Consider the following 72,089-nt stretch of genomic DNA (forward strand, 5'->3'; position numbering starts at 1 on the left):
AGTCCGGAATCCTACCCCAGACTCTTTAACTCTGGCCTTTAAGTTTCTCCGCACTCCGGGAACAATCCTAAACATCTGATCAACGGAATTATTTTTTCAAAAAAGCTGGAACAAAATAAATGGATGTAAAATGTTCCAAATAGACAAAAGCACGTCAAAAATTGTTTTGGGAATAATAATACCATCATTTTACCTAAGAACTTCAGAATAGTGACAAATACATTGATCTTTATGAGACGAGGTGCAGTAGGTGGCCACAAATTTAACTTGTTTAAATAGCAAAGGCTCAGCCTATTAGAATAGAATAGAAATGTCGGCACTGAAGAAATAGGCCCATGGCCTGTTGTAAACAACAAGTACACTTTTTGTGACTACAAGCAAAACAAGTACAAGTAAATTTAATTAGCGAGGTTTTCTCAAATTTCCATTAGCTTGAAGAGCCAATGCTCTTCCAAGTTATGCACAGCTACGGTAATCCAATCATGAGAGCTGCGAAACCGCAAACCAAGTTAGACATCTGCACAACTGCATAAAGCTTCATCTTTACGCTATTTAATTGCTAAAAATTTAAGTAATGTCTCTGATCTTCATGGAAGTCTCGTTTCAACCGGATCTTTTACACAAGGGCTCTGTGATAGAACCAGAATAACACAACTTCACACTATTTCATATTCTTCTCTGTGGTCGAGCATGCTACAGAGCATAGTAGTCTAAGGTAAGAAATCATGAATCTACCTACGTTAGACGGTTAAAACGGTGTCAGCGTTCATTTTCATTAGGCCGACTTTAGCCGATTCTTAACATCGCATAATATTGACAGATTGTTGCGGTCTCGAAGACGCAGCTCACTGCTCCAATTTTACAGTGTTTAACCGCCTGGTCTTCTCGCCGATTTAACCCGAACGGGCACAGGAAGATGGCACTGAACCAGCACCGTTCTACTCCAATCTTGGTGTGGGGAGCTAGCACCCGACCACATTTAATTATTGTTCGACTTTGACTACGTCTAAGGGGTTTTTAAGGCTGGGCCAGAGTTATGCCAAGATTGAAATTAACTAAGGCGGTTTAATGCAATTGGTTGGTTAATGACAACAAATTAGGAGTGTCAGTATTTATTCTTAGATCAAGTGACCTGCTCGATGACGGTGGCCATGGGACGAACTGGCAGACCAGGGCACGTGGTAATGACGAGGTTTCAGGCTGTCTCTTATACACATCTAGATGTGTATAAGAGACAGGTGTCAGGAGCACGTGGTGATGACGAGGTGTCAGGAGCACGTGGTGATGACGAGGTGTCAGGAGCACGTGGTGATGACGAGGTGTCATGAGCACGTGGTGATGACGAGGTGTCAGGAGCACGTGGTGATGACGAGGTGTCAGGAGCACGTGGTGATGACGAGGTGTCATGAGCACGTGGTAATGACGAGGTGTCAGGAGCACGTGGTGATGAGGAGATGCACGTGGGTTGAAGAGGTGCACGTGTCGTGGTGAGATACACGTTGAGTGTCAAGAGGCACGTGGAGTTGCAGGTGCTGTTGTTGCTGACGTTACAGGGGCACGTGGAGTTACACGTGTAGTTGTAATGATGTTGCTGGAGGGACAGCAATGGGTGTGTTGTTGGTGCTGACGTGATGTTGCTGCGAAACAGAGCTTAGATAATTTTGAACAGACGATGCAATTTGGTTGGTAGCAAGTAATCACGTGAGCTTAAGGCAGGTAAAATCGACTAAAACAGAACCTTGCACTGTCTCTTGATTCCATCTATTACGGTTACACTACATTGAGCACAACTTACGACATGGGCAATCCTAAAGGCACTGTTTTGGGAGCTTACCACGATGTTAACGGAGCAGAGGCTGAAGTAAGAGGGAACACCGGGCCTTGAGAGTTGGCAGACCTTGTCATCTACCGGAAATGAATATTGCCAGGAGAAGCAGTGATTCGATTGCATGAATTCTCTCTAAACTTTTTTCCTAAATATAGAAGTAGTTATGTAGCGAGATCCGCGACTTTGGTACTCCTAATTGTAACCACTGAACCACCCTACTCGTTTAACCTTTGCATTTTGTAAAGCGCTTCTGGCACAAATTATGAGGCTAGGTAAGATAATTAATCGAGCATTTTATGCCTAAGACCAATACTTGAGTTTATTACAACACGTGACACCTGCGAGTCTCGCAGCTTATATACTGGTGCAAAGCTGATCCTGATCTGCAAAAAAAACATGGTTTGGAAACAACTGGCTAATAGTTGAATAACTGATAACGATCGATTTAGTATCAATCCTCCGTCGTTAAAACTATGCGCATTTTTGTATCTAAAGCGGATCTCTCTAAGAAACTATTTTAATGTTCAAACTAGCGACATGTAGAAAACACAGCGCAAACCTTAGCGGCATTACCTAGCTTGGTCGCTGTCCTATACCGACTCAACGTTCAACTAAACACGCCACACCTCGTCATCACCACGTGCTCCTGACGCCTCGTCATCACCACGTGCTCCTGACACCTCGTCATCACCACGTGCTCCTGACACCTCAACAGAAGATGAGGGTTTTGCTGTGTCGTATCAGACCATACTGTCGATGGTGAAGATTTAAGTAATTTGCAACGAAGTAAAGAAACTTTTGGAATAATTAAAGGAAACTACATTTGATCTGTGCAACCTCACAGATAGTCTGAAAGAGTAGATAGGGGAGGAGTGTTATCCAAATTTGACCACCATTGATAAATGAATTAAACAAATCGAAAAGAAGTTTGAAGCGGAAAAACTTGCCAAAAAAGTTCAAGAAACGAACTGAATTTAGGTGTCCTTCGAGAAATCCTTCGACTTTTGAATTGGAACAAATTTGCATTGCCGTCTACTTAATCTGTAATCATCAACATCGCCATCCCATACGGATTTCTAACACTCAATAAAAATGAAAAAATACGGGCACTAGAGATAACAAAGCCAAGTTGACGTTGGCAAAGATCATGAACACTAATTACGAAATTTGGCATCGAAATATTGTATAGAATATTTTGAAATATTGTATGGAATCATTTTTCGATTTTCCTCCAGATGTTAAAAATTATCGTTTGACGTTTATAATAAATGAATAAATAAAGTTTTTATCACGAGCAAAGATTTAAACTTTTCACGACCTAATATTTCAGCTTATGAAGCACGCCAGCCTAAATGAACTCAATTATAAGAAATTTTTATTCAAAATTATGATAAGGATAAAATTCATTGCTGAAAAAGTGTGAGTATTTTCAAGCATTGGTAGGTGTGTATTTTGGATCGTCACTCATTACTCGCTGAAAATCTGCTTAATTTGTAGCTGTTGAATTTTCCGCAGCGAGCAAAATTTGGAAAAAACTAACAAAGCGAATATTCACGCTCATATAATTATTTTTACCCAAGCGATTTGCTACTATGAAGCGAGTGATTGAACTCCTACCGCAGTATTGCCTAATGATTGGGATATGACTGTACTTATTCGCTCCGAAGTGGTAGTATTCTAAAATGTAACGACTGCTCCTTCTCATTATTTGATTAATGATGTAAATTGATGAGAGCTGCGAGACAAGACGTCTGCAAGCAGACATAATACTCAACTTAAACGATAACCTTAAGATTAATTTACGTGATCAAGAATTTCAGTCTTGTCTACTGCTGCATGATGTCTCAGTCTACTGCTGCATGATGTCTCAGTCTACTGCTCAGCATGCTACTGAATAATGTAGGTTTAGCCGCGCATGCTTAGAGTTAAAGTGCTCACATGAATTTGGCCAATAGATGTCCTGAGTACTACAAGGAAATTTAGTAGCACAAAAAATTACATGAATAAATAAAAAATTTACTAACGAAAAGTTAGAATTTGAATTGAATCTAATTTGAATGGATGCGGTCAGTAACTGACGACTTATACTGCTTTTGCGGCTGCAAAAACAGCAAGAAAATTAAAGTTGTGTTCTAGGCAGGAAAAATTGAACTGTAAATTGACGAGCTGCTTGACGTACGTAACAATCGAAAGCAAATGACGAAAATAAGAGCAACTTCAGAACAACTTGAACAAACTTAACCAGATAAATGATAGTAAAAATTTTCATAATATTGAATGATGGTAATTCAAAATGAGGAGCATATCCCTCATCCGAAATGATAAAATGGAGATTCGTTTTCATACTGTGAATTTCAGTCGTAGCTTGGTATGTGATGTGATCAATTGAACAGTGAGCAATTTTTCGCATTGACAGTGGAGAAAAAATAAGTATATAACGANTTTCAGTATTTACGCGTGATGACTTGATCTTTCAGTATTTACGCGTGATGACTTGATCTTTCAGTATTTACGCGTGATGACTTGATCTTTCAGTATTTACGCGTGATGACTTGATCTTTCAGTATTTACGCGTGATGACTTGATCTTTCAGTATTTACGCGTGATGACTTGATCTTTCAGTATTTACGCGTGATGACTTGATCTTTCAGTATTTACGCGTGATGACTTGATCTTTCAGTATTTACGCGTGATGACTTGATCTTTCAGTATTTACGCGTGATGACTTGATCTTTCAGTATTTACGCGTGATGACTTGATCTTTCAGTATTTACGCGTGATGACTTGATCTTTCAGTATTTACGCGTGATGACTTGATCTTTCAGTATTTACGCGTGATGACTTGATCTTTCAGTATTTACGCGTGATGACTTGATCTTTCAGTATTTACGCGTGATGACTTGATCTTTCAGTATTTACGCGTGATGACTTGATCTTTCAGTATTTACGCGTGATGACCTTGTCTTTGTCCGAAAAGCGAAGCACATTTTGACCCCGTGTGACTTATACTCATGGTTGAACTATATAAGGTTGACCCACGAGAAGTTCCGTCTTTCAGTTCAACTTTCTTGTTACGTCACGTAGATCGAGAAACGTAAACATACCCGTCATTCACATGACGGATTAGTCGACAGGTTTGATCGCACTTCGGTGATTGGTTATTGCCCGTGACGTCACAGGCCAACAACGAACTATATCCGCAAAAATGGGCTTCTGATGGGTCAACCTTATACTAGTTCAATCATGCTTATACTGACCAGGCGTATCAGTGCTACGTCCGCTCTGTGCTGGTGGTGGGTGATGAAGGAGGCTGCTGGTGTACAGACCTCTGAATGGGTCATTATTTAGACAAAATTACCTATTCATATATTCTGGGCATGATTTAAAGTGCATAACCTGGAGTGAAACTGATGATCGTGGCAACTGGGCCTTTTCAGCTGAAGACATAGCTGCCGCCTACAAAATAATAACACCTTAGCCCACGCACGGCTAATATAGGTATATATATTTTCTCAAAGACAGGTGCATATAGGTATATATATACCTTCTCACATCTCCACCACAAAATTGAAACATTTAAAAATCCCCATCAAAGCTCATTTAAATAACGGCACAGGAAAAGGGACGGGTGAGGTTCGGCACAGGTAAAGGGACGGGTGAGGTTCGGCACAGGAAAAGGGACGGGTGAGGTTCGGCACACGGAAAGGGATGGGTGAGGGTCGGCACAGGAAAAGGGACGGGTGAGGTAACGACGCAGGAAATAGGAACACATTAGATAGGAGTTCGTGGGAAGTGAGTGAGGCAAGAATGTGAGAAAGCGGAGTAGTATCGTTTGCAGACGCTGCGCCTCTGACACCATCCCTTGTTGCTGCGACCACAGCAGCAAATGCGCCAGTAAAGGCCAGTACCACCGCTGCTGCTGCTGCATGAGTTACGGCCAATCGCAGCTCCTAAACTGGTGTAGCCACTTGTTTGCAAAAAAAGTTCGTTCTCCTGACTCCTGAGCACCGATCAATATTCCGAACGTAACAATAAACTCTTGGCTATCCTTCAGTCGTGTCCGGAACACAATTCGTGGACGGCTACCAAGTGTAATTAGTATACCAAGTGTGGTTGGTGCTTCCAGGTGAGATTGGTCCTCAGTTCTCTGGCCTGGTCTGGTGTTGTCTTCTCCATGGCGTGGTCTTCCCACTGGCGTGGCCTCCTCCTTGGCGCGGCATTTTTCCTGGAGTGGTCTCCACCCTACCGTGATCTTCACCGTGATGTGGTCTCCTTCCTGGCGTGGTCAACTCTTCTAGCGTTTCATCTTCCTTTTTTTTAGTTTATAGACGTGGCCTCTGGTCTTGACTGTTAACCCTTTCCTATCAGACTGTCAACATGGCTTTATTGACGGTAGATCCTGCACCACTGACCTCTTGTCTACGTTGAATGATTGAACTTCTTTGCTGGACGAGAGGGAACCATTGGATGCAGTGTAACTCGATTTTGCCAAAGCGTTTGGCAGAGTTCCGCATGAGAGGCTATTGCGTATAGGGAAAGTCTTTGAAAAGAGGGAAATCATGGTTAAACTAGTATAAGGTTGACCCATCAGAAGCCCATTTTTGCGGATGTAGTTCTTTGTTCGCCTGTGACGTCACTGATCTCAGTGACGTCACAGGCATTGACCAATCACCGAAATGCGATCAAACCAGTCGACCAATCAGTCATGGAATTGACGGATTTGTTTACGTTTTACGATCTACGTGACTTAATAAGAAAGCTGAACTGAAAGACGGAACTTCACGTGGGTCAACCTTATGTAGTTCAACCATGGAGGGAAATGTTCTCCAATGGATCAGAGATTTTCTAGTAGGTAGACGGCAACGTGTCAGCATTAACGGAACCGTATCATACGGGGCAACATTGCGCAGTGACGGAGAGAGTAAGTTGCGTTGGAAGCGAAAGCCCTTGTTTGAGCTTTTGAGTAGCGTTCCGTGAAATAACCGGTTAATTTTGCAATATAAGTCCTTAAACCACTTAAAGTTATAAAATCTTTGTGTAATCCATCATAAATTAATTTTTTTTCTTTAGAAAACCCAACTGGCTTTCTCCCACAAAGGTTTGCCGGTTTTTTTTCTCTTCTTTTATTATTATTTTTTCGTGTGTATTTATTTATTATTATTATTTTTTTTTGTATTTATTTATATCATTATTTTTTATAATATTCACTTCTAAATCTTTTTACTTATCTTATTTCTATTTCCTCTTTTCATTGTTGTTATACTTATTGCATTTAAAAGTGCCACCCCTAGAGGCTACTCAGGCTAGCTGCCAGAGGGCAGACTGGCAGAGGGCCAGAGCCCAGAGGCCTAGAGGGTAGAGGCAGACTAAGAGGCTAGACGCTTCCTGCTATGGCAGATGCGGCAGAGCTGGCCTCCTGACCTCCTCAACCATTAACTTGAGCAGTTCCTATGATCACAAAGTCATAGTGGCACTGGCAAAGCAGAGAGTTTTTTAGAATTTAGACTCTCCCTCAAGTTCATTTTTGAGTCCTATAAGTAGACCAGTAAAGTATCCTGGATACCAGCATTATCATACTTAAGAAATTGGTTTAAATCTTGAGTAAATGAGGAAATTAAAAATGAACTGATTCTAAAAAAGCTCTAGTTTGCCACTATGCACGAAGTTATGAGTCAGGGAAGAGGTTGCACTATTATGTAGGGTAAACGCGGTATATGCCGACATCGTAGGTAATTCCGTCACTTCTCTAGTTTTTCCTTTAGGCTTTTTAATAAATATGGCAACATTTTGTGACGTTTCATCGTTGCTGACGCGTAGTGAAGTGTTTTGAGAGTCATGTGAAGGCAACAGAACTTACGTAACGCATACGTTTTTTTTTTTTTATAGTTTTTCATTTCTCGATGCGTCCTTAAAGTGTCGGAATATACCGCGTTTACCCTATTACTAGGTTGCACTCGGGGCAGACAGTCCTCTGACTCGGCATAAAACTGTTTTAGTTGCAAAACTAGTTGGAATATTGCAAAACTAAATATAGTGGCATACAGTGGCAAAGCAGAGAGTTTTATAGACTCTCCCTCAAGTTCATTTTTGAGTTTTATAAGTAGATCAGTAAAGTATCCTGGATACCAGCACCATCATACATAAGAAATTGGTATAAATCTTGGGTAAATGAGGGAATTAAAAATGAACTGATTCTAAAAATATCTCTGGTTTGTGACTTTGTTAACCCTTTCGTGACGGCAATGAGTTCTACAATTTTTTATTCGCATTTTTCTACAGAATCATCATGAACTTGGACTGAATATTGCATCTCCGTAAAAAATAATTAAATATATGTTAATGGTAAAAATTAGATATTTGGGACTAGAAAATCCCGGTAGTATATGGTTCCAACTGAGGTGACCGTGACACTGACTGACACAATTTGCGATATCACTGATTTTGATAAAAAAATATTTTCGTAATATTTTTTGTTAGTAGTTGAATAATATCACAAACTTCCTTTGGCAAACGCGTGTAATAGCTTATACCTATAATAACATATCCCAAAAAACCTTTATTAATATTCCTTTAGAGTGGACATATATAGGGTAAACGCGGTATATTCCGACATCGTAGGTAATTCTGTCACCTCTCCAGCTTTTCCTTTATATTAAGCTTTGTTTTAGTTCCATGCGTTCATTGATGGTTGAAATGGTGACGTCATACATTTGCGTGTCGAAATACTGCAAAAACACTAGGTCTTGGTCATCTAGCGGGCATAGTGGCAAAGCAGAGAGTTTTTTAGACTCTCCCTCAAGTTCATTTTTGAGTCCTATAAGTAGACCACTAAGACCAGTAAAGTATCCTGGATACCAACATTATAATACTTAAGAAATTTGATTAAATCTCGAGTAAATGAGGAAATTAAAAATGAACTGATTCTAAAAGAGCTCTGGTTTGCCACTATGCTAGCGGGAAAATATTGAGATCCAAAGAGAGACAATGCATGCCACGTGGTGAGATCATCGAAAAATGTGTCAAATTTGACAGTTGACATGGCTCTACCAAATAGTGAATAACTGTTTTTATAGGAAGAACATTATGGTTTGAGACTTTTAAATACGTCTGTGAATATATTAGGAATCCTTTAAGTATACTTGTATTCGCTGATTTTGAGTTGTGAATAAATTAATAGATGATTAAGTTGAGATGTTGGATTTCGACACATGAAAACTAATTCCGACACAACTTGAATTGGGCACACACAGATTGTTCAAAGCTTTGTACAAAAATTGAAATTTGCTTAATTAAAAGCCTAATAGCTGTTAATTAAAACGTAATTAAGTAGTGTTCAATATTCGTTAGTGTTCTAATTCAAAGCCAGGCTTTTTAATAAATATGGCAACATTTTGTGACGTTTCATCGTTGCTGACGCGTAGTGAAGTGTTTTGAGAGTCATGTGAAGGCAACAGAACTTATGTAACGCATACGTTTTTTTAATAGTTTTTCATTTCTCGATGCGTCCTTAATGTGTCGGAATATACCGCGTTTACCCTATGTAGGCGCAGGAGTGTTTCTAATATGTCCCTGTAGTTAGCTATGCCTTGAATTTAGCGCTACATGCAAGTTATAGAGTAAATCGTTGGGCGGGACGTCACAGTCCCGTCAGTCAATTACTTTTGAGTTGACATAAGCACAGTAGTGTTACTCATGTGTCCCTGTTGTTAGCTATGCCTCGAATGGTACGCTGTATGCAAGTTATGGAGTAAAACATTGAGCGGGACGTCACAGTCCCGTCAGTCACAAAAGGGATAAAGTGGCATAAATGTCAATATTTTTCTTACCTCTGTAGTATAAAGGAAGTTAAAAAATACTACATTTACTAGCTTTGGAAAATTCCTGAAAAAAATGGTGAAAAATGATATTTTGAAAAGTTACTTCTGCTTAAGATCTGTAAAGTGTAGTATAAAAATATTTGCCGTATTAAAAAATTTTGTTTAGAAAAAAGTGGCAGACAAGTGTCAGCATGAAAACTTTATTTGCAGAATTTACTTACCCCAATCCTAAAAAAATGGCGGAGCGGGGCTACTCGGGACACACCCCCAGCCTTCCAGGGCTATTTGGGATATGCCCAAAAACGCAGTTACAGTAGAACCTCAGTTAGCAAAGGCTCCAGTTAAGAAAAAAATTGATTAAAAACAAAGAATATTGATTACATTTACCTTGCTCAGCAAAAAAATTTCACTTATCGAAAAATTAGTGCATCATCGGTCATCACAAAATTGTGCATAGAATGTCATATATAGAATTGTGCACCAGGCATCATAGAATGAAAAGTGATTGACCTGAACTATGATTTATTTGTCAAAACATATGATGGTGGTCACTAAAACATTCCTTTCTGTTTTAGGTAAGTTTTTCATGATCTTTTTAGGGCAATTTCTCATTTATGGAAAAAATGCACTATTGTGCTCGCCATGTCCGTCTGTCACGTCATTTTTTTGTCAACGAGAAAATGCAATCTCTGTCACTCACTGCAGTGAGTACTGAGTTATATTTTTTTAGAATAAATTCGCTTGACCCAATTAAAATGGTGTGAAATTACTAGCCATCCTGTAAGCTTACAGATACAGAAAAAATGCTATAAGGCTGCTGATATGCAGTGGACAAGGCTGCTGCTTGCAGTGGGGGTGGTTAGTTTAGTGGTCAAATGTTTACTAGCACTTCAGCTATTTAGCTATCTTGCACCGAAAGTCAAGATGAACATCACCATAGAGGTGGAAGGTCTCAATTATTCATCACCCACAAGGGGCAGAAGGTCTCAATTGTCCAGCCCGCTGAAGGTGGCTTGAAAGAAGCAGCTGTAGCATCTCAAAGAGTCGAAGTGACAAGGAGGGACAGGTGAAAAGCAACAGAAATGAAGACACTCGAACAAGAGGTTGCTTACACGGGACATCGGCTGCCCGCACAAGAGAGACAGAGAAGGGAAATGTAAGGAATCCTACCTACTTGATAACAACCCCACAACTGAGACCTAGTCAGACACCGCGAACTCAGCGGTGGGGCGCTCAGGAACAATCCCCCTAGGAACGCGAAATCCCATAGGACTTCTGACGAGCACAGACACGCAACAGAAGTCCCCCCCTGAGGGGGCTGCTTGCAGTGGACAAGGTTGTTGTAAATGCTCAATGGCATGTTCATGGATACGGTAATATCGCATCAATAATACGGTAATTAATGTATATGGTAACAATGGTAACATCATATCGATAAATGAAAAAGAAGTAAAAATCACAGAAAATGTCATTTATTCTATCTCTACATCTTCTACAATGAAAGAGGAGGACTTCAGAGTACTGTTAGTAGTGGATGAGTACACTCTGCATGCTTAAAATGTTTTGAAATGAAGTTTTATTCCAGGTGTCCCGAGTAGCCCCGTTCGACGGGGCTACTCGGGACACTCATTTTTTGCTTCTGGCACCTTACAAATACCGTCAAATGGAGTAAAAAGGGACGGGCAAGGTAAATAGAAACGGGCATCCCATATTTCGTAGAAATGTTATAGCAGCTAAACTAATCAAAATATTGCAAAACTAAAAATAGTGGTGTAAACTTCAAAATTTTGACTACGGTATCTATTATGTATAAAGCTAGTCAAGAAATCAAGCATATACTATCTTTTAAAAATCGTTGAAAATAGTGTGAAAAGTGCGATTTTGGAAAAGTACCGAGCTGCTAAGGTCTGGAGCAAAAAAATATTTGCCATATTGTTCCCGTGTATGCTGCGGGGGGATTAACTTGTAACCCACTTAAGTGAAGCTGAATTAGTCTAATAATGGTGTAAGTAAAGAGTTGCCAGAAGAGTTCTGCTTTATTATGGGATTTTAAAATACAACTGACATGCCGATGAATGTACAGAGACAATATTGCCTATAGTGCTTTAGGTCTATGGGACTTGGTGCTTGGTAACTAGTGATATGGAATAGGGAGCACAGGATGGGCAATGGCACATAAGGTCCTCAGACAGCTGAAAGATATAAAAATTACAAATGAAATATACTGAGCATAATGTGGCTATGATACAAAACAGGTTACAATCGATCATGCCTAAGTTTAGAGATTACCTTGAAGCAATCATGCTACAACTGAATAATGAACAAACATTTAGGAAATTAAAGACTGATAATTTAGCATAGTAAGTTAGATTGCAAGAGTTATTGGTGCAAAAATCATAATTAATAAACACAAAGCAAACAACATTGGAAGTAGATTTGACACAATAATGCAAGTTATTATATAGGTAAAGTTATAGTTAGTTATATAGGTAAAACAAGGACCGCATCACCATTATGTCTATGAACACTTGCAACAAAGTTTACTAAATTTTGGTAGGGTTGTGCTCAATTAATACAGATAAATAATGCAACGGTTAAAAAGATGTGAAAAATGCAGTATTACGGAAGACATACATATATATATACATTATTAGGAACAGCTTCACTCACCCAACAGTATTGCAGAATTAACTTGATGCATTTAACTGTCTTGGCAGCATTTTAGTTACTGAATTAAACTTGGCTTGAATGGAATTTAATTATTACCTCTGTTCTGAAACGATATGAAACAAAAGGATGCATTGAGTATGAAAAGTGGTTAATGACACAGATGGGTTGAGTGGAGAAAAGCAATAATGCCTTCTGGCAACAATATTCAAAGATTTTACTTGCATAAATTTGCACCCAGGTGTTGGCTTGAAAACGTAATTGACAGAACTTGCCCATCTCATTAAAAAAAAATGGCAGCCATTTCCGTGTGACAGGGTAAAAAGGGACACCCCCCGAGGTAATTAGGGACACCCTTAAAAATGCATTTACAGTAGAACCTCAGCTAGCAAAGGCTCCAGTTAACAAAAAATTAATTAACAACAAAGAATTTTGATTACATTTACCTCATTTGGTGAAAAAAATTCACTCATCAAAAAATTAGTGCATCATCGGTCGTCACAAAATTGTACATAGAATGCTATATATAGAATTGTGCACCGGGCATCATGGACTGAAAAGTAATTGACCTAAACTATGATTTATTTCTTCAAAACATATGATGGTTGTCACTAGAACATTATTTTCTGTTTCAGGTATGTTTTTCACGATCTTTTTTGTTATAGTAAAATCACTAGACTCAATTAAAATTGTGCGAAATTACTAACCATCCTGTAAGCTTACAGACACAGAAGAGATGCTACATGGCTGCTGATATGAAGCTTGCAGTGGACAAGGTCATTGTCAATGCTCAATGGCATGTCCATGGATACAGTAATGTCATATCAATAAAGAAAAACAAGTAAAAATCACAGAAAATGTCATTTATTTTACATCTACATCATCTACAATGAAAGAGGAGGACTTCAGAGTACTGTTAGTAGTTATTTCTTGTGTCCCTTTTTACTCCATTTCCAGATTAATTCAGGGTTCATTTATATTGCATCTAGAACCTTACAAATAGCATATAGAATTTTTTTGGAGATGCCATATGATAGCCCTTGCAAAGACCTTTAAAATGAGCCCAAACTTGTTTCTGAAATGTTTCATGGTAAGAAGTTATCAACAAAAAATGCTCAAAACCGTCCCTTATTACCCCGTTTGACGGTAGCATATGGAATTTTTTTGGAGAAGCCATGTGATAGCCGTTGCAAAGAGCTTTGAAATGAGGCTAAACTTGTTTATAAAATGTTTTATGATAAGAAGTTACGAATGAAAAACAATCGAAATCGTCCCGAGTAGCCCTGGTTGATGGTATGTACAAACATTTACTGATAACATTCAATAATTAAAATTTAGGACTGAGATGCGTGGCAAGAGTATTCCTTTTACTCACCTATTTAAAGAGCCAAGAAAAGCATTATCAGCAGTTCAGCAACAGGTCAGTCTTGATATCAGCATAGCCAGAAAGCAGGTTCATTTATTGCAGCAGGTTAGTCAGCAAAAGGCACTAGGTCAAAAAAGCAAATCTGCCTTGGTCAATAACAACCCATGAAGAAGATGACTTGGCACAAAAATGACTAACTGGCTTTAGTATTCCACTGATCTGAATCAATCTAACATTCAAACACTGGGGACAAAAAGAGAGAATTAATTGAAAACACTTGATAAAGTTATTTATTGTTCTTTTCCATACTTTGGCCCTGCGTCTGAAGCTATGTCAAGAGAATTAAAAGTCTTATTCAATAGATACTTCCCAAATGTCAATTTCCATATTGTGCTGGTAAACAATTTAGATATAAAGATATGCTCCCTGTTCATATATGATCATCCCTGGTTTATCAATATTGTTGTGCACGATGTGCATGTGCGTCCTTTGGGATGACGTCATGCAATATTTATTCCAGGGTCTCTGAGCATAAGGGCAGGAGTTGTAGAACCGGACAGTTGCTATCGCCCCCCCCTCATTCGGCTGTACACGCTCACGCCAAGCAGTGTGATGTCCCTGATCTGACAGTGACTTTAGGGTGTTAGCTTCCACCTCTGGGACTTCCGATTTGCGCATGTTAGAATCATTGTACATCATTAAACTTAGGCCCAGTTTGAATTCAGCTGTTAGCTCCTATCCCCTAGAAATTGTTAATAGATAGTTTTTTTGCTCCTTCTAATACTTGTATATTTAAGTTTCAATTTCATTCTGTGCTTTCAATGTATTTATTTGTGACTTGTGATTTGTGATTCTAGATTCTACGAACTGACAATTGAGCTGGTTTTCAAAACATTTTCTATAAGATATGAATTTTTGTGGATTTTTCTTTGCTTTTAAATTCTTGATGAAATTTTCTTAATAGATTAATCCTAGATTTAATTGAAATAAGCTACTTTTCAGATATGTTTTTAAGACTAATTTTCAGCTGTGCTAGTCACAGTAGGGCTGCCAGTCATTTTGCATCAGATGTTATGACCAATCATTGTGTTGGTTTATTTATTAAAAGCACAAAGTCTAAAGTGAGTGGATATTTATAACATATTTGAACTGTTCTTGCGTATTTTGTGTGACTTGGTAGCTTCTGTGTTTTTTGCCATTTACAGAGTTATTCTCAATGACAATTGTAAAAGAAGTTTTAATTATTGCAAGACATCTAAATGCATTAAATCTTGAAAGGGAATAATTGATTAAAGTGCAAATCTTTTTATTTTTCAGATAATTTATTCAGGTCGCACTTTAGTCAGTATGGCTGTGCCGAAGGGAGTTATTGGTAATTGGGATTTGACCAAATGTACCCCGGCACAAATAGAGGAAGATACAAAAAATCTCATTGCTGACTTAACAAAAATTGCAGACCAAGTTGGTTCTGTCCCTTTGGACAAGGCTGACTATGAAAAAATTGCAAAGGTAAATAAATTGCATTGTATGTATGGTTAATTCAACCCTTTGTTGCATGGAAAATAGCAGATTGAGTATTTACTTGATACTTGAGAGGTGCTTTGATAGCAAGTGCTGTGAAGTGCATTGTTGAGTTGTAAACAATGCATGTTCATTGCTTGTCTGCTAGGAAAAGTTTAGAATTGCAGCCATGAAGTATTGATATATAAAAATTTCTGTGAAATTGCAATATTTAAAAACTATTCAAACAGTATTAAGACTTTGCATTGCAATATTTTTCCTACTATATTACACCATCATATACATGCTAAAAAAAATGTGTTGCTCTATGCCATTTTTACAAATCTTCTTTGGTAAATGATATATATTTTCTTTCTTCTTTTACTTAGCAATTTATTCTCTGGAAAACTAGTGAATGACATTAATGCTGTTGATTTAATCATACCTTCTAGTAATGGTTGACATTTATCATTTAATTTTGATATTCTAATAAGTAAAAATGATCTATCAAATTAGATTGCCATTTATTCTAACAGAAATGATAAAAAATAACAAAATTCTATCAATGGGAATAAATAAATCTTATTTGTTGGATTATTGATTATGTACGTGCATGCATCTTGCATACTTGTTCTCTAATAACATTTCATCTCATTCCATTATAAAGCCTTTAGAGGAACTACAACGTGTGTTTAGGACGCGTGGAGCCGTACTGGACATGCCTCAGCACTGTGTTGCTGACAAGTTGGTCAGAGATGCATCTTCAAAAGCAGAGGAAAAAATGGAAGAATTTGATGTTGCTCTCAAGTAAGTGTATATCAGTTTGTAAACTGTACTCTTTCCTATACACATATTCAATTATCAGAATAATTTAAGGGCAGTTTAGTTCATGATGTTTGAACAGCTTTGATTGATCTCATTTAACCACCTATTACAAAGTTTTTCTACAGACTGCAAAATACTTGCTTGAAAATAAAAATTAATAGCATTATCATGTTATCTTGTCAAATTGTAATTTAATTTAAGAATTATGTTTATTCAATGCAACTCTTTCTTTATTCATTGCAGTTTTTATTTTAGCTTCACTGCCAATCATTTCCATAGGATTTTCACAAGAGTAGAGTATACTATATCTTAATAAATGCTCATTAAATTTTCTCTGAACAGCATGAGGAGCGATATATTTGAGCGGCTCCTGCAGGTGCAAAAAAGTGATCTGGCAAGTCTTCGGGCTGAACAGAAACGATTCGTTGAGAAACTCATTGTTAAAGGGAAAAGATATGGTGAGTGATGCCAAATTTCATAATCCCTTGAAGAGTAATCATGAATGTTATTCATGCAATGTTTACTTATCACTTTTCTCATGCCTGATTACCATATGGGAGCAATTACGCTGCTTTCTTTGTATGTGCTCCTTTTCCTTGAATTTTGGTTACAAAGTACTAGTAGCTGAAGGGACTGAAATTCCAAAAATCGAAAGGTATCAAACTGAATCTCATTTTATGAAACCATCAATTCAGCATTTTGTAAATCTTCATTTCATTTAATGTGTTCTAATGGTTGATTGTCAAAAATAGAAGAATTTCTTTTGTATTTTCTTCCTTGCATTTGCAGGATTGCATTTATCACCTGAAATTCAGACTAAAATCAAGGAGCTTAAAACTAAGGAGTCTGAACTGAGTATAAAATTCAGTTCAAATCTAAATGAGGATGACACTAAGTTGTACTTCAAGAAGGAGGACCTTGTTGGACTGCCTGAAGATCTTATCAAAGAGTTTCCAGAGGTAAGCTATCTTATCAATCAACTCTATTGGCCATTGGTTCATTAAACAGGATTCAGGGAATAAATTGGATTTTCAAAGAGATGAGTCCTCATCGGAATTCTCCTACATTCCCTAATATTATGATAATTTTATTTTTGAATGCTTGGCAGTTTATGGTGGAAGTTTTCCAAGTAAATTCCATCATTTAAAATTCAATGCCTTTCTTCTGAAGTAAATTTAAGTGTACCTTCATTTTGCCTCCTAGTGCTTGGATTACTACTACTGCATGCACATACTTTGCTTGTATTTGCTGGTGCTTTTTGAAAGTTATCCATTCTTTACATTTCTTTTCAGCATTCTTTGTGCCAAACATTTCAAACTGAATGAAAAACTACTTTTTTCATAAGTAAATGATAAAATTTAAATAATATTTAAATTTCATTTAAGCATTCAAAGAACTACTTGAGTGAATGTTATTTTACGTTTTTACTTGGTCCTCCTAGTAGATAAGATGGATATATGTCAACTTTATTAGTAAGCAAATAAGTGGAAGGGTACATAATGAAAAGATTGATGTGAACATAAGATTTAAACAGATAGTACCAGTATATCAACATCTACTAGTACAGGTGAAGATGAAAATTAAAACACAAACTCAGTTGAAATCCTTGAAGAAAGATGGTTTATAAAGCAGTTCTGAAGAAAAAGATGGCAATTTAAAACATGGGTTGGTGAAAGTTGAAGTTGTACTTACAAACTCAGAGTTATACTTCTGTAGTCTAGTAGCACACTAACTCCTACATTAAAATATAATCTCCTTAGCGCGTTATAAACAGTGAAATAATATATGAACCTTATTTTTTAACATTTTTGAAGCATCCTCATCTATTTTTGACCAATTTCTGGCTTGCATTGATGAATAATTTATTTTTTAACTGATATCAGGGTGAAGATGGACTGCTGGAGGTCACCATCAAATACAATCACCTATTCCCTGTGATGAAGAAGTGTAGATTGCCTGAGACTCGCAAAGCCATGATCACCGCTGCTAATCAGAAGTATGGTTGTCTTCTGCATCTATTCTTTTATGGTGTCATGATATCTCTCACTTGAAATGAAGTAGGCCTCAGTTTGATTATAATTATCCTTTTTTTATCTTGACCAAGCATTATGTAAGTAATTGTAACCTTGTCTGTATTAGCTAATGAAGACTGATGAATTTGGTTTGAATTTGCATCTACCAATGTCCTTGTATATATTTATATTATATTCTAGGTGCATGTCAAACAACACGCCGCTGCTGGAAGAGCTTGTGAGAATTCGCCATGAGGCAGCACAGCTTCTTGGCTTCCCAACACACGCAGCCTTCATACTCAGTGACCGCATGGCCAAGACCACTGAAGCTGTGGCTGACTTCCTCACAGATCTGCATGCCAAACTGGAACCGCTTGCTCTCAAGGAGAGAGATGTGATGCTTCAACTCAAACAAGAAGAGGTACCTAAACTTAATTTGTGTAAAACTGCTTTTCTAAATGAAGAAAAGAGATGCTTCAACTCAAACAAGAAGAGGTACCTGAACTTAATTTGTGTGAAAATGTAGTTTTGTAATACTGAAGTCGTAATTTTGGCAATACTGCTTCTCTAAATGAAGAAAAGAGATGCTTCAACTCAAACAAGAAGAGGTACCTGAACTTAATTTTTGTAAAAAAATAGTTTTGTATTAATAAAGTTGTAATTTTGACAATACTGCTTCTCTAAATGAAGAAAAGATAGCTGTCTCTAGAACCCTTGAATTGCAGTTCACTGAGCTCGGTATGAAGTTTGAGGGAGAGCTGGAGCTCTGGGACATGCGCTACTACATGGACATGGTCGAGAAGAAGAAATATGCCGTCGATCACACCATTGTAAGAAGCAACTTTAATTTGACCCTATTTATGTTCAATGTTTTTTCTATGCTTTGAAAAACTACTGCATTGGTCTTTAAATGGGAAAAAACTTCCGTCAATGCCACTTTCTTCTCTCCCCACAGCACTGATGTCACCAGCCTTCAAAAGAATCAATCTATTTTTTTAAATAAAACTGAACCACAAGTTTCTAGCGTGATTGACGAAGCTCCTTAGTATTATGTGGTAATCCAACTTAACAAATCGTAATTCTGGCCAGTATTATACAGTTTTTATTGACGAGCGGCGAGTTAAGTACAGTTTCTGCCGAGTGGCATCTTATGCAGCATTGACGATAGTTAATAAAGTATCAAAACCTTCTCTGATTACCATTTTGGTTTCATGCCAAATTCATTTGCGCTGTCATTGTGTTTTATCACCCAGTTGATACTTCGGATAAAAACTGTGACTGCATGAATGAAATATTTAACATGGAAACTCAAATCCCTATCTACATTTGAGTTTACAAAATATTCTCCTTCTCTATTTTTTAAATTGAAAATTACCCTTCATTGCATTGATTAATGAATGATCTTTTTGTCAGCTGCGCGAATACTTCCCGCTCGAGCGCGTGCTGAGTGGCATGTTTGAGATCTACCAGAAGCTGCTGAGCGTCTCGTTCACCAAGGTTGATGACGCTGCTGTCTGGCATCAGGACGTCTCTATGGTGGGTGGCAAATCTTTTTTATAATAGATTGCAATTTTTTAATTTAAATAACCTCATGAAAATAAGGAAAATGGTTCAGAATATCATTCAAAATATTTGTGATAAACCAGGAATATAAATTTTATATAATATATATGTGAGCTGGTATTTATATAAGCTGGTGGCTCATCTAAGGAAAAAATCAAATCCCCTGTTATTGTATGCTAAGTTGTATATATTGTTCAACATTTGGTATTATTTGAACTTCCGTGATCACTTGAATTGAAAAAAATTGAATAATTTAAGTTATTTTTCTTCTGGATTTGCTATTCTTCTGGATTTAATTGTTTTCCTATACATTGCTATGTGAGTGATAATGATTTCTTGCTCCCTGTTGTCCAGTATTCAGTGAGTGACGCTGAAACAGCAGACTTGCTCGGTTACTTTTTCTTAGACCTGCACCCTCGCCCTGGGAAGTACAGCCATGCCGCCGTCTTCCCGCTCCAGCCAACTTGTCGGCCCGAGCCCAACTCTGAACGCCAGGTCTGGCTTGCTAGCACCTCTCATGATGTCTCATTAATTCTGTCAATAATCATGTCATTAATCCTGTCATTAATAGTGTCGTTAATCGTGTCATTAATCGTGTCATTAAACTTGCTAGCACCTTGCATGATGTCTCAATAATTCTGTCAATAATCATGTCATTAATCGGGTCATTAAGCATGTCTTTAATCATGTTATTAATCATGTCAGGAATCATGCCATTAATCATGTCATTAATCATGGCATTAATCATGTCATTAATCCTGCCATTAATCGTGTCATTAATCGCGTCATCAATCGTGTCATTAATCTTGTCATTAATCTTGTCAATAATCATCTCACTAATCATTGTATAATAACATCTTGTGCATTTTTGCCCCATTGATAATCGTGATAGTTTTGTGTAACATAGGGCTGGTTGGATTAGAGCTTTGAAAATTTCTGCCTTTACTGTAACTGTTTAAAATTATCACGAGATCACAAGTTGTTCTGATATAATAATGGTAAGTTCACCAGTACCTATTCATGAATAAATAATGCAAAGTTTCTTAGTACACTGTCTATATGGTATAACTTTGCTTTGTTGATAAATATCATTTATCTAGATTGAAGATGATTTCGCTTGTTAACTTGAATGAGAAATCTTGCCGTAGCTCACGTTTGCCGAACCCAGTAACGTTATGTGGGTACTTTGTATTGATCTTCATTCTTTATTGCTGCATCAGCCTACATGATCATAAACCAGAAACTTCATTGATGCTCCCAGGTCTCAGTATGCGCCATGCTGTGCAACTTCAGCAAACCGAGTGCCGAGAAGCCGGCGCTGCTGGAGCACTCCGAGGTCGAGACTTTATTCCACGAGTTTGGCCACGTGATGCACAACGTATGCAGTCGTGTTGACATCGCCATGTTCTGCGGCACCGCTGTAGCTCGTGACTTCGTCGAGGCTCCGTCACAGATGCTCGAAAATTGGGTTTGGCACAAGGAGCCTCTTGCGCTCATGAGCGCCCATTACAAGGTTATTTACTGCTTCCTGTTGGAGGGCTTATCTCTCTGTTGTATGGGAGGATCCTTCGATGTTTGATATTCTATTGTCTTCTCACGAGCTTATGAGCTGATGGCGATACTGAGCTTCAAATGTCTTGCTTAAACGTCTTTGACTAACCAAAGCATTTGTGTTTAGTTTACTTGCAATAATGTTCTCTACATCTAACAGTTCATTTCTCCTTACGATGTTAGGGAATAACAATTCCCAAGTTCAACTGAAACCATGATACTTATATATTGACGGGTATCAATTTAATGTTAAACTAATATGTTTTGAAGTTTTTTCTTTCATATACTTGAAATACTCAGGTAGTTTCGCTCTACCTTTCTTGAAATTCTGGCAATAAAATCCGAGTGTGTCACTAAACATCCTATTTATCCCCACTGCATCGCATGGATAGTCTTGAGCCTTTATTAAGATCCTCTACCAGCACCTAAAAATAACTAAAAACGTCTTGTTGTTTTGATTTTCATCTTATTACAAATTGATTTAATGTGTTGAGCAGACAGGAGAAGCAATTCCTGACGAGCTACTGCAGAAGTTGGCCACCTCCCGTAAAGCTAACGCCGGGCTCGTTAACATGAGGCAGATTGCCCTCGCTACATTCGACCAGGAAATCCATTCACGAGAGGTTCGTCTTGCTCCACTACTGGCATTTGATATGGAAATTTTTCTCTGTTGCGCAATTCACGTAAATTTGTATTTCCACGTCTATTTGTATATGTAAATTTAAATTACTAAGCAACTCATAGAGGGCTTTTGAAATGATTTGGCCGAGAGAGATATAATGTGACGGTTATACCAATGTTTTGTGTGATTAATGCGCTGAAATGAGTTGTATCAATTTATCATACGTTGAATAACCTTATAGCAAGTACACTCATGTAATATAGTACAGTCTTCAAATGAATCCAAAAATACTTGACCACAGACATGCTCAGTGGAACTTGTTGAAAACCTGCATGCTTAATTTGATACCATCATTTTACTGCGTGGATTGTTTTTTTCTAATAATTCCCTACAATTTGAACCTATTTTGTAATTTACTTGAATCTACCTTACAGAGTGTAGACACGGCAGCTCTGTTCGCTGAATTACACAAGAAAATTACTGGATTTGCTGTTGTTCCAAACACCAACATGCCTGCTAGCTTCGGTCATGTCGGAGGAGGCTACGACGCTCAGTATTATGGATATCTCGTAAGTGCATATGCATGTATAATGATCCTGTGTACCAGTACCTAACCCTGTGTGCCAGTATCTAACCCTGTGTGCCAGTAACTAACCCTGTGTGCCAGTAACTAACCCTGTATACCAGTATTATGAGCCGAAACGTCTGTAACGATTCTAGCGGTCCTTGAATATTTGAAATTATATTAAAAATTGAATTTATATAAAAATTCAGCTGGAACCCTATATTGTTCTCCTTAGTACCCTTCTACATATATTTTTTGACATTGATTCCCATCGCTACTAGTAACTTGACTCAGTATTATTACATCTTTTGCACCTTCCCTTCTATAATTTATTCCTGTTTTTTTTCTTTAGCGCCTCTGATTATCATTTTTTATGTAAATTGCATTAAATTAGTGAATAAGATGTTTAGATTGCATTTCAGTGTTTAAATTAAAATTTAGTTTGTTCATTACATCCCACAACATGATACCGCACTCTATGAAGCTCTTGATCTTTGTATTCAATTTAGCTTAATTCATCATGATCCTGTGGCTGCTTCATTACTTACCCTACGACGATTGATTATGCATACGTAAAATGATTGATTATGTTGTGTATGGTTGATTATTCATACGCCTTTTGTGTACATTGCAGTGGTCCGAGGTGTTCAGCATGGACATGTTCGACACCAAGTTCGCTGGTAAGGTGCTGGATGCGAGCGTCGGCAAGCAGTACCGTCGCCTGATCCTGGAGCGCGGTAACACCGTCGATGCCATGGACATGCTGGTAGAGTTTCTCGGCAGGCAGCCCAACAACGCAGCTTTTCTCAAGAGCAAGGGACTCTGATGATGCTGCATTGCCAGTTCGTGCTATTAACAAATTACCAGCTGGGCAGGATTATCATAACTTCGTAACTTTTTATACTTGTGCACAAAAAGACACGTGCACACCCTAGTTTGATGATATTGCTCATGATATTGCCAGTGAAGTTGTGAGTGCAGACCTGTGATTTTCGTGTAGTTCTTTTCATTATTTATATAATTTTGGGGTTTTAAGTTGAAAGAATAGTTTTTGTGTGTATCTCTCGTTAGCCAGCGTTCAGTTTTTTGATTTGGTCCACCGTGAATCGTTATAAAAGTTGGCAGTTGTGTCTTGTGAACGCATTGTTACTGCTTACTTTTGGTAATAATTGCAGATATATTAGGAAATGGTGTCCATGAAACTGTCGAATATTTCGATGCTGCCTTGAAATTGAAATTTGATTCACTCGGCTGGTGTGCAGCTTTTCAGTTCATGAAATTGTTTGCCGTTAGTGAAATTATATGCCATTTGAAGAAGATCGGCTCGAATTATGAATATCTTCATTTGCATCTCGATAAGCAGAAGTATCTGTAAGCTAATCCAGATACTCGGTAAGCTAATATCTACATAAGTGGCAAGTTTGGCCTGATGATTTAGCTCACATTTCCTTTTTTTTTTGTGGGAGTACATGCCTAATTGAAATAAGAGTGTGTTTCAGGATCGCAATCAAGATCTCTACGGTCTCATCTTTGGTCTTCATTGTGGTGTACGATATTTTGATTATTTCATTGTGATGAGTTTTAGGAAATTTTCCATGCTGTTATTTAACGAATAATGCTTTAATTGCCAACTAGAATGCAAATTTCTCCATGTTCCCAGCTATTTCAAAAGCTCTTATCTCTGGTGCAAGTCAAGTAACAACGTAGAAGTGCGTCATTCATTCAATGGATTAGAAAACAAATGATTCCCATTCTTTCTGTAAATTTTTGAGTGTTATTTGTGCATCTTCGTTTCAATTGACTTAATATAAGGACCACGTGTGTGGATATGTGTGATTTGGGTTAACTCTAAGCTAGTATGATTCTTGAAAAGGTAGCTACAATTTGACACGATCGTTATGTTCCAAGTACACGATCGTTATGTTCAATTGTATCAATCCTTATTGATATATATCATTAGGGCTTGATTTTTTCCATTAATTCGATGCAAGGATGCGTCAAACTGCAAGCTACCAAGAGCGTATATGAAGTTCATCGTGTTCTGGATTCATAAAATTCTGACAGCAGCGGGTGGATTTTTGTCGTGTTATCATATTTTTCTTGCCTTGTCCCATAGAAGTAGTATAGGTACAACCAAAGCACCAATTTCGTATGCATTAACTTGCAGAGGAGTTACGACTTACCATAACCCTCACGCAAGTCCTTATGTTCTGGCGTGTTATTCTATTGTTCATTATTGACGCATTCCCGCGTGATGCGTCGTCGATTTATGGCTCGACTAAAGTGAAGTAAGAATAGATAATTCATTGTTAGGGGGACGAGGGTGTCACAGATGTACGTCAATGCAAATTTTTATTTTATTTATAGTTTTTTTTTATATCTGACATTGGCAACGAGGTCGATCCAGCTGTACGTCAATGCAAATTCTTCTCTTTATTATGGGAACCAGAGTAGCTGGAGACTTGCAATGGTCCATTGTATGTTAATGTCAACGTTGCACGACTGCAGTCGACCAGGAGATCGGGTCTTGTGCAGTCGCGTTTCTGTAGTACCACTGGAAGTATTGACATATGCAGTGCAAAAACAGAAATATTTGGATTCGTTGCATTATTATTGAAAGGCAAAATTGTGGAAACTATAAAAATTGTAATGCGGCAAGTTCAAGCAACATCGAGAGTGGGACCAGATGGAATAAGGGTAAGAATGTTCGGTTAGAGGCTCCAAATTAGAGTGAAATTACTGCCCGATGTATGAAAGCAATAGCCTCAATAGCGGAATAGGTATTTTAAACCGGTTATTAGCAAGTAATGATTTACCAATATGAACAACACAAAGCGCAGAAAATTTAACTTTTCGTGTAAAAGGAAATAAATTGAATAGTACAAATTTTTAGTAGCTTGGTGTCCTAGTAGTAGACTTGTAAGTAAAACCATTGAAACAGCTATAATAGAATTGAATTATGTCAGTGCTCAAACTACGCGTAGAAAAATTTTCTTCCGAAGCTACGGATACGAACCTCTTATTTTGCCCACCGACTAAGGAGTAAGGACTTTTTTCTTCACCACGTGCCTTGCGTCCGGAGTCCGGACCGGACGAATAGCTAGCAGTCTGTCTGTTCAGACAGTTCAGTCAGCACTCAGCCTCATGGTTGAACTAGGTAGCAGGAAAGTTCAACCATGCGTCAGATGCAGGCGTTGGGCGAGACATATGGATACGAACCTCATGATGGCAATTCTAGTGAAAGAAAAAATTGACTTTGTGAGGTGAGGTTGTTGGAACTAGTAGGTAACTATTCCGCTACATTGGCTATATTTCAAACTCTGTCACGAGTTTCATCTCGCTAACTCATCTTAGTCTTGTCTGAAGGTTTGGGACAAGACAAATATTGCGAAATTTTAATGCAATCAATCATTCAATGGAAATGAGAAATGACCAAGGATAATAGAAGTAGGGTAAACGTAGTATATTCCGACATCGTAGGTAATTCCGTCACCTCTCCAGCTTTTCCTTTACATTAAGCTTTGTTTTAGTTCCATGCGTTTGTTGATGGTTGAAAATTGAAATGGTGACGTCATGCATTTGCGAGTCAAAATACTGCCAAAAGTAAAACACTAGGTCTTGGCCATCTAGTGGGAAAATATTGAGATCCAAAGAGAGACAATGCATGCCACGTGGTGAGATCATCAAAAAATGTGTCAAATTTGACAGTTGACATGGCTCTACCAAATAGTGAATACCTAACTGTTTTTATAGGAAGAATATTATGGTTTGAGACTTTTAAATACGTCTGTGAATATATTAGGAATCCTTTAAGTATACTTGTATTTGCTGATTTCAAGTCGTAAATAAATTAATAGATGATTGAGTTGAGATGTTGGATTTAGACACATGAAAACTAATTCCGACACAACTTGAATTGGACACACACAGATCGTTCAAAGCTTTGTACAAAAATTGAAATTTGCTTAATTAAAAGGCATAAAAGCCTAATAGCTGGCTATTAAAACGTAATTAAGTAGTGTTCAATATTCGTTAGTGTTCTAATTCAAAGCTGTGTTGTATCCCAATACAGCTCAACAGCAAACGGAATTCAAACACGTGGATGTTGGCAATACGTATCAGTTAAATTTGAAGCGCTGACGCAATACGACTCACCACGTGTCAAATATTGCCACACAAAGTGACGGAATATAGGGATTTGGTAGCATAGTGGCAAAGCAGAGAGTTTTTTAGACTCTGTCTCAAGTTCATTTTTGAGTCCTATAAGTAGATCAGTAATGAGTAAAGTATCATGGATACCAGCATTAGCATACTTAAGAAATTGGTTAAAATCTTGAGTAAATGAGAAAATTAAAAATGAACTGATTCTAAAAAATCTCTGGTTTGTCACTATGTTTGGTAGGTTTCCATTCTAAAGGCTTTTTAATAAATATGGCAACATTTTGTGACGTTCCAACGTTGCTGACGTGTAGTGAAGTGTTTTGAGAGCATGGTGGCAGGGAATTATTGTGAGTACTTATGCGTTTGCAAGAGCATCGCCCCTGTCTCTTATACACATCTAGATGTGTANTATACGATCGGTCCATAAAGAAGTGTTGATCGGTTCAAAATGACATAAGAACAGGTTCTTTTGAATAACCTATGGATTGGCACCATGTTTGAGAGTCATGTGAAGGCAACAGAACTTACGTAACACATACTTTTTTTTATAGTTTTTCATTTCTCGATGCGTCCTTAATGTGTCGACAGTGTCGGAATATACCGCGTTTACCCTATATTTTTGTCTCAAGCTTGAATTTTAAAATTTTCACAATCAATGACACATGATATATCATACCATAAAATGGGGTAATAAGGGATGGGTGGGGTGAATTGGGAGTGAGTGACTCACTATGTTTTTCACAATCTTTTTTTATTGTAAATTCACTTAACCCAATTAAAATGGTGTGAAATTACAAGCTGTCCTCAGTCTCCTGGATACAGAAAAAATGCTATAAGGCTGCTGATATGAAGCTTGTAGTGGACAAGGTTGTTGTAAATTCTCAATGGCATGTTCATTGATATGGTAATATTGCATCAATAATATGGTAGTTAATGTATATGGTAATATCTTATCAATAAAGGAAAAACAAGTAAAAATCACAGAAAATGTCATTTAGGGTAAACGCGGTATATTCCGACACATTAAGGACGCATCAAGAAATGAAAAACTAAAAAAAACCGTATGTGTTACGTAAGTTCTGTTGCCTTCACATGACTCTCAAAACACTTCACTACGCGTCAGCAACGATGAAACGTCACAAAATAATTTTTCGATGATCTCACCACGTGGCATGCATTGTCTCTCTTTGGATCTCAATATTTTCCCACTAGATGGCCAAGACCTAGTGTTTTTGCCGTATATCGACACGCAAATGTATGACGTCACCATTTCAACCATCAATGAACGCATGGAACTAAAACAAAGCTTAATATAAAGGAAATGCTGGAGAGGTTCAACAGGGCAACTCAGGACACGCTTTTTTTGCTTCTGGCACCTTACGAATAGCATATGGAATTTTTTTGGAGAAGCCATGTGATAGCCCTTGCAAAGAGCATTGAAAGGAGCCTAAACTTGTTTATGAAATGTTTCATGTAAGAAGTTATGAATGAAAAACGTTCAAAATTGTCCTGAGTAGCCCCAGTTGACGCCTGACGCCGACGGTACCGTCAAACGGGGTAAAAAGGGATGGTTTTGAGCGTTTTTTGTTAATAACTTCTTACCGTGAAACATTTCAGAAACAAGTTTAGGCTCATTTTATAGCTCTTTGCGAGGGCTATCGAATGGCATCTTCTAAAAATTCCATATGCTATTCGTAAAATACCAGACGCACAATAAAACCTTCCCGATTTATCCCCGGGAATGGGGTAACCCGGGAGGCCGGGACACTTGCAAAAGTTAATTTTAAAACGTTTGAAGCATGCAGAGTGTACCGATCAAATACGAAGTACCACCAAAAATTACCTACACAAATAAATAGCTACTTGAATGCATGGATAATACGAGAATTGCGCGCCAATTGAACAATTGAAGCCAATATCTTAGTTAATTTTTAACTTTATGCGTGCAAGCAAGAGAAAACGTGAGAGTTCTACCACACCCTAAACATCCTATAAGGAGCACAATAAGAAGTTCCCACAGCACAATAATTACATTAGACAAAAATCACATCATACATACAAAAATTTCTACCCTAAAAAAAATTCAATTATGCCACACAAAAATTAGATCAATAATTATTCTCCAATTGTCAATTCGTCACTGCCAGCTTTGAACCCCACACCATGGACCCACTTGATTAGAATAAATATGGTCTACTTCCTTCCTATTTTAGTTTAATTTATGGGTTGAACCTTGATGTAAATTATTTACGATTTTTACCCTACGATAAATTCATCCACTTCCAGTTATGACGTCAATCCTTTAACTTTTCTCTCCGTGTAATTTTTCATTCTGGTTTTAGCTATCATACTGTCAGGTTTCAGCACGAGGGCCGGCACAGTGAAAAAGTTCTCACGCTGGCAGCTACGACTTGACAAGGGAAAAAATACAAATAAGCATGTCAACTCTTATATACTTAAAGACAGCAAATCCCACCCTAATACAGAGCTGGGCACGGCAAAAATTGGCAACAAATTCCTAGGCCTAGCCTACCCATATTTGCAATTCCCAAGGAAGGCTACAATGCCCGCAAATAATTTAATCTTCACAATCGTACAAATAAAGAGGGCTAAAATGGGGATATTATTTCACCCGATCTTGAAAGGGGTACATCACCGGCTGGAATGAAGGCGAGCGTCGGCAACTTCTCAGGGGGGCTCGTTCGGTCACACTCCGGCAATACTTGGCTGCGGCGTTCGTTTCTTCGGCGTTGCGGACTAACGCGGAGGGTTGCTTCTTGAACACTTGTAGAACTTTGCTTCGAGGGAACTCACTCTGAGCGCGTATAACCAGGCTCGTGTTGTAGCTTTTGGCAGATGATACTAGTTGTCCGTCTTGATTTGTCGTTGCGGTCTAACGTGGAGGGTTGCTTCTTGAACACTTGTAGAACTTTTCTTCGATGGAACTCACTCTGAGCGCGTATAACCAGGCTCGCGTTGTAGCTTTTGGCAGATGATACTAGTTGTCCGTCTTGATTCGTCGTGGTTAACTTGCAAACTATCTCGCACCCGCGGAGCTGTTTCCACAAATGCGTCTGGCTCTCGGCTAAGTCGTAGAACGCCGCCCAGTAGCTCTACACGCCACTAACGCCGATACGGAACTGACTCGCGGTGGACCGCTCGCCCCTTAAATACTTCCCCGGTCTCGCGCATGCGCGCTAGACGGCTCGAGCTCCACACCCCTTAATTCAAAATTCGCTTCTAACCCGTAATCCCTATTCTTATCTTATTTATACTTTATTCCTATTCCTAATCATCGTCGGTTTTTAATAAATCTTTTAACGGTTATAGTTATACTCCTATACTAATCATACTCATCCATTACTAACAGTACTCTGAAGTCTTCTTTCATTGTAGATGATGTAGAGGCAGAATAAATGACATTTTCTGTGATTTTTAGTTGTTTTTTCTTTATTGATATGATATTACCATATACATTAATTACTGTATTATTGATGCAATATTACCGTATCAATGAACATGCCATTGAGCAATGAGCATTGACAACAACCTTGTCCACTGCAAGCTCCATATCAGCAGTCATGTAGCATTTCTTCTGTATCTGTAAGATTACAGGATGGTTTGTAAGTTCGCACAATTTTAATCAAGTCTAGTGATTTCACTATAACAAAAAAGATCAAGAAAAACATACCTGAAACAGAAAATAATGTTTTAGTGACAACCATCATATGTTTTGAAGAAGTAAATCATAGTTTAGGTCAATTATTTTTCATTCTATGATGCCCGGGGCACAATTCTATATATAGCATTCTATGTACAATTTTATGACGACCGATGATGCACTAATTTTTCGATAAGTAAATTTTTTTTGCTGAGCGACGTAAATATAATCAAAATTCTTGTTGTTAATCAATTTTTTTGTTAACTGGAGCCTTTGCTAACTGAGGTTCTACTGTATATGCATTTTTAAGGGTGTCCCTAATTACCCCGGGGCCCGGGGGGTGTCCCTTTTTACCCCATAGCGCAGAAATGGCTGCCATTTTTTTTAATGAGATGGGCAAATTCTGTCAATTACGTTTTCAAGCTGACACCTGGGTGCAACTTTTATGTAAGTAAAATTTTTCAGTCTGGCTAATATTTTTTTTTGCTCCAGACCTTAGCAGAGGTACTTTTCCAAAATGGCACTTTTCACACTTTTTTCAGTGATTTTTTAGAGATGGTAAATGTTTGATTTCTTGACTAGCTTTATACATAATAGATAGTAAAAATGTTGAAGTTTTTGCCACTATTTTCAGTTTTGCAATATTTTGATTAGTTTAGCTGCTACCGTAAAATGGGGTAACTTAGACCGGCGGGGTAACTTAGACCACTTTTCGTTTTTTTTTTACAAAAACCCCCACAACTCAGAAACTATTTGACATAGAAAAATTTTGTCAATGGGCATTAAAGGACTAATACTGAGGCTACATAATACAATAGAAAGATTTAAAAAGTTTGCATATCTAATAGGTTAAAAAATTAAAAATGTGACCCACAGGTCTAAGTTACCCCAAGAGCTGGGGTAACAAAGACCATCACTTTTTTTTAAATTACATAAAGACTATGAGAGGCAGGAGTCAGCAATTTATGGTGAGTGAAGCTAGAGTATAGACCTGTATTTTGCATGTTTCAATTCAAGTTTAATTTAGCTAGTAAGAAAATGGCATCATTTATAAGAAAAAAAGTGGTCTAAGTTACCCCATTTTACGGTACAACATTTATATGAAATGTGGGACGCGCATCCCTATTTACCCCACCCGTCCCTTTTTACCCCATTTGACAGTATTTAATGAGCAAAAATATCAACTGGCAACATGACAAAACAGGCAAAAATCTTTTGACTTGGATCCCCTCATTTCACATTCTTGGCTCTAGGTTTTTAGTAATGACTTGTATTTTTAAAACTGGGTTTTTAGACTTCAGTGGGTTTAGGCCAAAAATAAAAGCAAACCTAAAGTTATAGTCTCAAAAAGCATACTGAGTTTAATTATAATTAAAGAAAAAATGTTTTTTAAGACTTATGGTGGTTCTTCTTAGCATATTTTCTCATTTATGGAAAAAAGGCACTATTGTGCTTGCCATGTCCGTCCGTCTATCCGTCCATCCGTCCGTCCGTCCGTGACTTCACGTTTTTGTCAATGAGAAAATATGCACTCTGTCACTCACTGCAGTGAGTACCTACTGAGTTATGTTTTTTTTTTATTTCAATTTGAGGAAAAATAGTATGCAAATTGATAACCACCAAACTTGGAATTGATGTTAGAGTTACAGTTTCGATTGTGCTAATGTAAAATTGTTATAAAAATATCAGTAAAGTAATTTCCTCCAGAAATAATGTGATTTTTTATCTCATTGCTCAATAATAAATCCTGAATGACTATAGAACAAGTTGGGGGCCTAGTAATATTTAGGTAATTTTTATTGGATTTTTTTTCTACCTCATAGTGCATGGGTTGTTTCTAGAGTCAAGCACTATACAGTATTACTGGTACCATATACCTTATTTAAGGTTCATGGCATCATTTGTTTATTTGTGTAAGAAACCACAAAGCATAATTACAAAAAGTCTTGTCACTTCTTTATGTTGGTATACCTAGATCTTAGGAATCTAGTATTATTAACTTTGTACTGTGGGAATAAATTTTTATTTGTGGTATCTGGTTTTCTCTATCATTGTTATTTATTTCAGGTACTATTAGAAATCAAACAGTGACAAGTTAAAACATCAAGTATGCTTTATCTTGAAGATATTATTGAAGTTATTGAAAATGTTCCTCAAGAGATTCGTGATAGGACCACAGAGCTGCGTGAACTTGATCTGAGTATTCAGAATGCCCATGACAAGCTGGAGGAACAGGTCAGGGCTTTTTTCAGCACTGCTAAAAAAATGAAGCCCCAAGAACGTGATGCTATTTATGAAAGAATAAGAAAAGACTACTACAAACTACTTGATGATGCAGATGAAAAAGTTGATGTTGCCACTAACATGTATGATTCTCTAGAGCGCTACACAAGAAAATTAGATCAGGAGCTAGAGAAATTCAAGTATGAGCTTGAAGCTGACAGTCCTGGGATTACAGAAGTTTTAGAGAAGCGATCTTTGGAACTAGATGAACCGATCAAAGAAAACCAAAAGGAAAATCGGTACCATCATCAATATGGAAACTCACGCAGCAGCAGTAGCAGCAGTGATTGGAGATCTCTGCCATCATCAGCTTTGGTTAAAAAAGAAGAAGGCATTGAGGCTCAGTTTGGGCCTGGGTTATCTTCTTCTCCCCCGTCTTCATTATCTTACACACTTGGTCAAATTGGTGCTGGTAGCAACGCCATTGCGGCTGCTGCTTCTCAGGTGAAAATACTTTGCTTTTAGTTGTTCAACTTGAGAAACAAGAATGCCTGCCTGATGTCCTAAATTAAGTTTCAAATTATATTTAGAAAATTGCTTGTTTCTGGATATTTGCATTGAACACCCAAATTCTGATTCATTGCTAATTTTCTTCTAAAGAATTTGGGAAGATAGTATTGCTGGCTTTGGTTCCAAATTTTGAGCACAGCAGCATTGATGAAATTAAGAGACACTCCGAAGACTTGTATAAAAGCTTCTAAATTTGTTTCAAATTGGGTATTATAGATTTATGACCAATATTGTTTTCAAAGCATTGTGTTAATAGAAATAATTTGAATCCTAATTTTATTCCTCGAGTTAATCAGGTAACAGTTTTTACTGTTTGCATGTTGAACCGTTCGTTTTTGTGAGATTTGTAACAAGAATTTCATGTTACAGGCAATAGCTGCAACGCAGCAACTCCAGCAGGGGCGTCGCAGTGCCAGCCTTAAGGCATCTTACGATGCCATTGCACACGGCGTGCACGCCTCCGAGTTCTCAATTGGCACCGAACTCGCAACTGCCGCGCAAACTGCCCTGGCTGCCTCTGCCCTGCCTCAGGACTCAACCGCCGCAAGCACCAGTGGTGCCAACGTTCCTGTTGGCAGTCTTAGCGCCGTGACTAAAACCAGCGGGACGTCAGGCTCTTCTACAACTAAGAGACAAAAGAAGAAACATACTAATGTTAATTCTTCTGCTCCTTCTTTGGACCCAGCATTAGCTGCTGCTGCTGTCGTTACTGATGAGACCGTCGCCGAGGCTGGTGCTATCGAAAGTCCTGACTGGACATATGATCCCAACGAGCCGCGTTACTGTGTCTGCAATCAAGTGTCTTACGGTGACATGGTGGCGTGCGACAACCCACGTTGCCTGGTTGAATGGTTCCATTACCCGTGTGTGGACATCACATCGCCTCCAAAGGGCAAATGGTTCTGTCCGCCATGTTCTGTTTCCATGAACAGGCGCCAGAAGAAGTGAACGCCCGTCCCCTAGCCATACAAATTGATTCTCTCTTGTGTGCAGTTATGTGTTTATAGTTAAATAATCAATAATTATTTAACTGTAGATAGTTTAACCATCTATCTCTGATCTCAGTTATATGTAGATATTGGAACGCATCATCTCAGTTACGGTATATGAAGATGGTCGACTCATCTAAGCATCGCTTCTTCAATTTTGAGTTGATATTTTAAATTTGTGTGCCATCAAACTGTTGTGCAGCCTCTACGTGATCTCCTGTACATGCTACACGAAACGCAACTCCCCATGTTATTTTTGGAAATTAAGTGACGATCATAAGGGCCGAAAATGCGCTCATTAAAGAAATGTTTCACTAACTCTTCATAATTTATTTTCTTCTAAATTTCAAATATTTTTTTATTGGTGAAATTTGCGTAAAAGTTTTCCTTAGGGTACGAGTTTCAGTTCTGAACACACATCGGGGTTTATTGCAGTAAGAAATTTCTGCTTGAGAATGGAAACACGAGGCCACGTGTAGCATCAAGACAAAGGCGTCGTCCGAATAAATGATGAGAATATACTTTGTTTGTTTCCAATGGACTTCTTCGACGAGTTCAATAACGTCAGCGAAGTTATTTAACAACTTTAATAAATTATCGGTGTTGTACTGACTGTTGACTCTCTACGATGCGCATAGCATTTAAAATTTGAAAGCATAGCATAGCATTTGTAACATGAAAGGGTTTAGTGGGAACAAAAATTTATTTTGCGTTTGTGAATAGCAGTTGAACTTTGAGTAGTTGATGAACTTGGCTTAAACGATTCAACTCGCAATTGATAAGCGGCTTCGAATCAATATATTTGCAAATGGACGTAATTATTTTATATCTTTTTAGGAAGGAATTAATCACATGGAAGTTGTAAGTATGAGTTTTCGGGCTGTATCCGTCGGTTAACTCATCTCAAGAAATAAGATAAAACAAATAGAAGATTCGTTCAGCTTCTCATACTTCTGATAGGCATTATTTACATACATTGTGAAATTGTAGAAACTTTGTAATAAACATTCTGCTGCCGTGACTTGGGTGTTTCTTTATCACCATAAAGAGACATGATGCCTATGAAAACATCGTTAATTTTGGATCTGGTATTCGTTCAGGGACGTTTGTTACGAGAAATTTACTCATAATTGTCATAGAACGTTTGAAACTTGAACTTGAATTCCGTTTGAATAATCAATTGCACGTACCTACATTTACATGAAGCAATTCATAGGACGGCGAGTTATTATCAATCAAATTTTCTGCTAACAAGTAACATACCTACGCGAGCAACAACGTGTTAGCAAAAAAATGCAAGTGAATGTTTAACTGATGAGAACTTTCGATCTTTTACTTGCACTGTCAAAATGTATGGATTAAGTTTTAATTGCAGTCACACTAGAGGGAGGCTTGTGGTCGCGTTGTTCCCAAGGAAGTGCCAGCGAACTTATAATGACAATAATCTATTCAGAGGCGTTATTATTGCAAGGCGTTAAAAAATAATAACGCTCTTAGGTGGTTGAGGTGACAGACGCGTCAGTACCAGGCACCGGGCAGGTGAAGGTGAAGGTTCATGCAGCTGGGGTGAACTACTACGACCTCTACACGAGCTACGGCATCAACGCCACCGACGACGCCCCTCGCCTGCTGGGGCTCGAGGCTGCTGGCGTGGTCGTTGCCGTTGGTTCCAAAACCTCCCTCAAGGTACCTCCTTCTTTCCCTCAGGGTACCTTCTTTCCCTCAAGGTATCTCCTTCCTTCCCTCAATAAACCTCTATATCTCACTCAATGTGTGTGTTTCCCTCCCTCAATTTAATATCTGCTATCCCTCAAGGTATCTTTTTTACTCTAGGCACCTCCTTACCTCACTGAGGGTATCTCCTTACAAAGGTACCTCTTTTCCTTGTTCAACATTTCTCTTTTTTTTTCTAATAAACAACTCCATCCCTCATTCAAGGAATCACCTTCCATGTTATGGTAGGTACTTCATTCCATCCCTCGAATTGCCTTCTTTTCTTACTCGAGGTGCCCCATCACTTATCTATTCTTTTGCGGCAGCCACCTTCCATCACCGAAGGCGAGGTACTTTTCTTTCTTTCTCAGAGTACCTATTTGCCATCAAATTCTGCATAGAGTTTGAAGACATTCATTCAATATGTGTCGGTCTTTAGTTTGTACTGGACGACGATATATTTTTACAGAAACGGTTTAGTAAATGAAAATAGGCATATGTGCCAAAATTTTGGCGATCTACAACACCAAATAGACGTCATAAACTTGCTTCATATTCACGGTAATATATGAAGCTCGCCGTTCAAAAAATTAAATCTGGCTCAACAAATTCATTCGTCTGAAACACATTGATAGAAACACCTTGCTGATGAGTCGAGGTCACGATGGAGTTTACCGGTATCAAATTATTGTTCAGAATGCAAGTCTTTTGTTTTTCTTTGTTCCTGAGTCTTTTCTTCCACAATGATTAGAATCCTGTGTGTGTGGTAGCCTGGTGACCGAGTGGTAGTTCACTGTCCCGCTGGCGGTGCTTTCTGCGATTTCGTCACGGTGTCTGACGACCAGGTGATGTTGCTGCCAAACTCCATCAGTTTTGCTGACGCCGCCTGCCTCACCGTCAGCTACCTGACAGCTCACTTCGCCCTCCACCTCGCCGGGGGCCTGCGCCCCAACGGTTCTGTCTTCATCCATTCAGTGGCAGGTACAAACCGCAAGTCTACAAACTCAGTTTAAATTATTTTTCTCAGACACACGAGTACGGTCGTGTTTTTTTTGTACTATTGAGTTTAAACTTCAATCGAAACATACATGAAAATAAAGTCAGAAAAGATTGTAAAATCTATACATACTATAAAATTCTTTGTCGCTAAGGCTGCACTTCTACGGGGTGGTAATTATTTGGTTCTCCTCTTCAAGTTCTTGTTGACATCTTCACTGAATAAAGTTACCCTGCAGGGTCTGTGGGGTGGGCAGCGACGCAGCTCGCCCTACAGGTCGCGGGAGTTAGGGTTGTGGGCACGACGTCGTCCTCCAAGATGGCCGCCGTCCAGGCAAATGGCGTCCATCTCGCCATCAGCAACGATCAGGTAATTTCTTCTTATATATTTCATGTAAATTTGAACAATTAACAAAATAGGTAAATTATATACTAATTATTACTTCTATATACGATGCTCTAGGTTGAAAAAGTGACCAATTCAGTTGAATACTCAAATGCACTGATTACCGGAATAAATTTCACGACAGCTTAAGATATAATTCGTAAAATGAATATAAAGTGATGAGGTCCGCATTAGTGACAAGCAATGAACGTTATTCAGGACTACGTGGCTGCGGTGAAGGCGGCGCTGCCGGAGGGCGTGTCGCTGGTGCTGGACTGCCACGCGGGGCCTCATCTCGCGCGCGGCCTCGACATGCTCCAGCCTCTCGGCAAGGTGAAGAGTAAAAACGGAATTAGTGCGATATTGGAACAGAATAAATAAAAAAAAATATAACATAGTACTCACTGCAGTGAGTGACATAGAGCGCATTTTCTCGTCGACAAAAACTTGAGGTCACGGACAGACGGATGGACATGGCGAGCACAATAGTGCATTTTTTTCGTAAATGAGAAAATGCGCTAAAAATATTGATAAAAAGCTCGATTGTAAACGGACTCTTGTTGTAATTTGGTTAGGATCGCCAATAAGATAGTTTGTCAGGTCTGTTTCAGGCATCTAAACCTGGTGTTATTTACATTGATCCTAATAGGTTCTACTTGGGTGGAAAAGCTTCACTTTTGCAAATAACCCTGTCCCAGCCATCGCAACATTTATGTATCCAATCTCTCACATGAATAACTGTTTGCTCGATTAATCACTTGTATTGAAATTTTATTTCTCTATTATTTAATGTCTAGCCGTCAGCGAGGCATTTGAGTTTTACGTATCATCATCAAAGTGACAAAATGTTCAACGTTTATTGCACCCAAGCATTCAAAGAGAAAAATTTGTGCCATTTACACTCATTGTGGTCATGTAGAATACTTTCGTTTATTCTCCAGCATCTTTGGTAGCTGGCGAAGCTTTGTGAATTGGACAGATAGGATGTTCCATGATCATGTATACGGGAATGAACTAGATTCTCCTAACCCGCCCTATCAGGATGGCCCAGTGGTTACAGTTCAGAGTACCAAGATTGGCGCAGAGAGGCGCGGGTTCGATCCCAGCTCTGTGCGCCAGTTTCTGGTCAGAATCGGCAAGGAGGCCAGGCGGTTAAGCAGAGCAGAATTGTATAGCAGTGCGTTGCGAGTTCGAGACCGCGACAAGCTGTGGATGTTCTGCGATGTTAAGAATCGGCGACAGGCCTATGTCCTAATTAACGCTGAAACCACTATTATTATTACTATTATTATCACTAACATCTCTTTAGAAATGTTGATCGCTGGAGACGCCCGAAAGAATATCCTTTTATGCTTTAGTGTAGAAATTAAATAATTTTTATACCGATTGCTGTGTTGAATATTAAATATTCGATTTTAAGATTCAGCAAAACAGTAGTTAAAAATACTGGTAATGGTGATGAAAAAATATCTCGTATAACCGTCATCGTATGCAAGCCAAAATTAACACTCATTGTATATTTATGATCCCTGCATTCGCCCGAGGTAAGTAATGTTTTTGTACGCTGGGTTCTACTCATATTTCGGTTCATTGACTTAGTGTGTAAACAAAAATTTGAAAATAATGAGTGATATGCTTCCAGGTGGTTGTGATAGGCGCCAAAGAAATGATAACCAAGACCGGTGTCTGTGACATAAACACCCCGGACGTTTCGCCATTGACGCTCATGCTGAGGAACGTTGGCGTTGCTGGTGAGACGCGCAATGAAATAACTTTAAAGCCCTCTGAGGTAAAGTCGTTATTTGAAACACGTACTCCATTGCATGACATTTCATTGTCAATCCAATATTATTTATAACACATCACTAATGCTGCTCTAACGGATTTTAGTTCTCCTGAAAGTTGTTAATAAAGTGTGCTAGAGATAAGAATTGTCTCGACTTCAGGACTTCACCTGACGCAGCTGCAGCGGGAGGCTCCCACTGCGTTCCGAGCAGCATGGCGGGAAATATTGGACTTTGCGGCCACTGGTATCATTCGTCCCGCCATCTACCGAAGATTCCCCATCGAGGAGGTGGATGAAGCTTGTCGACAAATCCTCGACCGGCACAATATTGGGAAAATTATTATTGAATTCAACGAATAATTGCACTAGCGGGGAGAACAATAACCACGTGTTTTTGGTACCTTACAATTTACACCTTAACCGCACTGCAGGCAGACCGGCGTGCGTGCGATGGCGCCTACTTGTACGCATACAGTGAAAGCAGGTTGCCGGCGTGCTGGTTACCTGCTCAGGCTGGCGCCTGAAACCATAGAATACTGAAGCCTATTCGTACAGGTTTTCACTGTGAACACTTACATTATTATCCTATGTTCATTCTTGTGGCAGGTTGAAACCATAGCATACAGAAGCCTATTCGTACAGGTTTTCACTGTGAACACTTACATTATTATCCTATGTTCATTCTTGTGGCAGGTTGGAGCAGGTTGCCCGCGCGAGCAAACCTGCTTCCACTGTGTGCGTACCCTAAGCGCTGTAATTAATTGTGAAATCATCATGTAAATTCAGCTGTCAATAATAAATTATTGATTCTTTTGTCTGTTAATTAATTGTTCTGATGAAGGGGATCTGCTAACGAGATTGAATTTTGAAAGAACCTAATTATAAATAGTATACTTTCATGTCAGGTTATATGGATCTTTCGCTCACGAAGGATCTTTGCAGGGGGGTTTTAAGATGAATGCTGTTTACCTAGCAAGCTACTTCTTCATTTATGAAAGTAAGGTACAAAAAACGCTCGTACAAAGAACACTGCTGGTCCCTCAAAGCAGTAACGCATTTGTTTTTTTTTCAAGATATGAACCACAAGTAGAACAACTTTAGACCAGGCATATATTATCAGTGTGCTTGAATCGCAAGTTCACAAGGAATTTAAAAGCAAAGAAAATGCCTAGCAAATTCGCCTTCTCGATATTGAAAACGTTTTGAAGAACACCTCCATCGTCAGTTCGACGAAGTGAATGTGAACTGATGATTGAGCTGGACTCCGAAACGTTTTCAATATCGATATGGTGAATTTGCTTGGCATTTTTTGCTCTTAAATTCCTTATTCCATAACAATATAGCATTCGATTTTGCGGTATTGCAAAAGTATTCACTGGATAGCATCAACTGATGGATAGCGCAATGATCAATATCCATAGGGGCGCTGAATAGCCAACAATGTTTTTTCTCTAGCCTAAATTACTGCACTATATTAGATTATAAAAATCCTATTCCGCATTTTTTCGTATTAAATTAGGTATGTAGATAAGGTGGTGACTTTGGTCGCTCATTTCAGGGATGGAACAAATAGGTAGAGCAAAGGTTTTCGTTATGTTGTTCGCCAATGGTTGCGTACTTGCCTCCATTTTTCGTATTTGCAAAAATAATTTAGTCAGCTCTCTTCCTGGTTACTAATTTCATTTGTTCGTTCCCTTTATTTTATTCATGCGAGCATAATCAATTTTTTGACCGGCCAAACATATACCAGTTACTGCCTTTGGACGTACTATTTAACCAAATTTACGATTGGCTGCTGAGCTTGTCACATGACTATTTACCGGAAAAAAAAACTTATTTTGAACTTATGTTTCACTTCCTCTCTTTAGGGTTGAAACTTCAACATTTACCTTAAGTTCGGCCACTGGCTCCACTCCTGCATGGCCGAATTTTGCGAGTCGAGGCCGTTCGTAGTGTATTAACGCAAAGTTTAACATGCCTTTATTCCATATCCGTATCGGATTACCGAAATCATTTTAGAAGGAGCATCATTTCTTTAATCGATATCAAACATCAACAAAACGAATCCAGTATTTCAAAACTTTGAAGCTATGATTTCAACTCCAGAATTAATAACCCGGTTACCCGAACTCATGATTGAATTAATATTCAACCCTGTATTCAACCAAGTATTAATTCAACCATGTGATTAAGTATTAATTCAACCTCTTGATGTGAGTTATCCATTCTGCGCACTCTTCGTCTCGTCAGTTTTAGTATTGGTATATAAGTGCGACTAGAGGGATACCGCCGCGCGCTTCTATATGTTCCACCTAAATTTGAAACCATCAAAGTATATTTGTTTATATTATCTTATGTTTATTTTGAATAATTCTGATAAGCTTTGTCCTTAATTATTTTCAGTTCTCTTCTCAATCTCCGCATGCTGCTGCAGAACTCCGTTGATAAAAGTTACTAATTGACTGAAAATAAAACTGCGTTCAAATTTTATGTCTATACTTTTGCCTTCTAAGTTTCACAATTATTAATTGTTTCATTTGTTGCTTAAATTGGAATCTTTTGTGATGGCTCAAGAAATAGAACGATTGCCGCTAGACTGAAGCTCGATTACTCAGCAATGTATGTTATATGTCGTACGTTGGCTGAGTTAGCAGACGTTCCAATTCGCTGTTAAAGACTCGTATTATTTGAAATGTCTCGGGAGTTTCAAAGCATACTTGGTGTTTATAGTTTCTGTTTACTATTAGTGTTATTGCGGCATCTAGTCTCTTGAATGTTCATCTGAGCCTTCAATAAAATTAATAAAGACATATGAAGTGCCAATTCCATCATGGCCCAAACTTGTCATTCAGATCGAGTATAAAGTTTTACGAGACTCGAATAGATTTGCATTGATTTCACTACACGGTGCTCCCGTATTTTTTTCGAGATTTCGTGCAAGACTCCGGTATAAAAGCCATTTGGTTTCGGAGCTGGAAAGTTGTTTTATATCAAGCATTGAGAGATGACTCATCATTCGTAACTATAATAGAATTTTATGTTCAAAGAATTTGAAATGCGAGTTTCGATGTTGGATTTGACGACACGAGATACTGAAGGTTTTGAGAAATTTATTTGCAGCCGCTGCGTGCCGACGCTCATCCAGTGCGCCTCCATAGTAGTTTTCTTCGCCATGCAGGCTTCAGCTGGCCGCTCGGTGCAATGAAACGTAAATGGTGGTTTCGTATCATAAATGTGACTGATACAATTTTATTTCACAGATCGATTATTCTTTCTTCGCAACAAACATTGACAAGTTTTCGTTGACTGGCCTTCGTAATGCGTTATCATTTACATTTACTTATCTATCAATGCAATGTCGAAATAACTTTATTGGAAAGTTCGCACATTGCAATGAGAATGTAATATTTGTATCGATTCTACATGTAATTCCTTCGACGTTGAATGCTGAGAATTCATGGACCGCATTGCACTCAAGCTGGCAGCAGGTCTCTTCGCTCTAGGTATTATCACAAAAAAACATTCGGACAACATTCGACAATGAGCTGATGGAGCCGTCTTTCGAGTCACAGCTGTCATTTTATTTGGGTGAAAATAAATTGGGAAATGATCTTTATTACGCCATCTCCAATTTATACTGGATTAAGTTATAAGGACATACTTCTGTTTCCAATAAGTTTCGACTACGTAGTCCTGTACATCCGAAGATCAAATTATATGTACGATGAATTGATTGGCATGCAGCGTTTCCTTTCAATTTGTTGAAATGAACACATGTTCGATGCGAGCGACCTTCATGCGTCTATGGAGGCGACAGTAGTTGAACGAATACCGACGATTTGCAGCAATTTGAGAATATTAAGTAATGTTAGACTGAACCGAATGTTTCAACTGAATGAATCACACTTTTTCATTTTTACTAAGCTACCTGTTAATTAATATTAGCTGGTTTAAAAATAATGAAGGTCGAAGAGATAAATCATGAAAATTGTCCTTTAAGCCCTAAATAATAAATTGTTAAATGAATTTCAATTAATGTGAGTTGTAGTAAATTTGAAGGTTCCAAATTTAAATCCTGTGTTTAGTTTTCTTTGTGGCTTCCGTATTGTGATTCCGTAATTATCACAAAAACTGAGAATGAATATTTATTCAATCCTTCATTTATGCTTTCTTCGGAAATTTTAGTGAAGTGGTGACGCTATTTTAAATTTGTTAGTTACTTAAAATTAATCACCGGAGTTCAAGATAGTTATGACAAGCTTCTAAAAATTAAAATGGAGCCAAATTACACTTCCCACGTCACTTTGCTTCTAAAACAAAAGCTTTTAATTTAAGCTTTTAGATTCATTTGGCAAAATAAATTTCGTTGGATTTTAACTTGCAGTTATAAGTGACAATATTAACTGTTATTATTATATTAACTGTTGTTATTAACTATCATGAAACGATCAAGTTCGTTGCTCAGTTGGATGAAATCACAGCTTGCAAAAATTACGATGAATGTGAGTGTGATCAAATACCATTATAGACGGTAAAGAAATATTTACTTATTGAGAATAGCCTCAGAAATTTTCTTTATGCTAACTGCTGGAAGCCTAATAATATAAAGCTTTCATTACCAAAGGAAAATAACGATATTCACTTTCGCATGAATTATAACTCGACAGGCGCACTAATAAGTGCGTATCTTACATTCATCATTGCATTAATGAAGTTCAGAAATGACAAGGCGAGACCAGAGCGTTCTTTGGCATTCGCTTTTTATTCATGTTGGGCCAGAGTTAACTCTGTAATTTACCACTCGAGGCGTGATGTTGGGGGAAGCTCAAGGTACTTGCTACGATGACCGTCAGGTGGCGCTGTGAAGGTAAACACATTTCAGTCATTGATCATACTCTTCAAGCAATGTAAACATAACTCAGTTCCAGCAATCAGCATGAAATGTTCTCGTTTACAGTGAAATATGAACCTTCCCGTACTTCGCGAGTGAGTGGAACGTTGAGAGACGTTAAAATGTTAAGTTCAATATATTTTATTTAAATCCAAAAGGGCTGCTATTTACCGTGCGTGAAATTGACTATCCATTTAATTTCAGTAGTTAAGATCGAACAATCCTTTAAAAAATTCGCGGTAGCTTCTTTACAGTTGATTGATTGACAAATAGAAGTTTAAGGGATGCGTTTAGAGAGCGCTTTAAAATACAATTTTTAAAGAAAAATTCTCATATCACGATTCTCGTATCAAGAAATTTAATCCAGAAAATGACTTGTACCTTACTCAAAATATCTCAGGGCTATGAATAATTATCCACCTATGCAACGAACTTTTAATTAAAGCCAAGTGTAACAATTGTGCTTTTACTCTCCAGAAGGCCCGTGCGAGGCTTAGTATGTACAACAATTGCATGCAGACCAAAGTTGACTTGAGGCAAATGTTCGGTGCAGCGAACACTTCAGAATAAAGCCAAATTCAGCGTCGGGCCAATCTTCAGCGTCAGGCCAATCTTCAGAGTCAAGCCAATCTTCAGCGTCGGGCCAATCTTCAGCGTCAGGCCAATCTTCAGCGTCAGGCCAATCTTCAGCGTCAGGCCAATCTTCAGAGTCAATCCAATCTTCAGCGTCGGGCCAATCTTCAGCGTCAGGCCAATCTTCAGCGTCAGGCCAATCTTCAGTGTTTGGCCAATCTTCAGCGTCAGGCCAACCAATCTTCAGTGTCAGGCCAATCTTCAGTGTCAGGCCAATCTTCAGAGGCCAACCAATCTTCAGTGTCAGGCCAATCTTCAGTGTCCGGCCAATCTTCAGTGACCGGCCGATCTTCAGTGTCCGGCCAATCTTCAGCATCAGGCCGATCTTCAGTGTCCAGGCAATCTTCCACGTATGTCAAGACTCACTTCAGTATCTGCCTGCTGCTGGCTGGGCAGTAATTGGTTTATTTCGTTGACATGACATAACTTATGTCCGAGCGATGCCGCCGTAATGAGATTATTGCTCGATCACATTGCAAGCTCTTCAGCCTCGATATTTCTCTCATTTGAATTAATAGAAGTTCCCATGCCTTCAGAGTACCGACAAAACTGGGTTACTTCGTTGACATCGCATAACTTATGTCCGAGCGATGCCATCGCAATGAGATTATTGCTCGATCACATTGCAAGCTCTTCAACATCAATATTTCTCTCATTGGAATAAATAGAAGTTACCATGCCTTCAGAGTACCGACAATTTTATTGAGGATCATCCCTGTAATCACTGATGTCTTGAAAGGTTAATGTATTCAGCGAAAAAACATTTATTCTACATTTCAGTATTAATTTATAAATCGAATTGAATTGCTGGTATTAATGTTTGTGGGATCCTGTATAGACTCGCTTCAAAAGCAAAGGTCAGCACAGCTCTGCGCGCATTGATGCTTCACCTTCAATACTAATCCTTGTTAATCATGCTGAGATGTGAGCTGAAATGAGATGCCATTCTAAAATAGATCTTCAAATCAGATATATCAGATGTAATCAGACATTGGAGAAACATAAAAATATCTTATTGAAATCTATTATGATAACGCCTATACTTGAATTTAGCCTTTATAACGTATAAATTATTCGTTTGCATGGATTTCTGCCAGGATGCTTGACACACGAACGTCTATAAGCAGACGCGTGCGCTGGGAACCAGACACGATGGCTGATTTGCCCGCAATTAGACGCGAAATTTTTTTATTGAGGAGCGAACTAAGTTATTGCATTTTCATGATCATATTGTTTTCTCAAGACAATAATTCTCGCTTTATTGCGTTAGAATTTAGACCATCCGAAATGTGTCGTACAGATGAGAAATAACCCAGGAAGTTTACAAGGTTAAATGCGACACAGCGACAGAGTTACTAAGCGTTGACTTTATAATATTTTTTTGCAATAATAATTATTTGGCCAAGTTACTGATTCCAATGAGTATTATTAGAAAATATATTGAATAAATAATAATGATGATGAGTGAATTTGCTTGAAAACCGAACTCATAAGTTAAGATCAAGCAATTATCCGAAATATGAGCTTTTCTATGGAGCAGTTAAATCCTCAAGACGGCGCCATTGAGTCCGCCAAACAATATAAATATTTGATGAAAATAGCCGCGTTCATGCCTACTGTACCACGGCGCGTGTACAAATATTTAATGGAAATGACCGCTTACGTGGCGCATGTTATATATAAACGTGCAGTACTGTGACGCCATATATAGTCGCGCCATACAGCAGCCTCGACAGTTTGTCATTTTACAATTTTCTGCTGGAACAGAAATCATTTCTTGGCATTTTAATAAAGAAATGTGTAACATATGATAAAACGAATGATTTGCAATATTTCATATGACTGCATTGATATGATTTTGGATATTTCATATGATTTCATTCATGCATATGATGCAGAACATATCATCCGATTTCATTAATATGATTCACAACATTTCATACGATTTCATTCATACGATTTTGGATATATCATATGATTTCATTCATATTTTGAAAATGTCTTGCAATTTCATTCATATGATTCATTGTATTTCATTTGACTCATCATATATATGAAATTTAAAAAAAAAACAACAGCGTTTTCTTGGTCCTGGTGCCTTGATCAAACCAAACCGTTCTGACCTCTCATGAATTATAGTGTTGAAGAAGTAAATCAAATGTTTTGATCAATTGTCAGTTTTTAATGATTACAGGTTCGTTCCTATTTTATGTACAGAGAAACTGCAGTATTTGTTTCAAAATTTGGCTTCAAAGGGTCACTAGAAGTCATGAAAATATCGCGCTGTTGTTAATTCTTTGTTATGTTGACCAACCTTCCGAAGACTGTACATTTTGTATTAGCAATCACTTGCCTATAATGTTCACTCGATAACAGAGTTCCTTTGTCACTCCGATCAAACGCGAACAATAAAAGTAAAATCAGGCTACGGTATCATCATGGAGCTGAGAGAGAGAAACCTCTTTTAATGTGAGAGAAATTGGCCTGATGAAGCAATGCTTGAATCATTTAGCGAGGCACAGAGCAACGGCCGAAAAGTCATCACCATTACCCTGTAATATCATAAAGAATAACTGTTATTTGTTCAGTATACTCGTGTGCAATATTTTTGCGTTTTCTCGAGTTGCAGACAAAGGCACGATCATCAAGAGTCACTGAACGACTGTCATTCAGACGACTTGAAATGTTATACGGGAATGCCGTCAAGTTTTTTCACAAAATTTAAGTTTATTCGAGGAATGATGGCAAGCCATAATTTCTGCAGGCAGTTCGCGAATGAAGACATTTAACGTCGAAAAGATTGGCCACATTGCAGCTTAACTTTGTTATAATTTGAGGTCTAAACTCGAGTAGAATTAAAATGCACCCAATTACCTGAAATCGCGTAATAATTTCATTTTGTTGTCCTAACGTCCTCATAATCCTGACAAAAGCAGGTTAATATTCAGGATGCCGCTCTGTGAAGGAAGAATATAGCCTTTACTCGTGAGAATAAAGCGACACAAATTTGAATAGTTTATGAATGTTTATTGAAGTATGCTATTTATTGCATGTTCATATACTATTCATTAATGCCTCTCGCGGATCTACGGTGTCACGAAAACGTGAAAATAATTTTTATATTTTTATTCTATTCGAGAACGAATCAATTTCATTCTTTGCTACAAATTTAAATAAAAATTTAATCTGTGACAATTTTTTTATTTAAGTTTAATATATTAGCACCTAAATAAATAATTTTAACTTCTTCCGAAAATCGAGTCAGTTAAATATGCTATTATTTAAGTCGAAAAAAAGTAATTTGTATAGATACCTTTTAATTCTTTTTATTTGATGTTTTCAACTAGATTTTTATATGAGTTTTTAACTTTGTAATCTGTGAAATAGATGAATTGAGAGGCTCTCAATATTTATGATTGAACAGTTTCTAAAAAATGTAATCCTGGGACTTGTGTACATTGCGTACACAGTAATTCACAGTAATTCATGTGTACTTGCGTACACAGTAATTCACAGTAATTCATGTGTACTTGCGTACGCAGTCAAAACAATATCTGTGAAAATATGAAAATATTTTATAAATTATTGGTTGAAAACATTTATTTCAATATCTACAATTTTGCATATTGACTAATGACATGTAAAATTACATTGCGAAGTAAATTATATACCTGTACTCAAGGACTACTACACACAGGACATGCATAGCCTATGTCCAGCCTCTGCTAGCAGAGGCGATCGCCTACACTATGAAAATGCTGTTGTTTTAGTGGCATCAACAAATGATATGCCCATAATTGTTTCATACAATAGTATTACAATGTGTGTAGTAGTCCTTGGTCAGAACCATAGACTTTTTGCCAGTTTTGAAGTTCAAAATTTTGTACCTGTCTCTTATACACATCTAGATGTGTATAAGAGACAGACATGACTCTGTCTCAAAAACGACCCATGAGTCATGTTTTGGGACAGAGTCCCACAACATGACTCTGTCTCAAAAACGACCCATGAGTCATATTTTGGGACAGAGTCCCACAACATGACTCTGTCTCAAAAACGACCCATGAGTTATGTTTGGGACAGATGCGTTCGTACGTGAAGACCAGCGGACCCAGAATATCCTCAGACCCAAACGGGGGTACTTTACAGGAGTTATTTAGTGCATATCGGCATCGCAAGTGAAACACGTTATTATTAGAGGGCACAAGTTTCCCACGCGTCCTTTTAATTGCCATGTTTAAATTTTGGCTGTTTTGTATTGCATGTGAATGGGTTTACAGGCTTAAAAAACGTATGAGCTTGAAAGCGCAAACTGGGACAAATATTTTAAACGGAACGAGTATAAAAAAACATAAAAACTTGAACAAATGAGTGAGGAAAAAATGAATATAAAATACCTATACCAGTTAAGAATAAAATTCAATTATAATTTCTGTCAGAGGCGATATAAAACACCTCTTACATTCATACAAGGTAAAAAATATCCGCATGTTGCCTGCTTCTACCTCGCACTGATGTGCGCTGTCGCTCGCATCAAGTCGACCACTTAACGATGCTCCGGAATTAAATCACTTGGTGCGGCGATGATGCAAGTAATAAAACACAGTTGAGGCTCAAAGGCTTTTTAGAACGAGGCTTATTGGTGATTTTTCAATAACTAAAGAGTTTATTGCCGTGCCTAATGAAGCCTGATGAACTACTGCAGGCCAGAGCTTTGCTTTGCAAATGAGGCGAGTGCTGGTCCGCTACACACGGAATAAGTGATCGAGGCCTCCTTGCTCTCGACCGATTAGCGTTCGAAATATAGTGACATGTTGTTGTTATAACCTAACCGTCAGAATGCTTTTTTACATATTAATGGCGTTACAGAGCTCGTATATAGCAATAACAACTATCATTGCAGTAAAATTACGCCTTTACAAATTTTGTATCATCATTGACGTAGCCCCTACAGCCCTACCACCGTACCCCAATAATTGCCATAATTTAGTTGAAATAAACACGCTTTGTTAATTAAGACTCCGTTCAGTCATGCATCGGATATGAAACGATCATATCCAAGTCCGCAGACTTTCATAAAATGTGGTCAGCTTTCCTAATGACGATGAGCCTTGCAATTATCATCTTCGCTGAAAAATTAAGTTGTTTAGATTAAATTTACATGTTAAATTTTTATCGTTAAGTTTGCCTATAAATCTAGGATCATGCAGCAAGCTATTCGCACGATACGTCCCTTTTTATTATAGGACTTTGGGAAATTTATTCAATAATCAATTACTTACATACTGAGTTTTGAATAAACACTTTAAAATTAGTAAATAATTGTCAATAAACTATTTCTTACTTATTTAGATGCCAACTAGTCTTCGTTCCCAACTCCATGAGCAGAGACGTATTTCTCAACCTGAGGCTCCCTATTATATAGCGGGTTTTCATACGGACACAAGAGATTTTAATCATGGTCTCATAAGAACTATGACCATTGCCAAAGTTACATTTTCGTTAATTTTTTGAACATGGTAATATTTCGAGAAACTATGCTACGTGGAAACATCTTAACCATTCTTGTCATATTTAGCATTTCGGCACTGGGATAGCTGAGGTCATGTGTTGTAGGCGGGGTTTAGATCTGCTATGCATGTAAGTTGGCTGTGAGTTTGTCATGCCGACGCTCTACAAAAACTCGGTTGGCTTAATGCTCTTTTGCACGATAAAGCCGCAAAAACAGAATCGCAACTGAATTCAAATGCGAAGAAATTAAAACTAATGAGCGCTAAGTGTAATCGCGTTATGCCGCGTGGAATTGAAAGGAGCGTTTTAAGCATCTCTGACATGGATATGCCGTTCTGAACGCCCTCACTGGCCCCACACAACCTGGGCCCATACTTTCAGAAAAAGTTAAGAGATCGTAAGTTCATCAGCCAATCATTGACGGCCACGCAAGCAAAATCCACCAATCATAGACAAGACAATAGAGCGTAAGTACTTACGTTCACTTAGCGAGTTTTGAAAGTATGGCCCCTGGTCGTCACCTATATAAGAGATATGCAAATTACAGTGTAGTGATGGTGGCTTTCTGCTGAGAACGTAACCGCTGCAGATATCAAGGGAATTACATTTTCTTAGAGAATGAGAACAAATCTCAGTTCGACAGCACATAGTATATTGATAATTTACCTCCATAAGCTCAGTGTCATAATATTTAATTTCGTTGGCCTTCATATTAAGTATTTAAAATATGAAGATGATTTATGTAAAAATAGATTTCGGTTTTGCAGTAAGAAAGATTTTATTTCCTTACTACGAACAAGAGCACAAGGTCCGCTTCTAAAAGTTTTCTATAATAAAAGTTTCTATTAATATTTCAAAATGGGATTAAGAATATTTTCCGAGACCTCCCTTAATTTTTTGATTTGACGAGGATATGGTACGAGTCACTGAGTTACATTCGCTTGATTGCTACATGATCGGCAGTGAGAAGAACTGGCTTTTATACGGGAACATTTATTGCGTCCTATAAAAGAGAGAATAAACTATTATGAATTTTTTATTCATTATGGATTATGTAAAAATAGATTTATCATATATTATTTCGAAATAGTATTAATTCACTGTGCACGCCAAATAATTATCCGAATTTCACCACTTTTAGTCCATTTCGAAGATCGTGTACGCGCTTATTGCATAAAATTCATTTTAATATTTTCTATATTTCAATTGAAATTTGATGATACATTGCCCTAATAAATGAATTTAATTCTTGCGATGTGCCGAATGTTTGTGTTGAGGGTAACGTGCTCGCTCAGAGCCCCGGTGTTGGTGGCGGGCGCATAGCGAAGGCACCGTAGGTGGGCTGGCTAGTGGCAGTCAAAACTTTTCCGACTTTTTATTCATCTTTTTGAAGTTAAGTTTTTTGCGGTTGGGTGTTAGCGCTGAAGGGAATGATGGGTGGCAAACGGCTCGGTCCAGGTCGTGGCATGATCTAAATATGACATGTTTGCTGGATTTTAGTTTTTCAACGAGTGATTATTACACATTAAGCAACGAAAATGCAAACCGTCCCTTATACAAATATTAGGTTTTAAATGGTTGATCATCTTCATACTGTGTAAAGCATCAAGACTCATGAAGATTTTTTTCATGTAGAATTGTTGTAAGAACATTCTTCATTCTTAGAATTGACTCACGGTCTATACAATTAGCACAGTTTAGCACATAATAAACACGGCCAAGAAGTAACCGGCAGATACGAAGTTGAAACTTGGGTGAAGAAACCCGCAGTGCATTGCAGTCCGAAAGTAAGTTTACATGCGCGAGCTCAATAAGGAATATTAAAGGGCCCCAGCGGCTGTATAATAGTTCACCACCTCTGACATTAGCGACAAAGTGCCACACTTTACCAGACTTGCGTACCTGTGCATGAACATGCAAAAACATGCACACATTATCTCCCGCTTTGAAGGCAACGATCGAGTACCTATATAACCCGCAGATGTCTTACCCCAGCACGCCTAATTCATGATTTCATAACCACAGCAAACACAATTATTTTTTGCAGAGGCCTCAAGATATCTCATTTATCTTGAGAATAAAGGAGCCGTGGAGCAACCTAAGTCAACATGCAAATCTGGGGGACAGATTTATTCGAGTGATATTCAACTTCCAGTATCATAATTTGCGAAGTGGCTTTGTTGAAGCGATCGATGTCAGCGGTGGGAGACGCTGCCGAAGGCCAGCACTGAACGCTGCAATCTCAACCTTAATACTTCGGCATGAGTAGCCATCACAGCATTATAGTCTACGGATTCGTTTGTGCACTGTATAGAATTTTATGCAAGTTTGATTGAAGACCAGAGCACGCTTTTTATTAGCAATCTTCTTGTTCGTCTTTTCAATGAGTCGAACCAAACTTCTAGCTGGAGCTGGGAGATCGAAAATTATAGAATTTGTATATTGTCTAGCTATACTTATAACACTGCAGGGCACGAGAAGAGGGTACTTATTTGTTTGAGTCTTGTCTGCTTACTCAAATACTCAAATTTAATGTTGATTGAAAGAAGCAAACAAAACCTGGAGCATTTTAGTTCCATCGACCAGAGACGTGGAACAGAGATAATATTCCTTCGTCGAACCTGTTGTAACATAAATGATATATTTATAAAATCTCTCCATCGCGAATGACTAAGAAGTAATTAGATTTAAAATATGTCTACATTTTCACAGAAGCTATGAATGGTGGCACGTAGAGCGCGTAGCTCGGCGTTCGGTGGCGCGTAGCTTGGCGTTAGGTGGCGCGTAGAGCGCGTAGCTCGGCGTTCGGTGACGCGTAGAGCGCGTAGCTCAGCGTTCGGTGGCGCGCATAGTGCGTAGCTCGGCGTTCGGTGGCGCGTAGAGCGCGTAGCTCAGCGTTCGGTGGCGCGTAGAGCGCGTAGCTCGGCGTTCGGTGGCGCGTAGAGCGCGTAGCTCAGCGTACGTAGCCCGGCGTTCGGTGGCGCGTAGAGCGCGTAGCCCAGCGTTCGGTGGCGCGTAGAACGCGTAAGCTCGCGCCGCTGAGCTAACGCACGCACCAGCACCGCCACTGCGCAGTGATTGGGCGGAACGCTGGACTCGAGCTGTTCGGTTAGTCCGGATTGCAAGCCTCATGAGTCATAGTGGCGCAAATCTCTTGATTTATTTTAACATATCTTGGTCCTGGGGCATTAAAAGGCCTTAATATACGGGAACTTTGTTGAGAGTCCGTGGCTAATTATTATAATAAATAATAATTATGGTGGCTAATTTTCTATACCGATTTCTCAGTTTTAATCAGAGAAAATATAAAATAAAAGTTTAGTTATTATTCATTGATGAGGAATGCCAAGGTCATCCTTTGTAATTAAAATGAGAGCTAAGACGATGACTGTGCAATGCTGGACATTTAAGGCGACTAAGGGGTAATTAATTACGAGGTCAGGCAAATATTTTGGCTCACTTAAAATCCTATAATAAGGAAATAACAGTTTGTGCTACGAGGATGTGTTTCAGAGACAAAATTGTCAGACCATAGCCTATTTCGTTCGGTTAATGAAATTTTATGTAAGAAGCGATCATAGCGCATGCGACTTATATTGATAAGTAAAAAAACAAAGCCTACAAGCCCTATAGTCAGTTCTGGTTAACAAATGTCCTTTCAGTTGCAAAAAAAGGTCAGCAGCTCTTTTTTTATACAGATGATGCCGGTAAGTCCAGTAACTAGTATTTATTAAAATGAAAATAAGAGTTACTGAAATATTTCTGATAATAGCAAATGGTACTAGTGGTGTTTATGGTTGTAAGGTACCTATACCGAGCACCTCAACCATGAGGATGACCGCGGGATGGCAACACCGACCTCGCTCATCAGAGTGAGGCACCTAGACAGAGCACCTCAGCCAGGAGGATGACCGCAGGATGGCAACACCGTCGGCCAGAGTGAGGCACCTAGACCGAGCACCTCAGCCAGGAGGTTGACCGCGGGATGGCAACACCGACGTCGCTCATCAGAGTGAGGCACCTAGACCGAGCACCTCAGCCAGGAGGATGACCGCAGGATGGCAACACCGTCGGCCAGAGAGGCACCTAGACCGAGCACCTCAGCCAGGAGGTTGACCGCGGGATGGCAACACCGACGTCGCTCATCAGAGTGAGGCACCTAGACCGAGCACCTCCCACAGGAGGATGACCGCGGGATGGCAACACCGTCCGTGTTCCACGTGTTGACGACGTTGAGCAGCGCGGCTCAGAGTGACCCGGACCTCCGTGCCGTGCGGAGGTCGCGGCGGAGGCTCAGGTGGTCGTGCGAAGGAGCGACATGCCCTGACGAGTGCCGCGATTCTTGACGTTGAATTACTTTACTGGAAATGTATCTTCAAGTGAATAACTTAATTATTTCAACTCAGTAAAGCGTGCATTTATTACTTGTTTGTCCTGCGATTTTTTTCTAAGTTTTAATGAATGGTCTCATATTTTATCTATTTATTTGATGTGAATAATCTGAATAAAATTCCAAAACGTTGTCAGTGAAGAAAAGAACAAAAAATACTTTAAAAGACGTGAATTAAATTAGCTAATAGAACGAACAATTTTTCGCTTCATCGAGTGAGGAAGATTATAAATCTGATCCATAAAATTTTAAAGACGGGTAAAAACTGTGAAAGTAATAAAATGTGAGAAAAAACTGAAATTTTGGAAAGATTTTTTGCCATAAAACGAAATTTTTACAAAATAGTAAAATATGTAACAATTACATCCCTGCTAAGTTTATAATAATCTTTAATGAAGGTTTCTCTGATTTTATAATTAATGGTTCGTCACAAGAAAACTAGTTCCTATTTGTGCGGCTGGCGGCAAGTTTATTCAGGACATGTAATTTCACATTGGTTAAACATAAAAAAATTCTAGTACCGTGGTCCCAGTTAGTGGTACAGAATGCATCATTGGTGCATTGCTCCGCTCTGTGACAGATTTCAATTTCTTCACAACTGAGAACTCTTATCGATATACAAAGCGTGATCGGATTGATATACATATAAACAATTATCCTGGCTACAGTTTATTTAATATGACCTAATTTGACATGAAATGGGCCAAAAAACTAATTATCGGAAGTGTGTTCCGCAGTCTTAAATGGAACAGGATGGAAAAGACAGCACGAAAGGCAAAAACGTAAAGAAGAATTACGTAACGCAATTCTTCTTGTAACGTAAACGTAAAAGAATTATAGGTAAAATTATGCTAGAATACGATGTCCTTAGCAAACCAACTACACATTTTATACCACATCTTCCGTCCTCGCCACGGTTTACTAAATGACGGGAAAATAAATCTACTTACTTAATCGGTGACTGTTTAATATACATATTTAAATTTTATCCTAGCCCCGGAGTAGTTCGAAGCATTTTATTCCAAAAGTCATTATTAGATGTAATTATCAGCAGTTTGATCAGATATCAGTGTTATTAAACTCGATGAGGAATTATAAAGAAGATGAATATAGCAGCCACGTGGTCGAGACTTGAACGCTGCGGTGCTGCTTGGGAGCCGCAGGCCTTAACTCCCAAGCGGCCAACAGCGCCAATACCGAGAATTTTAACTGCGATTTTTCTAACATAAATCCTACTTAAAGATGATGATGAAGACATGGGTAATTTGCGCGAAAGAACTACTAAATATAATTGAAGGAAAGTTAAATGTATGAGTGACGACATTGATCAATAAAAAAATCGTAATTAGTCGAAGTTTTAAGTCAGATTATTATAAAAATATGTGCTCCTTCAGAGGATACGCTAAGTTGTTTCGATTTCAGTAAATGGCTACTTGTTAGCGTGTACAAAAATTGCCAGTTTTTTTCGACTCGAATCTTTATCTTGAGTAGAGTGCATTTGACGAAGCTCCACATTGGAATTTTTTGTTCATTTGTTCCAAATTACCAAATTAATCGAGTTTGGCAAGTTGTTTCGATATTGTTCGTTCTAGCATCGCGATAGACCAGTTTAAAATATACATGGAATGATTTTAGATGAACTGTATGTATGTAACTGTATTCGAACTGTATGCGAATGATTTTAGTGACATAGAATTGGGATCAAAATATACTGCAAGAGCGGAATTAATTGGTTACTTTACATCTGTAAAAGTTCAAAGAATTGATTTGATATTAATGTCAATTTTCATGATAGATTCACATACAAAAAGAAAAAATTTCAGGTTACATGAAATACGAATAGCATTTCTTCACTAAACTGCTTCCCAGCAAATTTTCGACTTCGATTGAATAATTCTTGATTAATTGTTTTAGAGCGCTGACGATAATAGTTTTGTTTTTAAGTACTTACTCTGCAAGGTGACAATTTGATGTGATTATTCTCTGTTCCGTTCCAGGTCAATGTCTTTATTAGATTAAACTAAAAATCTAGAACTCAAATGAAAAATTTGATTTCCTATTTGCTCAATGACCTCATCAAGTGATAACAAAATTTCCCGGAAATCAAGCATCGATACGACACAAACATTTTATTCTTCAAGAAACATAAATAAATTCTTCCCTAGACGCGACTAAAACTTTAAGGCATCTTCCAGTGCACATTAGAAACTGTTATAAATAGTCTCGGACCTTTTATACTCTGAAAATCTCAAGAAGAATCCTGAAAACATCGCCAACTTTAGAGGAGTGTTGCGCACAAGATGCTTCCGCAGAGCGGGCAAGACTCAGCCATGGACTTCCCTCTCTCGGCCGGAGCTCAGTTCGGCTCCTTGTGCGTCAACACCAACTCTGCTACGCCTTATTCCGACGCCACTCAGGTCAGTCAAACTCCTACGAAGCGCATGGATTTTATTATATAACCATGGATTTTACTACTAACCCAAATGATATAAACTCATTCTTTTGACTACATCTCATTCTATCGACGTTAATAACTTCATTCTATCGACGTTAAAAACTTCATTCTATCGACGTTAATAACTTCAATTTTTCAACGACACTCAGGTCAGTCCAACTCCTACGAAGCACATGAGTTGCAAAATAATTTTAATAACCCAAAAGAATATACCTTCATTCGACGGTACCTCATTTCTTCGACATTAATAACCTCATTCTTTCGATGACACTCAGGTTAGTCAAACTCTCAAGCGCATGGATTTTACTAACCCAAAAGGATTTAACCTCATTCTTTTGACGACACCTCATTCTTTCGACGTTAATAACTTCATTCTTTCGACGACACTCAGGTTAGTTAAACTCCAACGAAGCGCATGAGTTTCAAAAAAAATTTTATAACTCAAAATGATATGTCATATAACCTCATTGTTTCGACTACAACTCATTCTTTCAACATTAAAAACCTCATTCTTTCGACGACACTCAGGTTAGTCAAACTCCAACGCAGCGTAAGTGCTTGAAATGAGTTAAGTTTCTTCAGCCAAGTCCGGCACCACACAGGTCTAAATGACTCATTACACCTTGAAAGATGTGATATATTTATATAGGAGTACAAAATTGAGTTTTATGACAGCCGGACACTGGAGGACAGTCCAACACTTCACAACGTCTCATGGATTCTATAGAATCTTTATTAGCGTCATTCAAGCTCTTAATTTTTCCTCCACACTAGTGTCATTTTCGGCCGCCGTAGAGGTTAGATTACCAATTGGGTGAGAGCAATCATGTAAAATTATTAAATGAGACGAATAATTTCTCTCTAGTCTACTTGAATTCTTTTGCCCATTTAAGGAGTTCTCTTTCAGGGCTTCAAATTCTATGTCATGAGCCTGATGATGGTACATCAGCAACGAAGTCTCAGAACAAACTCTACAGTTTCTAAAATTAAAATATGAAAGTTCGGTTTCCTTCACTTCACATGGTTTTTGGTTTTCAAAGCTGCGTAATTTTCTTCTTCTACGAATTAATTAAGTCAATTCACACTCTCCTATATCGTCCCATTTACATTAATTGCGTATTTAAGATCTGTCCAAATATTATATGCGCAATTCTGCCCAAATAGTACTTTATATATTACTTTTTCTGTCCGAATATTATTTCATGAAAAACATGAATTTGCATATTTCATTGTTTGAGTGTGACTACAGTGCATCTAAATGGACTAGACATTTACCATTCTTATTTTATCGCAATGCTATTTATAGAAGTGAGTGTTCCAGAAGTTATTATCAAATTCAAAATTAAATCAGCAATGCCACTTATATATCCTCATTTTGAGTGGAGCACTACTCGGTTATTCATGAATACAGTGCGTGAATAAAATCATGGAAGTATTTATGCTTGAACTAACCTAGTTTATTCCATAATCGCAAAACTCGTGAACGGCTGGACACATTGACTGCCACGGGGCACGATCCGTGCCGTGATGTTTGCGTTCCTTTGTTCCCGACGAGAATGTGATTGATTGAACTGAATGAACGGTACGCCTCAAAGTACCTTTCATCGTCTGCATTATGAGTACAAATAATGAAAACTCAATTCCAAATTTAAGGAGTCTCCTGAGAACAGAACTAATGATCATGACATCAATTTAGCTCCAATAGATTTGGAGAAACCTCAGGGTTTTATGTCATATAAAGAGAACATGTGCATGTAGCTATTTTCACCAATATGAGAGACTTATAAGCTGAATTCTCAAGACGCTTGAACTTCAACGGTTATTTTAACTTAAAATTACGGAATAACTGAACCCTTGCTACATGCAATGAATTTTTACAGAGTTCAATCAATGACTTGACGATTTCATTTAAAAATTTTACATATTAACAAAATTTTTTAAAAATTTAATAAAGTTTTGCGGTTGATGATCTAGCAAGTGTGTAAGATCTTAATCTTAATACCGTGGAGCAGTGCAACAAATTTGACAATTATTCAAATAGTACGTGGCACAACCGTAGACTGGAAATTATATATGACTGCTAACCCAAAGTTATTTTCGACCAGTGAATTTAGTATGCCCTGAAAAGCCCCATGAGTTAATGGTGATCAAAATACAAGCATACCTTTCTGTTCATCACGTCTAATTTGTGCATGGTTATCATTTCTGCGGGACAAACTTCGAATGATACACAAGCTTAATGATAGCATGATGAACATGATGATAAGTTATATAATGTCGTTGTTACTAATGAACTTATGTAGGAAGAGGAATTGTAATTATGATATGAAATATAAATTAAAAATACTTTCCGTAATTCGTGACTATGAAATTAAATCTCTATTAAAAATGCATTCCGTAGATTGCCTAGTGTTCAAGATTTCATAATTTACTGGAACGAGTTTATCCAACAGTTTATATCAGTGCATGCGGTGCAGAACATATGAAAAATGACATCTGGGGCCTCTCGACTATCATAGTTGAACAAAGAAAAAACCAAAACAGCCCATGCAGCATTATTGCATGAAATGTTAATGCAAAATAGATATTGGCTCTCTACTAATAAAACCATCTGAAGTTCCAGGAAAAATAACAGAATTTCAATGAGAGGTCGACTACACTGCATGGCTGCTGATGGTCTCTAATTTTAAATATAAGTAATAGGCTTACTGCTTTGTATTACATAAAGAGATCAAAGGGGTGCATGCAAAAGCCATTCAAATGAAATGATCGTATTATATATACGGTTTATTCCTGCCAATAAATTTTTTCCACGACTAATATGTTTGTTTACCAAAATAATCGTAAAAAACATATTCGTTTCCTGTAAGTTTACGAATTCAAAATGTTACGCACATTCTATTTACTCTCGAAAAATATTTGTTAATATTGTAAGTAATGGACGAATTGCATGATATACTCGCCAATTCATGGAAATTTCTCTAAACCACCTCATTGTCTACTAACGTTTTTTGAACATAATTCAGCGGGATTGATGCACTCATATCTTAATATGGATTAAGTAATCACAAAGTAAAAGATTCCATGACTGCTGAAATGTTTCAAGGCTGATTTCTGTAAAGCGTCGGATGATAAAACATTAAAGGGCAAATTGTTCACTTTAACGATAACGTCATTGGGAGGAATTTCGCGAACGATCGTTCCAGTAGAATTCTATGAAATCTTTAACCTAAATGTGAGGTGTAAAACGGCCTAGCCGGCAATTTCATCGTACGCCCATGCGTACGGCACGAAAATAAATTTATAAAAGGCACATCGAACTTGCACCCGGATCATTGAGATCGGTCATCCCATTACTTAGGTGCACGCAAACGTATTTTCTATAAAGCTGCAATCTCGCACTCGGGCTCACGGAAACCTCGATTTCAAATGAAACTAATGCCGAGAGTCGTTAAATTTTTCATTTTATATACAGATTTGACCAAACTTTTCAAGGTATATTAGCATCAAACGAATACTAAGTATTACCATTCCGGGGTGAACGATTTTCCAAGGTACTTTTTAATTTAGTTCGCTTATTCCTGTTTTTCATTTTTAATAAAGGCTAAATAATGACGGCTCATTACCAACGAGGTTGTTGATCTTGCTATTTGTAAGACCGGAACAAATTAGAATATGGAATCATTAGGGCGGAGTTATTCAATGGCACTGGGTTCTGCAAATGTTGACTTATGAATATAGAAGCGTGCGGCTCGAGCGCTTGCAACGCACTTCATTATATTCGCATGAGGATTATATCAATTCGATGAAACATTACAGCATCGACGATGAAGTAGGCACATGGTGCGTTCTGACTAGCTTTTATCGCCACCCCACCGATACACTTTCAGATTCTCATGGCTTGTTGCTTATCTTCGAATGCGGATTGCAAAGTGTTGATAACGGTTAATTTCATCTTCATGCCTTGATTTACGAGCAACTTTTGATTAGGACTTGGCGCACTTACGAAGGATTGGACAATTCTTGTGCAGAATATTTTGCGTGGATGGGCATTGGAACAAAATTTCGATCTGTCGCTTGTATTTTGAAGGAAATATTCTTCAAAATCTCTCAAATAATGTTGTGCTTATTTTCATTTTTCGAGACAAACTAGGCGACCCAGTTTACATCATAATGGATTAATAAGTTACTCTTCAAAAACTAATATTCAAGGTAATATTCATTACATTCGATCAATTGATGGATCCCAGTGGATTACAGTGGATCCCAGCCATAAATTTTCTCGCTTGTGCTGATAGATGATTATTCTTACATAAAATCCTTGCAAGCAGAAATGGCTCATCAGAAGGCGATCGTCAAATATTGCGTAATTTTGCGTCGGCGAACGAAGTTGCTTCAATTGTAAAATGTAATAAAAATGTAATAAAAATGTAATGTAAAAAAATGTAAAATGTAATGTAATTAAAATGTAAAATGTAATAAAATGTAATAATTGCTAGGCAAGGACCAAGAAACTGTAACTTATTCAAGTCGATGAAACACAAACGACGAAGGCCTTCGATCAAGACTACCTTACATTTTATTCAGAGCTCGTCTCGAATTATTTGTGTTAATGGACCTATTATTTTTTATTATGTGCCGTTTTCCTGAAAAGGTTTAGGTTCTGGTATCGACACAATAATTAAATTAATGTTGAAGTATTCTTTTGTAAATTATTTTTAAGCTATCAATAATAATTGAACGGACAAGATCAAGACTTACGAAATTTTAATGAAAGGCTTTATTTTCACTTCGGTTATGCGTCATCTGATTATTTTAGAGGAAGAAAAAGCTTCTCGTGGAGTTGATTCTAATCGAATATCCTCATTGGGAATTATTTTACTTGTAGATTTACCATCAAATTCCAGTTGGTAATACAACACATGCATTATTTTTCAGCGACTGATAATTTATGAATGACATGATTGAAAGAATTCAGAAGAAATATTCGCGTAAATTAGTGTAAACCAAAGAATTAGCAAAAAACCAGGGGCATTTGAAGTGACATTCGTGTGTAGTTCTGGAAAGCCAAGAAGTATCGTAAACAGTTTCAATACTCTTGAATAGAGTCATGCCAATATCGAGAAGCGTTTCCATACCATATTTTTCTTCAGCTCAGATCTTAAATGGAAATGAAAGAATATTTTCGTTTATTAAATTTTTGACGAGCTTCAAATCCAACAACACGAGCTGAGGACTATGAAGACATTAAAATATTCGACGTCCGTCCACGATTTACAAAAATTTATTACCAGAGCCCAATGATTCTTTTCCCAACATTAATAAATAATTGCATGATTTGAACAAAAATGTTATTAGCGTCACAATGATTCTATTCCCAACATCATTGAATGGTTTCATAATATGAACATAACTGTCATTATCGCAAGAAATTATTATTTATAATACTATGACTTCTTAATATAGACTTGAATTTCTTGGTAGTGTATGTTTGAGCAGCAGCAGCGCAGCAGTCGCTGCGTGACTAGCGTAATTAGATCCTTCAGCCGCGCGACTTTTTTTGGACTATTAGGGGTAAATTTTACGCTCAGCGGTGAAATTTTTGACGTGAAAGCTCGTGATTGACGTGCTCATTATAAGGCAGAAATGCGCACAAACTCCAAGTAACTGCTGAACACTCAGACCGCCTTGCGTGACTTCAGCTATACGGGGGCCCTCTGCCTGGAAGTTCTATTCACCGACGGGAAGATGTGAGACTGAATCTGGAGCAAACCGAGGAAATAGCGAGAAAATCTCGCCTGATTTGTCTTTTTGATTTACATAAATAAATAAACGGAGTAAATTATGAGTAAAGTATGAATGTATGGAGTAAATTATGAATGTTTCATTCATACATTTCCATACATTCATTCGACTTTTGGCACATTCTTCTCATAGTCATCACCGAAATGTCCAAGGACCGAAGACGTTCATTCGAGACAAATGTTATGGCTCCCAAGCACCATATGCGTTCATGAATAAATTAAAGATGCAACAACAATTTTCTATTAATTATACGTCATAAATTTTTATTGCTTATTATTGATTGATTCGGATAACCTTGTAATAACAACGTAAAAAGTAGAGATATACGGAAAACCTTGCATGCCACATCTGCGCCCTCCCAGCGTCTCGTGATGAAACCTTCTCCGTTATATGCATCGCATTGGTGAACTACGGATATTTATTTGAATTGAGTCGATCAATAACGTGAGACGCTATGCACTAATAATAAACCGGTCGATTTTTTAGCGTTAAGTCGATGACGTACGCGAGTAATGAGCGAGCCGTGCCTAGGCAGCGTCCAAACGACGTTTAATTGTCGAGTGCGACGTTAATAAGAGGCTTGACTCATCATTCTTGAGACGTGTTGGCTACCAAATAAATGGTGATTGGCAGGCACGGTGATATGGCCTACTTAGTGACTACAACATGCCATGGCATCTTGAAATAAATATGTGATGGTAGCTCTCGGACTAGTATAGAGGTATAGTGCTGAGCCGTACATATTCCAGTATATTGTATTTTTAATAATCGCGAGAAATAGAAAATATATTGCTGTGTTCGGTGACATTTGGAAAGTGAGAAAAACAACAAGAGAAGCTAGGCACATTATTCATGTTTCACTTAAGCTGTTGGAGTTGCTTTGCGGTTGGCTATATAGATGGAATAAGATACCCCTCATGGCTTTCGATGGCTTATATACGGAGGAGTGAGGAATGAATTGTGGATCAATAATTACTGTGAATACAGTGACAAGTAATAGTCTACAAAATGAAGACGGTTACAACTTTATTCACGTTTCGCTTTACAATTTTTAGTTTGTTTTTATTGTTTTATATACCGTAGTATAAATACAAATGACGCTTCTTTCTCAGCATTGTGCAGCGAATGCATGGTTTAGAAAACGTATAGCGTGGGCAAGTGATTCTACACGCTGGAGTCCTTTGTTGGAGCGTAAGGTGTAACTGCAATTTTGAATATATGAAATTCTTATTAATATTTTGCTAGACACGTAGACAGATCTGAAGTGAAAGTTGATTTTATTTCTAAGGTTAAAATGTTATACCTCGAATGCGGAAAGAACGCACTGAATTAAAAATTATTTCTCGACTATTGAATTTTGCTGGCAATCTATATACACATTAATTACTCTTTAATAACATACAAAATATAAAAAGGTACCTAATGATTACCGATGATAACTATCAGGTAAAAATTATTTAAAAATTGTCTAAGGGATTTTTCGCAATGCAGACTCCTATGACATTTATTTGAATAAATAATTAGTTGTGAAAATGTGCATCAAAATTGCAAATTAGGTTACACAAATAAAAAATTAATCGTCCATGAAAACTAACATCACGAAATATTAGCATTTTGCTATCAAGTTGGTTGATTTTTTCGAGTCAAAGTGAATCTGAAATCACGTTCAGAACACAGCAATAACTTTGTGATGACCATTAAACGATAACATCGGCCTACTGGCCTCTCTTATTTAAAGTCATCGAGTGAACACGTGCTTTATTAGAGCATACGCCTCATTGTTAGTATAGGCTCGGTTACAGAGCTTGCGCTGCACGGCAAGTCACTGTTTGTCCACACGAAACATCATTCATTTTATATTGATGAGACTGTAACAAACCTCGAACAATAAAGAATGCTTGTCCTCGTGAAACATCATTCATTTTATATTAATGAGACTGTAACAAACCTCGAACAATTAAGAATGCTTGTCCTCGTGAAACATCATTCATTTTATATTAATGAGACTGTAGCAAACCTCGAACAATAAAGAATGCTTGTCCTCGTGAAACATCATTCATTTTATATTAATGAGACTGTAGCAAACCTCGAACAATTAAGAATGCTTGTCCTCGTGAAACATCATTCATTTGATATTAATAAAACATCAAACGGTAACAAACCTCGAACAATTAAGAAGTCTTGCACGGAGGTATTATTTCATCCACGTTTGTACAACGATTTTACGAAGAGTTATAATTTAAAATGTCTGAATCATCAAATGATGGAACTGAAGAAATTCTACATGAGCAGGCTCTTTACAGAGCAAATGCATGTTGAGTTCCGATATTCATTCATTGTTAAGGCTGAGTTACTGCCAGGTTGATAATTTATCAGTTTAATTATTAACAAACAAAATTCATACTTATTGAATGTTCACAGCTGAGTTAAACTGCCCCAGACAAGCAGCGTGCGATGCAAATGAGTAATATTCAGTTGAGGCACGTCATGCATCACCCACGAGAAAGTCGCATGAATTGCTTACAAAATTCAAATTTTCGTTCGAATTTTGAAATTCGTTTAAAATTCGAAATAAATAGTCAATGATAAGCTCTCATAAAGCCACATGGTCGCTATATACTGTCATTGAATTGCTTGTGTCTCTCAAGGAAGTCGAAGCTGATATTTTCTCACTAGTTTAATAACGTATGCATCGCGGAACAGAAGCGACGAATTTTTGACATTTCATATAACCACATGCTGTTATAATGATCACTCCAATTGACGCTTGACAAGGATGAATCAAGTGTCAACACTAAATGTTCAAATTAACGTTTGCTGTGCTCCATGGGTACAAAGCTAACCTCGATCGGTACTGAAAATTACCTTGGCTCTGCCACAAGTATTGACGAGGGGCGTAATAAATGTAATTATTTCTCGGTGATATAGCCGTCAAATGCAATGAAAGTGCACATATTTTATAATTGATTCCAGTACTTTACCTGCTATCAATTTGACGCGTGTAGACTCTTTGTTTCTAGATCGTATATACAATCAAGTATTAAAATGAATTTGTGATAATGTAAACAACCTTGAAACGATAACTATCTCTCGCATCCGAGAGTTCAGTTTACAGTGGGCAAATTAGTCTCTTTTCTCATACGCAAGCTAGGCAGGCTTTCATCTCTAAACGAAATAATTTATAAATATTTTTTCGTTTTTTTTTATTCTTTACTGATAATAATCCACGACTTCTTGCCGTTAGACTCGCAGCTTTAATATACATTTAATTTTTATCACCCTTTTACTTTTTCGTTATCGCGAGCGTCTGATGATTATTTAACTTTCACATCCGAACTTCCTCATATCTTTAACCAAACTTGATTCCCACATTAGTAAACGGTTGTAATTATTAGACCATTGGCAGTACAAACTTGTTTGCTGAAATTGAGTGAAATGTTTTTTTTTTGCATTCGCGAAAAAAATAGTTTCCAAAAGAAATAAATTTTAATGATCATTTGGTGTCTGGAGGCACAGCGGGTATTATTTAAATATTGGTCAGACGTAATTTTGGTACATCAACATATTAATCAACTTCACAATGTACAAGCGAAACGAAATTTGATGCGAGGGATCAGAAATGGTGTATCAGAATTGCTAGGCTAAGATTTGAAAATGTTTTAAAACTTTCAGTTTTATGAAATTGGAGTACCGCTCCATAAAAGAGCAGTATATTTACCCTCCATATGAAATTTACAACTCTCTCGCACCTAGTTCATTTTCAATAATATATTGGATTTACAACGTAAAATAAATCGATCCATCTCCTTAAATTCACACACCACTTCGCCGATTTCATGGCGAAAAATCACCACATCGTCTCACCCAACCTCCCCCATACTAATCATTATCTGGCCTCGCACCATATAGTTAATTTCCAATAATATATTAAACAAACAACGCAAAATAAATCAATCCATCTCCTTAAATTCACACGCCACTTCACCGATTTCATGGCGGAAAATCTGCACATCGTCTCACCCGACCTCCCCCATACCAATCATTATCTGGCACCGATCGTGTGCAGCGTGAACGAAACGACATCCAATCGATTGGCGCTGCTTACGAGCTACCGAACATGCAGAGTGCGAGGGAAGAGTATTTATCCTTATCTCATTTAGATAGCTTAATGACAGGCAATCGGAGTTTTTCTACGTAGCGTCAAGAGCAATATTGCATCGAGTGTATCCAACAAATCACGCGCGTTTACCTCGAGACGCCGTGTTTGTACAAGGAATTATTTGGGGCAGTGAGATGCTATTCATCATCGTAATAAGTGACGCTTTTATAACATCGTTCCGGCGTCGTCCTTATTAAGCCAGCAGTTGTCCTACAAAAAAGAACGGCGATGCCTGCAAGCGATGCAATAATTAAACAGCCATAGTTGCTTAGTTGCTCGAAAATTAGAGGATGTATTGATAGATGAATTTCGCCATAGGCTAAGTTATTAATATTGAAGGTGCGATAGTCTATGACATATAAGGGAAGTTTGTTACAGATTTATAATGCGATAAGAAAAGTTTTCTTTTAGTGAATGATGAGCTCTAAGCATGTTTGTAACCAACGCGCAACATGATCAAATCACCTGCATAAATCGAAATTTTTGAGTAAAAAGTGGTTAAAAATAAATATTTCATCGAATTATGGGCGAATATAATATCTATGGAGCTCCAGTAGCGGCTAGCTTCAAGAAATGCTATTGTTTCACGCTACAGTCCACTTAACTGGGCCAAGATATTATTCAGATATTATAGTTCTTCTAATTTAATATTCAAATATTACATATCGTTTACTCGGGAATGACGTTCAATAGAAGGCACTCAAATAAACAAAAATGTTGGTAAAATGCTCGAATTTAAAATGTATTATATTGATATTTGTTGATGAGCTCCAACTAACGATATATGGACGAAGACAACTTGAAGCTGATTACCAAAATATTTTTTAAATCCCAATGATTCACAAATGTTTTCTATTTAATGCCAAGGACTCAATAGCGAGTGGTAAAGATGGACGGCATTGTCTTTCACTTGGGAATTGAAATTCTTGATAAGATAAATAATTTACTCGTAAAGCGTTAAGAAAGAGTGTAGGTTAATCAGGAGTAAACAAATTAAATTTTAATCTTGTAGAGGTAATCTTGTAGAGAAGCGCACCGAAGGAGTGGCGCGTGAGTCGTTCTCATGAATGATGCAATCAACAAAGCAACTCTCTCAAAACCGACCTAGAAAAACACATCGTAAAAACCAGAGCCGTATAATTCCGCTCGTGATTACGATGAGAGAAGCGTCAATTTTAAAATATCCTAATCACCCGAAGTGCCAGGTAAGATTTGCACGAGTTTTTTACCAGGAGTTTAAAGAGACTTTCTTCGCTTGATGAATCGGAACTCTGCATGTCGAGCGCCCTAAACTCACCTATGAGCTATGAAAGCTTGCCAGAGTCCTGCTATTAGCTACGCCTTCTCAAGCTAACATTACGCCGGACTTGTCAAAAGTGACACAGAGATGACACGCCACTGTCATCGCCGAGTACACACAACCGGCCTCACCAATCAGTTTTCTTATCAACTTTTGTTTGGTGCTCGAAAAATTGCTATGTAGACACAGGCATAATCTCTACCTAGATAATATATAGTGTTTCTTTTGCATGAACGATGGTGACGGTGTTCTGTGTGCAAGGTGTGGGCATCATGACGAGCGTCTCGAGTCAACAGAAGTGGTCTCGTATCAACGCATGATCTGACACTGGAAATCTAATATGAGGATAATTTTATATTGTTTGAACAGGCCCGAGTTACATGGACGGACTAACTGTCACGTCGAGTATTAACGGGATAATTTATATTCACTTAAATTGTTCCTCATGTTTGCCGAAGCAATCTTCGTCACGTAGTAGACTTTCAATTAAACGCAGAAAATTGGCCTGAAAATGAGTTCACGGGAAGTTGGCTGTGAATCATACCGAAGTGTCACGAAAGCATACATTTTCAAATGAACATTGTTCTTTTGCCAGCAATTATTTTCTTCCTAACTTATCATACATATACAAACTTTATTTTGTATAACTGTTACAGCAGCACTAGAATTTGCATCTAGTTAATTTGCAGAATAATGTCCTGATATTTTTTAAAATCGAATATATTCAAGTTATCATGTAGCCGAATATGAATGACTCTGTGACACGAGAGGAAGAATATTTGATTGTTAGAGAGCCGCACCTCATAATTGGAACTTTAAAGGTTAATTATTGGAATTATTATATTATTATTATTACCAATTATAAATTGGTTAAACTTTAGATTTAAATTAAGTAAAAGGAAAACTTAGCGTTTGATGCTCGATGCTTAGCGCTTATGCTAAGCATTACAGTCAGTATTACTTGCAAATAATAGAAGTCATACTAACATTATACTGATAGCAAAAAAATATTTTTTATAGATCACTGAAAATAAAAATTAGGATTTACTCCACAATGCTTCATGATTACTCGTACATGATGTAATCTTGCTTTTGCATCCCCACGAGACATTCGCAGAAAATTTTGATAATTTAACTCCAATTAATGTTAATTTGCGATTAAGTTGCGAAAAACTTCTTAACTGAAGACGTACTTTGAATGTCCATCATTTGCCAGCATTGAATTAGCTCTTATTCTAGTTACGGTGGCCCATCGTAGACAAGAGTTATCGTTAAGACAGGACATCACAGATCAAACAAAACATGCGTCCTTTATGAGCAATAACCATCCGCAGGTGACACTTTTTACGTGCATCAAACACGCGCTTCTGCTATGCAGACTTATTCTCTATTCGATCCTATTATTATTTTTTCTATGGCGCTGCCAGCTCGGACGTCGTCAAAACCAACTCCTTATACGAGGGACTTGTCTTAGTATCGAGGTCCTGTAAATGACACCGCTCTATTGCACTGCAAATAACCGATGAGGGCTCTGCTTCCTGCAGAACGCCACTTAATCCGATTACCGCGTGTTTTTGTTCATTGTGTATTTATAGTTGACAGCGTTTGCTGAAGCTTCAGGAGCTCGTAAATGAAGCCCGAACCTTGATTGTGCTAAGGATCGATGCGAAGAAGGATAATATTCTTATAACGTTACCATTAAGTTGGTTCATATCATCTCAGTATGTTGCATGCACCGAAAGGACCGGGCGATTAATTCTGGTGACATTACATGTTGATTCATCATGCATGGTTATAGTACGAGGTGCCAGACGCCTTTCTAGATTAGAATTGGACTCTGGTACTGCAAAAAATATATACATGCAATTTTCTGAACGGATAAACTGGAGGATGTCTCGAATTTTTTAGTTTATATACGTTTCGAGAATTGGAAAGCTTAGCACAACTTCACGAAAACTTGAAAACGAAACCACATTTTTATTTAGAAACGATCAGGTAAAATAACCACACCCACCATCTTCTTAATAAGAAGTACGTGTCTGGCTGTTACCGGTCGCCTAGAGTAAAGAATAATTTTTACTTAGCTTGAGCACTGCATGATGTTTGGGTTTCGAATATACATGAGACTTTTTTTCGCCGTGACCACTTTTTGTACTCGGGACAATGATTGTGCGTGAGCGAAGAAGAGTAAACTTTGTCACGTGAAACCACAATTTTCTCAAGTCTTTAGCAGGTCCGTCAAACTTTATAGATTATGCATCTAGATTACGGAGAAGCCATTGACTTTTTGAATGCTTCGGGAGCCGTTGAATGAAGTGAGTGTCAAGCAGGCGACAATCGCGAGTCACTTCACGTGTGCGACGAGAAGTTTCTTGGTCCATCTTAATCATCTAATGGAGGGTAACGAGTACTCGTTTGATCTGAAGAGAAAAAAATGTTCTGCCTAATAAACCATCCTGTGTTCCTGCCTACACACCAGCACATCATCTGCTTGCGGGCCTCCCGTCAAATCTTCGACGAGTTGCAAAAAATTAGTTCTGCTTTGTTAGCAAAGTGATGCCTTCGTTGTCCGAATGATATGCGATTAAACGGATAGTAGATATTAGTTGGATACCTGGAAGAAGTTGGGTTGAATTTACCATTTTCGCTATTTGTAGAAACGTTCGGTAGCGATTGCACTGGAGTTATAGCAGTGCATGTTTGTTGTGCGCGATTCTAATTATTACAAGTTTAACTTTCAAACTGAGTTTCACGTAAGTTTATACCAAATTTAAAAATAATTCTCCAGGCTCCTCGAATTTGCCAACTGTTTTGATCAATCCGGTTGTTGAAGTGTGCATTAGACGTTCACAAGACATATTAAGGAGTGAAAATTGAAAGAAGAAATGAGTAATTTAGCTCAGCTCGTATCTCAACATTGCTTAAAAACACGTTGAATTAGATCACAAAATATCTCAAACGATCTGATTACAAAAAAAAAAAAAAACAGACGATTACAATTCTTCCGCGTTCAAATTTGAACAAAACATTGAGCTCTTAAATTTCAGGGTTAAATTTTCCGATTATCATGAAAAGGCGAAATATCAATTAGGTCAGCATGGTCCTAGCGTTGTAGCCAGTACACTGAACTCCCATTTTCCATGAAGTTCACAGAATTCGTAAAGGTTTTGTCACACATAACCGAGAAGGGTCATTAGTATCACCAATTGGTCACCGTTAGGTGCAGGAACTATTCCACGTAGCTAAAATGAATGTGTCGTATTAATTAAGGGCGATGCCATTGACTTCTAAGGGCGAGTAGTTCCACTTAGGAACTATTCCACGTAGCTAAAATGAATTTGTCGTATTAATTAAGGGCGATGCTATTGACTTCTAAGGGCGAGTAGTTCCACGTAGGAACTATTCCACGTAGTTAAAATGAATTTGTCGTATTAATTAAGGGCGATGCCATTGACTTTTAAGGGCGAGTAGTTCCACGTAGGAACTATTCCACGTAGCTAAAATGAATTTGTCGTATTAATTAAGGGCGATGCCATTGACTTTTAAGGGCGAGTAGTTCCACGTCTGTCTCTTATACACATCTAGATGTGTATAAGAGACAGGGTCAACGCGCGGCGTCCCCAGCGGTCAGGTCAACGCGCGGCGTCCAAAGCGGTCAGGTCAACGCGCGGTGTCCCCAGCGGTCAGGTCAACGCGCGCCGATAAGCGATATTTATAAATAATAAATATCGCTCCAAAAGTTTAAAAACTTCACGCGCGTTGGATTAAAATTATATATATTTATTGTATAATTTGATTATATAATAATAATTACATTATTATTTAATTATATATTATATTATATATATTACCTATATTATATCATGTTATATTATATATAAATAATTATATTATTATATATTTATTTTATATTTACGTTTTTCGACATGGCAGAAATACTGTGACGCCCCAAATCATCCCAATCACTCCCGAGTTAGGCTGCAGTATCCCTCAAATTGCTGTTCAATGCCTTCACGTTTAATTTTTTCATCTATAAAATTTATTAAAGTTCAAAGATTTTTCTGTTTCTGAGTTATCCTCGAGAGCACTTATAGCTTATTTTTTAATTTTTATTTAGATGTTTTATCTAATACAAATTTTACCTA

The 72,089-nt window shown here is 37.8% G+C and overlaps 4 protein-coding genes across 5 annotated transcripts in view; all 4 read left to right on the forward strand.

The window, feature by feature from the left end:
• The first annotated feature begins 14,748 nt into the window (after positions 1-14,748).
• Positions 14,749-24,199, forward strand: LOC108669727 (thimet oligopeptidase). Of its 2 annotated transcripts, XM_018157132.2 has the most exons (14): positions 14,749-14,799; positions 14,996-15,187; positions 15,846-15,985; positions 16,346-16,461; positions 16,793-16,962; positions 17,887-17,999; positions 18,217-18,436; positions 18,741-18,845; positions 19,429-19,551; positions 19,933-20,073; positions 20,840-21,091; positions 21,627-21,752; positions 22,186-22,320; positions 22,951-24,199. In XM_018157132.2, exons 1-14 carry the CDS (start codon positions 14,752-14,754, stop codon positions 23,140-23,142), a joined length of 2,073 nt encoding a protein of 690 aa, XP_018012621.1. In that variant the 5' UTR covers positions 14,749-14,751; the 3' UTR covers positions 23,143-24,199. The 2 variants fall into 2 exon arrangements, with proteins under 2 accessions (XP_018012621.1, XP_018012622.1); XM_018157133.2 differs by lacking the exon at positions 14,749-14,799 and having other exon boundaries at positions 14,939-15,187.
• Positions 24,200-24,776: 577 nt separating this feature from the next.
• Positions 24,777-39,254, forward strand: LOC108669729 (synaptic vesicle membrane protein VAT-1 homolog). Its single transcript, XM_018157135.2, has 7 exons — positions 24,777-25,013; positions 35,418-35,606; positions 36,404-36,614; positions 36,869-36,999; positions 37,234-37,347; positions 38,657-38,765; positions 38,961-39,254. The coding sequence occupies exons 1-7, from the start codon at positions 24,966-24,968 to the stop codon at positions 39,158-39,160; spliced, it is 1,002 nt and encodes a 333-aa protein (XP_018012624.1). The 5' UTR covers positions 24,777-24,965; the 3' UTR covers positions 39,161-39,254.
• Positions 25,488-34,941, forward strand: LOC108669728 (inhibitor of growth protein 3). Its single transcript, XM_018157134.2, has 3 exons — positions 25,488-25,579; positions 32,206-32,865; positions 33,301-34,941. Exons 2-3 carry the CDS (start codon positions 32,248-32,250, stop codon positions 33,877-33,879), a joined length of 1,197 nt encoding a protein of 398 aa, XP_018012623.1. The 5' UTR covers positions 25,488-25,579; positions 32,206-32,247; the 3' UTR covers positions 33,880-34,941.
• Positions 39,255-56,421: 17,167 nt separating the features above from the next.
• LOC108669725 (transcription factor Sox-8) overlaps positions 56,422-72,089 on the forward strand; it is a 23,351-nt gene continuing 7,683 nt past the window's right edge. Inside the window, exon 1 of the mRNA XM_018157130.1 lies at positions 56,422-56,642. Coding sequence (XP_018012619.1) covers positions 56,526-56,642 — 117 coding nt within the window. The 5' untranslated portion in view covers positions 56,422-56,525. The remainder of the gene's footprint in view (positions 56,643-72,089) is intronic.

Source organism: Hyalella azteca, unplaced genomic scaffold, assembly GCF_000764305.2.
Source record: "Hyalella azteca isolate HAZT.00-mixed unplaced genomic scaffold, Hazt_2.0.2 contig8117, whole genome shotgun sequence".
NCBI classification, from domain to species: domain Eukaryota; kingdom Metazoa; phylum Arthropoda; class Malacostraca; order Amphipoda; family Hyalellidae; genus Hyalella; species Hyalella azteca.

What these genes read in the sequence shown, in the direction of transcription:
- LOC108669727 (XM_018157132.2), top strand. Translation starts at nt 14,752, where the DNA reads ATGACCAATCATTGTGTTGGTTTATTTATTAAAAGCACAAAGTCTAAA. An exon ending in ATCACCGCTGCTAATCAGAA is followed by an intron (nt 18,000 to 18,216) that starts GTATGGTTGTCT and finishes ATTATATTCTAG; the next exon opens with GTGCATGTCAAACAACACGC. An exon ending in TCATGAGCGCCCATTACAAG is followed by an intron (nt 21,092 to 21,626) that starts GTTATTTACTGC and finishes TGTGTTGAGCAG; the next exon opens with ACAGGAGAAGCAATTCCTGA.
- LOC108669729 (XM_018157135.2), top strand. Translation starts at nt 24,966, where the DNA reads ATGCGGCAAGTTCAAGCAACATCGAGAGTGGGACCAGATGGAATAAGG. An exon ending in TCGCCATCAGCAACGATCAG is followed by an intron (nt 37,000 to 37,233) that starts GTAATTTCTTCT and finishes AACGTTATTCAG; the next exon opens with GACTACGTGGCTGCGGTGAA. An exon ending in TGCTCCAGCCTCTCGGCAAG is followed by an intron (nt 37,348 to 38,656) that starts GTGAAGAGTAAA and finishes ATATGCTTCCAG; the next exon opens with GTGGTTGTGATAGGCGCCAA.
- LOC108669728 (XM_018157134.2), top strand. Translation starts at nt 32,248, where the DNA reads ATGCTTTATCTTGAAGATATTATTGAAGTTATTGAAAATGTTCCTCAA. An exon ending in TTGCGGCTGCTGCTTCTCAG is followed by an intron (nt 32,866 to 33,300) that starts GTGAAAATACTT and finishes TTCATGTTACAG; the next exon opens with GCAATAGCTGCAACGCAGCA.